Consider the following 72089-nt stretch of genomic DNA (forward strand, 5'->3'; position numbering starts at 1 on the left):
GCTACGTTTGCGACTGTGTGACACGAGAGGCCTGGGGCCTGAATTGGGTCTTGACGTGATGGAGTTCACCTACTTGTTGAATGGTCATATACCAGAGAACTACAGGTACGTGCACTCTTCTCTTGGATTATCAAGGGTGCATATGTGGAAATAACGACTTAATCTCCACTTAGGAACTTAGAGCTTTCCTTTGACATTTTTGTATTCACGTTAAAATTGTTCTTATCACCAATAAAACCAGAACAGATTTGGAAAATGTGTGTTTAAAATTCTAATTTGTGGCGAACATTAATACATGTGAATGGGGTTAGCTGTAATACGAGCCAGTACCCATGCGGATAAACCAATATCTTATTGTATGAAATTCGGTTTTGAATGCATGGCCAATGGCAGTCTTTGTCACTTAATTGTATTTAGGCAACACATGTCCATTAGAGCTGCTTTACTTTTTAAAAGCCCATCTATTAAAGCAGACATGATGGTATTGAACAATGCACAAGGTTCATTCATGCTACTGAATAATTCCTTCTTATTTACCTTACATAAGACCAAGACATACAATAATTCCATTTTAATTGAAAAAGACCAGGATCTAAAAGTCGTACTTGTGTTGATGTTCTTAATTTACTTGTCCCATATGTATTCAGTAATTCAGTACTCATTTCATGACTATAACAGAAATACATGATAACAGTAATAAATAATGTAAAAATTTGCATTTATTTTGGCCAGCTCAATATGTCTCAGATATATTAATAATGAAACCCCAGATATATTATCAGGATTTTAATGCAGAGAGACCGATTGTTTTTGACGATCCTGCTTTTGTGACGAAATCAGGATTACAAACAGGATCCATTATGTGGTGTTTGTTGTTGATGCATCAAAGCTACAAAAGTTTGACCCTAAAGTCATGGACAAAATCAAAATAATTCGGACTTCAGCCACGAAGATTGGTATTTGTTTTACTTCTTTATGCTAAACTTGCGATCGTTATGTTTTATGTGACCATATTTTTTGCGAATAATGTTAAAGCGGGTATATACGATTTTTTATATGTGTTTAATTGTAATATATTGATAAAATATGTTACAATTACACAAAATAGACAAGAAAAATTATACATTAAAACCGAATTTCATAAAATGCAGCAAAGACAAATTAGCGGCCCGAGCCGATTGTGACGAACATATTTTCCTACAATAACCGAAGCATTCGTCTTTGTATTAGGATTAGAGTTAGTGTTCGTGTGTCGTATGAATAGATATCGTTGCAGGAATTCAAATAAACCGTTAAACTAAGTTTAGATTCACATCGTACATGTATGATATACATGCTGGCGAATTCGGCTGTACAGCCGTTTTCAATTTCAGAATTAAATATATGGCTTATTTCGCATTTTTCGACACTGTTCTTCTTAACTTTTATTTTAATTTATATTGAAATATATATATAATAAGTTTTTTACACATTTTATATAAATTCATAAATATTTGACAAAATCGTATATACCCGCTTTAATAAGGACGTGCAAAACACGTCATATGTCATGTTGTTTTTTCTCGCACAGTCTCACCTTTGTTTCTTGTTTACAAAGAAATACCACAGGCACTCCTCCTGACAAAATCGACATCGAAGACAAAGAAGTAGCTAACAGATTAGAGACGGTATTCTCGAGCTCTGCTATTGAGACCAAAGTACAGCAAGCCTCTGATATGTTCGGATTTCCAAAGAACCACGTTTTCCCGGGAAGAATTACGAAAATACGAAAATAGATATGCTTGAGGACGGGGTGAATATTTGGCTTTATTGGCTTTGAGACAGATCCTGCTCTTTGCTGAAGACTACATGGACAATAAAATAACTGAGGGAGTTGGATGTCCTGATAAAGTCCAAGAACATGATTTAGAGACTGCATCAGAGTCTATTTAATTGCTTGACGGGAAATACGACTACTGTCATAATGAGCATTAGTGTGCATTCTACAGGATATCTGACCACATTTCAATAATCAATTTCTAGTGATAATAGTGTTTACCATGTACTCTATTCGTTTTATGCATGTAAATATTCTGATATTTACTACCATTTACAATGACACAATCTTTTGATTAATATACGTTGTTTGACTTTGGTGTTATCACCGTATACATTAAATAACTTCATGTATGATAACCAGTGCATTGTTTCTGGGGGTTAAGTAATTAAAATTAGTTTGGAATCTATAATTGCTCAAAAGTCCTCACATGCCTTAATACTATCATGATCGATGTCACAACATCATATTACAATGAGAATTGTTCAATTGAAGTTTGTTTGGTATGGCTTAAACAAATAGTTTGTTGATATTGTGGATGAAGTTTCTTTGATTACAATTACCAAATCATGCACACATGTTATATAATAATAATAGTTACGTCCAAATTTATCTTTAAGTGTTCTACTACAATAATAAGTACTTAAAAACATTCGTTTGCTAGTTTAACAACACTTTAATTTACATAAACTGTGTAAAGGTGTTAATTTTTGACTGTATTGTTTCAATTGTTAAAAGCCTTTTTCAATGCGTCATGGATAATGCTTATACGTATAAATGCAATATGAATCAAACGCTGAAGGCACTGAAGTTGTTCGCTAGAGCATAATTTAAGACGCAACTCATTTTTCAAAATTAATCGCACGTTTGAAATCACAAGCCATTCAAAATTTATAAAGAGTGTGTCTTAACGCACGGGTGGAAATGTGTGTGCACGTTTTATCATCCTATTTATTTTTATGCCCCCCTTCGAAGAAGAAGGGGTATATTGCTTTGCACATGTCGGTCGGTCTGTCGGTTTGTCGGTCGGTCGGTCCACCAGGTGGTTTCCGGATGATAACTCAAGAACGCTTGGACCTAGGATCATGAAACTTCATAGGTTGATTGATCATGAATCGCAGATGACCCCTACTGATTTTGAGGTCACTAGGTCAAAGGTCAAGGTCACGGTGACCTGGAATAGTAAAATGGTTTCCGGATGATAACTCAATAACGCATACGCCTAGGATCATGAAACTTCTTAGGTAGATTGATCATGACTTGCAGATGACTCCTATTGATTTTGAGGTCACTAGGTCAAAGGTCAAGGTCACGGTGACCCGAAATAGTAAAATGGTTTCCGGATGATAACTCAAGAATTCATACGCCTAGGATCATGAAATTTCATTGTTAGATAGATCATGACTCGCAGATGAAACCTATCGATTTTGAGGTCACTAGGTCAAAGGTCAAGATCACGGTGACCCGAAATTATAGTAAAATGGTTTCCGAATGATAACTCAAGAATGCATACGCCTAGGATCATGAAACTTCATAGGTAGATTTATCATGACTTGCAGATGACCCCTATTGATATTGAGGTCACTAGGTCAAAGGTCAGGGTGACCCGAAATATTAAAATGGTTTCCGGATGATAACTCAAGAACGCATACGCCTAGGATCATGAAACTCCATCGTTAGATAGATCATGACTCGCAGATGACCCCTATTGATTTTGAGGTCACTAGGTCAAAGGTCAAGGTCACGGTGACCCAAAAGAGTAAAATGGTTTCCGGATGATAACTCAAGAACGCTTACGCCTAGGATAATGAAACTTCATAGGTAGATTGATCATGACTCGCAGATGACTCCTATTGATTTTGAGGTCATTAGGTCAAAGGTCAAGGTCACGGTGACCCGAAATAGTAAAATGGTTTTCGGATGATAACTCAAGAACGCATACGCCTAGGATCATGAAACTTCATGGGTAGATTGATCATGACTCGCAGATGAGCCCTATTGATTTTGAGGTCACTAGGTCAAAGGTCAAGGTCACGGTGACCCGAAAATAGTTATGGTTTCCGGATGATTACTCGAGAACGCTTACGCCTAGGATCATGAAACTTCATAGGTACATTGATCATGACTCGCAGATGACCCATATTTTTCAGGTCACTAGGTCAAAGGTCCAGGTCACATTGACAAAAAACGTATTCACACAATGGCTGCCACTACAACGGACAGCCCATATGGGGGCATGCATGTTTTACAAACAGCCCTTGTATAGAGATAACTTAGACAAAATAACAACAACATGGCCCTTTTTGACGATCAGAAAGCATAGAAAGTATGATGAAAATGGTTATGAGAACTGAATGTAAAGACAATTTGCAATCATCATCATATTAAATGAATATGTTGGAATATCGCATACCTATCTTACTAAGAATACAATTTCATTATAGAAATTCCCTGTACAAAACGTTTGATTTTCGATACCATTTATAAATTCAAAATATACAATAGGATAATTAATGAAAATAAATAAAATATAAATCTGCGAGCAATAATTTTTACTCACGAATTAGGTAGTCATAAGACAGCCCTGTTGACCCGTACTTTGTTGTTTTTGCATTACTTGTTACCCTAGCAGTTCACACGGTGACAACAACCTCTGACCTAAACATAGTATAGAGCACAAATGCGCCATTTGGGCGTGGCTGTTTTACCCAGCCTTTAACCTTAAATGACTTTTACATAAAGCAAGCAGACACGCATGAATATTTCATAGGCTGATTCGAGATTAAACCTCTGAACTTTGGCTACAACACTTATTATGTGCTCAGCGCAAAAGATGTGTCACTATTCAGTGTAAGGCATTTCGGACTACTCTTGTATGTTCAAACGACACAAATTGTGGCCCAGTTACAATTACGCGTTATGATCCATCTCAACAGAATTTAAGGGTCAGTACTCGTTCACTAAAATCGTCCGGGAAATATATTATTAACTATCGATACACACAATTATGCTTTCAATATGAGAAAACAATAAATAATATAGGGTCACAATAAGCGGAAAATCGTTTAATTATCCAACAACAATGTTGTCCGTACTCGGGTCAGCACGTCCTGGAAATCGTTCCTAAACGCCTGGATAGGCTGCCTTATTAACAAGTTTGCTATATTGAATTTTATTTGTATCGAAAAGCATTGTGCTAAAATATGCCATTTACAAATTGCAATGAGTTTTGTAATGAGCCACGTCATGCAAAAATGTGTCTTATTCCATATGCGCCCATCATATGTACAGTTCACTCAGCCTGCGCATCTCTCAGTCTGGTCAGGAGATGCATAATGACACCAACAACACTTGAGTGATTTTATAGCGAACAGCATCGCCTCTGATCAAACTGCGCAAATGCACAGGTTGGGCTTAAGATACGCTGGTCGAAACGCATAAGACCCATTTTCGCAGGACGCGGCTATGAACGTGTGATTTTAATGTGTCGAAAGAAAACTGCGTGTAAATCAAACATTAACAAACGATATATTTCGATGGTGAAGAAATACACTCATAATAAGGTATGTGGGGACTTATATGTTTGCACTCCCGTAGTATACTTTTTATCTACTTACACTGTGTGTTGTACTCCCCGTAGTATTATTCTTTATCTCCTTACACTAATTAGTGGTTTGACAATGATAACACACATTTCATGCGGTGAATTTGCGACTAACAAGTTAACAAACACTATAAATAAACTATTGTTTTCAATTTAATTATTTAGAAACTATTGCAAACTTTATTTCAAAGTCAGCATTCACACCGACTACCTTTAAAAAAAAGATATTTCTTTTGATATTAAGTTGTTTTTATACGCTGGGCTTAACATATATTGTAGGGTGAAGACGTGAAAATTTAAGCTGTTACCGTTATTATAATTTTGGGACATTAAGAAAAAGGAATTTTAGCAAAATAAATCGCACAGTGATAGGATTAAACCATTCCAGTGGAGACTCTTGAGATGTTGGAAAAATAGAAAATAGCGTTTTTTTTACTCTTTTGTGCGTCTTTCTGGTGTTTCACATATTTCGTGGATATAAAATAATAAGCTACATCAGCAGGTGAAAACGTGGGATTTTGTGAGCATTATCAGGTAGCTCGGACGTGTGCGACAGTGCGAAACGGTTGTGATATTTAATTTGTGAATTTAGGTCTGGTGTTAAATAATGTGATTAAATTTCAATGGAGAAACATGAGCGAAATAGAAGAGAAAAAAGGAAAAAAAGCAGTGAAGGTTATAACAATGGACAATCACAAAGGCGGGCCGTTTATCTGATTTGAATTCAGCGGACGCTTTGAACGTAAGTGAGGTTTTAAATAAAACAAACAGTGTACTATACAATGAAGTGCTTGCTGAAACGCTTAATTTATCTGACGTATTTTATAAGGCATCTTCACCTGAAACAAACCCTGGCAATATGGCCACCCTCACCCCACCCAAAACAGTGACATGGCAACAACTAGTACCTGTCCTAAAGAGCCATCAAATGCAGATATTGTGACATTTTAAAGCGGATAGATGATCGTATTTCTTTGATGGATAACACATTCGAGGCAATTGATAAACTTGAGAAGAAATTTGAAGGGTTCAATGGTGATTTGAAGAAAATTTGGGCGTACCTGTATGATATTGACAAAAAAACAAGTGAAAGGTTAAGGTTGATTGAAACAAAAATGAAAGTGTAGATTTTGCATTAGCTCAGGCAAGCAGTAATATATATTCCCTCGAACAACAGAGAGATGAACTTAAAAATGAACTGACCTATTTACAGTCGTAGTATATGCGTAATAATCTTGTATTTACAAACATTCCTGAGGCCCCGACTGAAAATCCAGACACCACTGAAAATAAGCTACGATAATTCATGGTCGACAAAATGAAAATTGCACAAGATCTAGTTAACCAATTTCTTTTGAGCGAATGCACCGTATGGGTTCCAAAGTTGACGGAAACAATCGGTAGCTTAAGATTATGAAGTTTTGCTTGTTTTCAATATTTTCAGAAACGATTTTTTTTTTCGAAACGGTGTATCGTTCGTGAATCTCACCGGTGTACCTACTGTTCCAAAATTACGGCGAACATGTGTTATATTCTTGGTGGTTGGTCCACTGGTATAGCCATCAAATACGACTGTTGTGTTTCAATACTTTAGAGCAAAATATTGGTAATATTGTTAAAATATGGTTTCAAATGTTTCATCGTTTTTCCATTGTATTATATGTATCAAAGATCCGTCATCGATGACACAGCTTGACATTTTTGGACAGCAACACAGTCTCCAAGTTTCCACATTGCCTCAGCGAGTTGACTTTTTGCGCCACTCAAGGTAATCCCGTGTTGTCAAATAAAGAAGATGGGTTGGAGCTCAATTCATACTTTACGATAGTGGCGATGTCTTCGTTACATCTATCTACAACTGTCATTAGCCTTTGGAAAAGTAGTTGAGGATCGATGCTGACAGTTTCGTCATCAATCTTCATGCATTATTGTCACTTAATGTGACTGACCTGTCCTTTTTTCTAAAAACGTATTCATCTATAGACTTTCCAACCATATTCTGAATAACTTTCTCTCCAATGTCAAGAGCCGATGCAACATCAACACATTTATCAGCTGTGACACCAGTGTCAATGTTTCGGAGAGATTTATCACTTTCGTCAAATTGAGATCTTTGTCGCAAAAAGCGCAATACTTGCATCGCATCATGGCTATTACGACTTCTACGAGAATGCGTGGCATCCTGATTTTGTAATTCATGCCAATAATCTCTTGCATGGCTTGATTCATTTCGGCACAAGCTGGAATGGACGATAGCCAAGATGTTCGCTGGATTTCTGACATGCCTCTTCCTCTCGTAAGTCCACCAGTTCTCTTCAGTGATCTCATCAGGACCTGTTCAATGATAAGATCGGTCGACAGCCCTACCCAATACTGATCAGTCCGCGGTAGACAGCCCTACCCAATACTGATCAGTCAGGTGCACAGTGTGGTGTCCTTGTAAAAACTGTTGGTGAATATCTGGGTGAGTTTCATTCAATCTCTTCAAACTTTGAAGGTATAAGTAGGCAGATTTCAAATACAGATAGTGGCCAGATGCAGCAAAGTAGGGCAAAATTTTTCTTATGGAACTAAGATGCCCAAGCCGATCACCGGTTCTCTCTACCCGTATATACTGTTGGAGTATAGCAATCATTCCCATATATTGAAACCATAATCTTGCTGTTCTATGGTTATGCAACTGTTCTTTCAATGCATTTATATTTTTAGACACCTCTGTCAGACTTTCATTTTGACACACTTTTTGTTTTGAAATAAGGTTGTTTTCCATTTTTTGATAAACTTCAGATAAGTTTCTTAATTCTTTTGGACAAGCGTCAGATATTTTAGGATCGCAATTAGTGTTTCCATTATGATCGACACCATGTCTTCCATCATCTTGTAGTTCGTCTTCAGTACTAATGTATTTGTCCTCACCATGTTCGTCTGAAAATAACTCCCATTAGTATATGTTTGAGAGCAAAATAGCATGCAGAGCAGTGTCCACTATAAAATGACCCCTTGTCGCGCGTGAAACTGCCCTTCCTGATACCATATGTGTTACTGCATTTTGCGCGTAAATTGTCTGAAGTACCTACTGTAAACCGGAACCCGACATGAGGACACCAACTGATCCCAGAAAACACATTTCCGTATGAAATGCACCCAATCTGAAAACAATGTTTTTCAATGGACAGTCACTTTCAGACAAAGTTACAATTTCCGTTGCTTTCTGAAATAACGGCTGATCAAAAGTGAGTACTGGTGTCACTCCATATCTCTTCGATTGCTCACATCCAAAGTGCAGTGTCGAATTTATACAAGACAAATCACTCGGACTTACGTCAATCATAGGTAAGTATGTGACAGAAGATTTGCCAGGACTCAGAGCGTTTTCTTGCTTGCTATACATCTGCATGAAACCTGACCAGCTTGGATCTTTTAAAGGCCAAATAACATTCGAGAATAAATCAAAAGTCCTATTTTCATTTCCCATTTCTGATATTTCAGTGGTTTGACCGAGTTCAAGAAAATATATTTTCTCTAGTTTCGGGTGGTCATGTCGATTGAATATTTGATTGAAATAGTTCCTATGTCTGATAGATCACTGCGTTCTAGGGATTGTCGAGCTAACGTTCGACACGGGTGTTGTACAGGCAATTATTCCCATTCCGTTAAAGGTTCCATGACCATCAAGCGTACGGACATTATGGTCTACATTGTCTGCAACGAACTGAAGGAATTTTCCCAGGAAATATGATGGAATAGTTGTGTTCAATGTTGCTGCTGCATTCTTATCAAAAAGTTGAACTTCAAAATATGACGCACAAAACCCCACATGGTTATGTAAATCCACTAATTACATAGAACCAAAGTGATGATGCAGCTAAACTGCAAGGCCTATCTGTAAAGGCGCAAATACACTCCTTGGTCTACATGCCTGTATAACGGCTTGTCCAATCGACGCTAACTTGACATCTACGTCATTCCCACAAAGTAATATTGAATGCAATACGTGTAAACTGTTGGGTAAGAACGCTTTGTTTTCGGCTTTAGACGATACTGTGCAGAACGGCGGGTAAACTTTCTTGTTGGTTTCCGATGACATTGAATTGGTGACAGCCTTGCTTAACTTCGCCGCTGCATTAATTAGTCTGTTCATTTGTTCCTCTTCAGAAAGTTTTTGTGTGTTATTTGAAAAGTAATGAATTATTTCCGATGCTTTTCGTTTCATTGTGACATTGGTTTCAGTATTTTCTAAAGTAGTCATCGCTACAGAATTTCCAAAGTGGTCGATTATCTTTTTCTTCATACGTTTGTGTGAGAAAGCACGGTCCCCACATGTTTCTTCCATTACATCGATAAGTTCAGTCATTGTCAAGACACATCCCTCATTTTCCTCTATGTAAGCAACAACATTGTTGAATGCTTATGTTGTGTCTGCTGATTCAGGTCTACGGGGGACATTTTCTCGGCGTTTTACAGGGAATGATATTGAGGTCAAACTCCTTTGGAATCTGACGATTCGTCCTGAAGTTTAAACTGCATCATTCGCCCACTGGGCATTTCGTTGCAAACAAACACGCTAAATTGATTTCTGGATTTCAATAATTCTAACTGGTAAAACATCATATCCACGTTGTCTGTGGTTATACTTTGCATTATGTGAAACAAATATGCATTTTTATTTGAAGTCAATACACCCAAAGACCTTGTTACGCACTTTGACGATTTTCCGTTATTGTTCTTGTCAGAAATATTAGCAGTGTTTATTTTGTGTATGAAGTATCGTCTACATTCAACATGAACTTCTTGTCCTGTGAATACGTGAATATTTGACTGTCGCTCAGCACTGGCTTTGGTTATTGACTCGCTTCCTTCTTCACGTAGCATTACAGTAGTAAGGTCTGTGAGAGGTTTGTTGCATAATTCACAGTCGTCCATCTGAAATAAATAAACTGCAAGTTAACAAGAGTCATTCTATTCCTTAATAGTTGCACAATGTTAATGCATATTACTTCACATATGATAAAATGGGTTATACGTCTTGTATTCATTATAAGGGTCAGAATATATTATATATAAATCTTTAAAGCACCGACTCAGTAAAAAAGCTTTAATTTCCTGTTTAATTTTGTGTATACTTATATATTTGATCTGTGTATGATAAACTTACTGATGAACGCTATAATATGTCATAAGAATAACTGTCATAAAATTATTAATAATTATACATAATTCTATTAATGCTTTTATATTTAATGTTAAATAGTTTGAATGAAAAACAAAACTTAAAGAAACATGAACCTACGTAAACCATCTCTTTATCTTGGTAAACAATATTACATTTGTGACACAAATGGTCTTCCGTAGTTTAAAAAATGATCGAATATGAGCGTCCTACTAACTGCGTTTTATATTTAAAATAATTGTATCAGCATTCCATTAACAACAATTGTTATAAAAAATAATGGTTAACTATCAAACGAGTATTTATATAAGTATTTTTATGTTTTTGAAGGATCTTCCACGTAGCCTCCACGGACTTTCATTTGCGTAGTAAAAAAATAAATGCGTACATATAAAGTTCTTACACAGATCCTATCACAGTAACTAACTGACATTACATTAACATCATAAAACAAATATAAGTGTTACCTACCGTGCTAAATGTTTACATGTCAATGATGAAGTTTTGAAACCGTTCCGTCATTAAAATTGTGACGAATTATGACGTCACCGTACCTTCCTCTGAAGAGCGTTGACTATGGTGAACTGTACAAGCCATAGTTTTTAAATTACAATTACATAATTTGTTGATTACTTTTTAAGTCTGTATTTTTGTTTTGCCATATAGTTTAATGTGCAACTTTTTTTAGAAGATATTTAGACATAGACTATCATATTATGAAAAGATTAACTTTTGTTGCAAAATGTCTGAGTATATATTTTCAATTGATCAGGCTATCATTTCGAGGTCAATGACGTGTGACGTAGTTAAATGTTCATCAAGTGCATAGGCCTGAACACATTTACATATTGCTTGTAGTGGTGACAGGATGGCTTCGGGGTCTGTATTTAGTTTTTCTAAAACAATTATTACAGGTCCTGAATGCAAAATCGTCAGTTATTGTGTTACGTGGATTATTTATGAATTTAAAAGAATAAATTAATGGTAAGATATTTTTTCGAATGTTTTGTGTACTTTTGTTCATTTATTCTTTATTACTTTCGATAAAATGTTTAATCTACTGAGGCAGTTTTTCATTCAATTTTGTTTTTTGACAAGTGTATGGCTAAAATTTAGTAATGACCTAGTTACATTACCTTTATGATCGCATGTTGCTTGCACGTTGATGCTATGTTGGTGCTTTCTGTTGACGTAGCTGCGTTTTTGGTCTCCACCTGAGGCAAGGATTTTTACATGCGTTCCGTCTAAACAACCGATTACGCATGGCATACCGCGAAAAGAATTAAAAAATATGTCTGGGCGTCCTTCAGTTCGTCAGTCGAGGTCGGAAATCGTATAGTCCGGTCTTTAAGCTCAAATAAGGCGTCAGTAACTGCCGTCACATCCCTTGACACCGTGGCAACATCTTCCTCAAAAGTATCCCAAATAATTTGAAGGAAGTTCCACGAAGCATAAAATCTAAGCGCTATCATTATTTGTTGCCGCGATGTGACTGGTTGGTTTCGTCTCGTATGTCGTTGTAGCATACGCATGATCAAGTCACTAGTTTATCGATGTTTGTCGTCGAAAATCTGTATCGTCTCCGTAATTCTTCGCCGTCGAAACCCGTCAATTTTCTGTCAACTCGTCGAAATTGTCTGGGTCGACGGTGGTTAGCGTCTGTTATGTCGGCTTTTTTGTCTAAATAATGTCGCGCGACTCCGCCATTTCGTTTAAGTTACCTCTCGGTTACTTGACTTACCCACCTACAGCAGCAGGGTATGTTTAAACCGGATTTTAACCAACCGGTATAACTTAGCAAATTTTACCGACAAGTTACCAACAAGTTACGTGATTACCGACGGTTAAACTGTTTATACAATCGGGTTCGGGTGTTCTGACTTCTTTATAGTCATATCTTTCATGACTAGATATTCATTTTTTATGGTTATTTTAATTATGGTGTATTGGGCAGATTACCAGTAAGAAAACCCCAAAACAACCTTCAACTCATATGTTCTACTTTATAAATCTGTTTTTTACTTTGTTCATATACAGGTTGGCTCAGGTCTCAACATTTTAAAATAAATCTTGCATGTGCTTTAATTTTTACTATGGCCCATATTGATGCAGATCATTGGGAGTGGGGGGGGGGGGGACGCACATGCATGTTAAGTGTATTGTCTGGCTGTTACATGTAGGTTTTATGTACGTTTGTGGGGAGAAATATATTGGAATCACTCAATCGATCGGTTGGTTGGTCATTTGGTTTGTCTGTCACATTTAGAAGTCGAGAAGAAACAAACAGTCAAACATCAACTTAAAACAATCAAATATAAAGAGACAACTGTGAGTGTATACATTTTTTATCCGTTTCTGAGATTAATCGCCCCTTATTGATGACATTCGATCAAAAACAGAAAACTAGATCATAAATATTTAACGAATTTTAAGTTAATGTTAGTACAGGTGCTGCTTTCTACGTAATATAACACGAAAGGTTTATCTATATACCAGAATTTGATGAGCCATGCCGGTTAAAAAAATTAATTTATGGCACAAGTTTCCCGTACACAAAATTAAGCGAATTGTGCAAATCGTTTTCCTGGACTATCTGGATCGAAAAGAATAATCAGGTTTGAATACTTTTGAAACAGATATATTGCAGTGTAAAACAAATTATTGTTCAAATGCACAGAATGTATATAATAAACATTAAAAATCTCTGTTCAGTTTATGCCGTAAACTCACTTAAAAGAACTCCTTTCTTTTCTGCCTTGGCCAAAAACTGAATATTTCTTTATGAAATATCAAGATAAAACGAACGTTATCTATTAAACATTGGTTAAGGAATAACATGCCTCGATTGATTAATTCTGTTAGTTGAGGTGAAATATAGAAATAAATAAGCGTTGTGACAAAATACAGCGGTAGACTACGCTTCACTAATTTTCCCAAGGCGTCCATCTTAATTGACTGGTCCTCAATTACTGAGCTTTTATTTGTGTCCTATAATAATTTTGATAAAACCTAAAATGAAAAGTGCAGTTCTTGTTGTGTTATAAGACTTTTTAAAATTATTTAATTCATGCGATTTTTTTTTAATGTGCGGTGTAAAATAAGAAAAAGTCAATACCTCTACGAGCCTTCTGTACTTTTTGTGACCTCTCAGTAACAACTCAAACATAAGATATATTAAACATGACCGATGACCTACCGGCCTTTTAGTAACCTTCCAGAAACCATACAAACATTAAAAAATATCAGTCATCGGCTTCGGTGCGCTTTATGTTTACGGGTTACTGGTCAGCCACTAAAAGGCCCACAATCTTTGTTACTATTTATTATATAGAACGATGTTATGGACGGGCGTTAATGTTTTATACACAACATTTTAAATCCACTTTTTCACCAAGTAGATATTTGTGTTTTCTTCGGGTGTGCCTTTCTGTTACGGAGTATCTTGCATTGCATGCAATAGATATATGCAACACACATAGAAAGAGAAACACTACCAAAAATAAATTATGCTTCGTTAAACATAATTTTTTATAGATTGCGCCTGCATTTGTTGCAAGTTTCGTCAACACGTAGGTGGCACTCTGTCATGAGTAAATATGTGCATATGTTACGGTGTCTCGTCTGTGACAAACAGTCGGCCCTAAACTGACAAGCTCGACGCTTTAAGAAACACATTTTACTGCACAGGCATTGTCCCCTACCGGTCTCACCGGAGGGGACTTATGGTTTGCGCTCTATTTGTCCGTCAGTTAGTCAGTCAGTCCGTCAGTCCGTCAGTCTGTCACGCTTTTCTGGATCCTGTGATAACTTTAAAAGTTCTTAATAGGTTTTCATGAAACTTTAAACATGGATAGATGACAATATGGACATTATGCACGTCATTTCAATTTGTTCCTACGTCAAAAATTATGGTTGCTATGGCAACAAATAAAAAATATCTGATAATGGTGGAGCCAGTAGGGGACATATATGGCAATAGTCTTGTTAAGTCGTGATCTTTAATAACTTACTCCTGCGACCGATTAAGCAAGTCCCAATGACTAAATAACTGCAGTTTGGTAACGCCTAATTTAGCTGTATAACAGAGTAAAGTTATTGCTAGATTAAGAAAGTACATTTATATGTGGGAGACGAGTTACTAAGGCTAGCAACGATTCAATCATTTATGCAAAATACACACGATTTACATTCTATACATAGATGGTGACGTCACTACGTTATTGTCACCTCTATACTAAGACGCACCACATTCCCCTGGTTTGGGGAATTACGCTTCCGCCAAAGTAGTTATGCATAGGAATGAAAATGTTAATAATGAAAGAAAAATCGTTTTTTATTGTGTGTTTAAAACGGAAAATTGTTTAAATAAATGTTATTTAATTATGTTTAAATGTGATTTTAAATATCTATTAAAACTGATAGCGATTATCAGAAGCACGATTACCTAACCTACTTTCGCTTTCACTTTTCACTCGTTAAAGGAGTGCTACCCACAATTACTTTCGCGTTAGTACACAGGTCAGTAAGACCGGTGTTTACACAATGCATGATTTGCACAATCTTGGAATTGAAATAAATTCAAACAAGCATACCACATTTGTATACCATTACTTTAGACTTCCATTCAACTATGACATACTATGATCATTATTTGCTAACAACATTTATAGTTGTTTATGTATTAAAAGGGCTAAATCAGTTTTGTAAGCCTGATTGACCCAGTGGTAGAGCGTGATCACCTTCAGGAACTAGAAAACATACAACGCACGGCAAATATCTTACATAGGTTACCTCCCATACCAGTACAAGCAGAGAAATAAATTGAAACAATGCGACGACAACTTGCAGTGGTGACCTACCCTAACTGTACAAGCAGACATAATTATGTTTCTTAATGTGTAGATAATTATACCCCAATGGGGGCTATATAGGAGTCACTTTGTCGGTCTGTCTGTCCCGAAAATTTCATCCGATCTTCGCCAAACTTGGTTAGCAGTTGTATCTAGATGATGTCTAGGTCAAGTTTGAATATGGGTCATGCCGGGTCAAAAACTAGGTCACAGGGTCACCTAGTGCGTTTTAAACCAAAAGTTTGTCCGGTCCATAACTATGTCATTTATCGTTAGATTTTAAAATGACTTGGCACATTTGTTCACAATCATGGGATGGTATGTCATGCGAAAGAATTACGTCGATATCTCCAAGGTCAAGGTCACACTTGGAGTTCAAAGGTAAAATGCTTGACCGGGCCATAACTTTGTCGTTCATTGTGAGATTTTAAAATCATTCGGCACATTTGTTTACCATCGTTGAACGGTGTGTCGCGCGTAAGAATTACATCGATATCTCAAAAGTCAAGGTCAAAATTTGAGTTCAAAGGTCAAAAATGGCCATAAATGAGCTTGTCTGGGCATTAACTATGTCGTTCATTGTGAGATTTTTTAAATCATTTGGTACATTTGTTCACCATCGTTGGACGGTGTGTCGCGCGAAAGAATTACGTCGATATCTCAAAGGTCAAGGTCACACTTTGAATTTAAAGTTCAAAAATGGCCATAAATGAGCTTGTCCGGGCCATAACTATGTTGGTCATTGTGATATTTAAAAATCTTTTTGCACATGTGTTCACCATCATTGGACGGTGTGTCGTGCGAAAGAACTACGTTGATATCTCCAAGGTCAAGGTCACACTTTGAGTTCAAAGGTCAAAAATGGCCATAAATGAGCTTGTCCGGGCCAAAACTATATTGTTCATTGTGAGATTTATAAATCATTTGGCACATTTGTTCGCCAAAATTGGACGGTGTGTTGCTCAAAAGAATTACGTCGTCATATCCAAGGTCAAGTTCACACTTTGAGTTCAAAGGTCGAAAATGGCCATAAATGAGCTTGTCCGGGACATAACTATGTCGTTCATTGTGAGATTTTAAAATCATTTGGCACATTTGTTCACAGTCATTGAACGGTGTGTTGCGCCAAAGAATTACGTCGATGTCTCCAAGGTCAAGTTCACACTAAGAGTTCAAAGGTCCAAAATGGCCAAAAATGAGCTTGTCTGTTCATAACTATGTCATTCATCGTGAGATTTTAAAATCATTTGGCACATTTTTTCACCATCGTTGGACGGTGTGTCGCGCGTAGAATTACGTAGATATCGTTAAGGTCAAGGTCACACTTTGAGTTCAAAGGTAAAAAATGGCCCTTAATGATTATGCCATAATAATTATTAAAAATCGCCATAAATAAGCTTCTCTTGTGATGTGAGGACAGCATGCAAAATAGTCTGTGTCAATGCAGCATGTGGGGGTATACGTCATGTCTGTGACAAAGCTCTAGTTTTAGTTTATGATAAATATGATAGTTTATCTAGTGAATACTTTGATTGACATAATGACAAAATGAACACGAGGTATTAATCGATAGTTTGATAGCTCGAGCTATTTTAAACCGACATTTATGTAAAATTTAAGATTAAAATAGAACAATCATGTTTTATAACTACTCTTATATGTTAAAAGGGTTTGCGTTTTGTTAGGTAAGTACGCTTAATGTGTAGTTTTGATTCGAGATTCCGCTCGTTAAAATACCTAATTGGTACCATGTGTGCTCTATTCAAAGAGTTATTTACATTCGTACACGATATTATTTAAAATGATTGACCAGGTTATAAAATTTGAACATTTAAACGCGAGTCTCAATTATTTCTTGTGAAGAGACAGCATTTTTGCTTATTTTACATTAACGACAAGCTAATTCGCGTGGACCTATATCTGATACAACCATGAAATAAAACGAAAACGATTTATGTTTCACCTACCGTTATTTTCACAAGATAAATTATCGAATCCCGGGGATACAAACTCACGTATCGAAATGTTTTATGTACTTTATATTACTGGTTCACCGGTGTTTTCGGCTTTTTTGTCTGAGTGCCTCGTAAATACATTTTAAAAAGCGAAAGGTTAAACATAATAAATTAAAAAAGCAACGACATGTTTTAACCATTGAAATCCAAAAATAACGTATTCTTAATTACCGTATAAACGTATCGAACAGCTAAAACGTTGACATTGACCTAAAATTGAGATACCCTCTGCAACGATATTTCCAACTATTATTTTCAGATAATTATGTTCATACGACTCATCAACGCAATTTTCGGTTTCGCAAAACATACGAAACATTGTTGGTATCGATATGTCGCAATTGGTTTTGTTTTTAAGCTAGCTAGTCCCTTTACTTGATGTTCGAAATACATAAAATACATCAACATGATGTTTAAGAACGAAATCAATCGGAATGTTGATCAGATAAACTGGGTTTTATGTTAAAGTGACGAGTAGGTATTTGATCTGTATGCCTTTAAGCACTCGATCTGGCGATTTGAAATATAACAATGTTCGTTTCAAAATCCAGAATTTATATATTATTATGTTTTGATCAAGCTAAAGGCCCTTTTTTCAAAGCTGAGAACTCCATTCATCGTTTTGTTCAGTTTTCCGACTGTTTGTTATATAATTACTAAAACACGAAGAGTACATTTAATCGGACATTGTTCACGCTGTATATAATAACAAAACCGATGAGTACATTTATCAAAAGATTGTTTAAGGTTTATATAATTACGAAACCGAGGAGTACATTTGACAGAACATTGTTTAAGCTTTATATAATTACCAAATCGAGAATTGTATTTAACAGAACATTGTTTAAGCTTTATATAATTACGAAACCGAGGAGTATATTCAACAGAAACACTTTAAGCTTTATATAATTACTAAACCGAGGAATACAGTTCTACAAGCTGTATACAGAAAAAGACATTGACAGCACACGCTTTCTTGCATTCTGCGCTATATACGCATGTCTAGCTGTATCCGTTATCAGGGGAAACACTCAGAGTGGCTCGACGTCCTTCAAGGCACGAGGCAAGGTGGACGCAGCTCCCCGTTGCTCAACTTACTCTACATCAACGGGCGTATCAGTACCTTAGAGAAATCTGGAGCTGGCATCTGTGTGTACGATATTCGAGTCAGCTCACCTTCAGTCGCCGATGACATGCGGTTGCTGTCATACTCTGTTAATTGGTTAAATGCAATGCTGGAAATCTGTAACAACTACTCAAAACAATGGCAGTACCAGTATAACCCGAACAAATGCTCAGTCGTCGTTTTTAACGAACGCTTGAAGGGAGAGACGAACCGAATTTTCAAACTTGGTACTCACACAATCAAAGAGGCATCTTCCTACGTTCATCTCGGTTTGAAGTGCGACCCGTTTCTACGTTCTACAGGAATGGTTGATGACGCTTGCAGCAAGCTTCGAGGGGCATATCTGAGTATTGTTAATGGTGGGATATCGCCCCTGTCACTCAACCCATCAACATCTATAAAAGTCTATAACTCGATTATGATACCAAAAGCATTATATGGTTGTGAACTATGGATTTCAATAAGTGCAGAGGATAAAATAAAGTTAGAACGCTCTCATAGAATTTGCCTAAAACACATACAGGGTCTGCCACAAAACACTGCAACTAACTTTTTTTTATGTGCTATCCATGCCGTGCCTGTGGAGACAAAAGTCGATTACAGAAAGCTGGTTTTTCTCGGACAACTTTGCAACCTGCCAAATACATACATGGCCAAACACTTGTTTAACAGCAGACTCGTACATTATGAAAACTTTGACAAACAACATCATTGTTTCATTTCCGACATCCGTGCGATATTGTGCAAGTACGAACTTCACCACATTATGGATCAGTACATTGCAGAAGGCCTGTTCTTGGCGAAAAGTGTGTGGAAAGCCATTCTCCGGCGACATGTTACACAAAAAAAGGAATTTAGATCTGCTGCAAGAGTGTTTAGTAAAGTACTCCTTTCTTGGCTCAACAATATTACGATCCGACGGAGTGTGTGCTTTATGGAATATAGCCAGAAATAATTCCGAACTCTCCTCTCTCTGTAGCAAGACAGTGCGAGTAATTGGGCGACTTACTATGCCCGCGTATTTAAATACATGTGCACTTTGGAATGGATTGAATTCAAATATAGTGCACCATCGTATTCTGCTCTGTAATGCGAATTCAAACACTCGTGAACAGTTATGGAATACCATACTGGACACCAATGGTCTTAGTGGTTTCAACCAGATGTGTCGCTCTAGTCTTTCTGAGCAGTGCAATAATATTCTTCGGATGTTTCTTGACATAAACTATGACAACTTCATTCATACAAGACTTTCATCTCTAGTCTGCAAAATGTTTTCACAGTAGGGAACTCTTTAAATGATTAACTTGCGCGAGTATACATGTATGTGTGTGTGTTATGTATATATGTGTGTATATATATATATACAGTATATATTATACAGTTCAATTAGATATTGGTTCTCACAGCCATGCATCGTCTGTTTAGCAATTTCGTGTTTCGGTGCTAGGCTTGAGATTGGCTTGTTATATAATTTTCTAACTTTACATAATGATAAATATAACACGATACTCCTGGCGCCTGAATAGAATTTTGTTTTTGCCTCCTAGATGGGACAACCTGGAGACTCTGTTAAAAACAAAAATAACAAAGCATCGAGATTTTACTCAATAATAATGTTTATACTTTTTTCTCTTTTTTGCTGATGTTGTTGTTAACATCCATGTAAATCGTTTGTTCGTATTTACCCGAACCCTTGCTTATTTATAGTTAATTGTGTTTCAATCTTCGTATCTTGTATATGGAGGAATAAAAGTATATATGAAGGCGTCCTGCTGAATTGACCTGTCCTCAATTACTTAGCTTTTATTCGGGTCCTTTATTTATTTTGATGAAACGAAAAAAAAGTGAAGTTTTTGTTGTTTTATTAAGCGTAGTAGTATTACAATTATTCAATGTATTCAACATTTGTTTAATGTGCTGTGTAATATACAAAAAGTCAACACCTCTTTGAGCCTTCTGTACATTTAGTGAACTCCCAGTAATCCCTCAAACATAAGAGTATTTAACACGACCGATGAAGTACTTTCCTTTTAGTGACCTTCCAAAACCATACAGTTATTAAAAAATATCAGTCATCGGCCTCGGTCCGCTTCATGGTTACGGGTTACTGCTCGGCCACTCAAAGGCCTGCAGTTTGTGTTACTATTTCTTAGATAGAAAGATATTATGGACGGGCATTAATTAATATTATATACCGACTTTAAATCAGCTTGTTGCACCAAGTAGATCTACGTGTTTCCTTCGGGTGGTGGTTTCTGTTTAGGGCGTATCTTTCGTTTCTTGCGATAAGTATATGCCACAAGAACTGTCAAAGAGAAACACTGCCAAAAATAAATTATTGTTCGTTAAATCATGATGTATTAAAAAGGCTAATTCAGTTGTTTAAGCCTGACTGATCCTGTTGTAGAGCGTGAAAACATAAACCAGAGTTCAAATCACAGAGGTTTCCTTTCGGACTAGAAAACGTACCACGCACAGCAAATATCTTACAGAGGTTACCTCCCATATCAGTTCAAGCAGAGATAGGACATTGACATAATAGTGATCCTTAATATGTAGATATATTTAGTTTATGATACATATACTCGTTTTGTTAGTGAATACTTCGATTTGCATAACGAACAAATAAAAACGAGGCATTGTTTGATAGTTCGAGCTATTTTAACCCGACACATAATGTACAATTTAAGATTCAAATATAATAATTTTGTGTAACTACTCTGATATGTTAACAGCGTTTGCGATTTGCTCGGTAAGTAAGTCTAATGTGTATTTTGATTACAGAGTCCACTCGTTAAAATACGTAATTTGTACCATGTTTGTTGTATTCAAACAGTTATTTACATTCGTACACGATGTTATTTAAAAGGATCGACCAGGTTATAAAATTTGAACATTAACTCGCGACACTCAATAATTTATTGTGATGATATAGCGTGTTCGGTTATTCTACATTAACCAAAAGCTAATTCACGTGCATCTACATCTGATAGAACACAGAAATTAAACATACCGTTTTTTCACAAGATAGATGATCGAATCCCGGGGATACAAACTCACGTTTCGAAACAATGCGTGTCAGTCGTTTTGTTTGATTGAGTTTGTCCTTTAAAAACGAATGAACTTTCAGTTAGTTTTATGTACTTTATATTACTGGTTAATCGGTTTTTAAGGCTTTTTTTCTGACTGCCTCGTATATACATTTAAAAAAAAGAACGGTTAAACAAAATTAATTGAAAAATCAACGACATGTTTTAAATATTGAAAGCCAACTACATGTATAACGAACTGTGTATTACCGTATTAACGTATCGAACAGCTAAATCGTTGATGGATAGCCATCGTGAATAAAGGTTCAGAGGACATGACACATGAACATCAACAATATCATAGTTTATACACTTGCATTAACTGCCTGTACAGACTAAAAGTCATTCACGTAAAATTGACATGCACTCTGTTAAGATATTTCCAACTTTTATTTTCAGATAATTATGTTAATACTACTCATCGACGCAATTTTACGTTTCACAAAACATACGAACAAAATTTGGTATCGACATGCAAGCGCGTTTGTCTTTAAGCCAGCTGGTTTCTATATTTAATGGATGAAATACGTAAAATTCACAAAAATGATTTTTGGAACGAAATCATCAGATAAACTGTATTATATATTTAAGTGACGTGTAGTTTTTTTAATGTTTATGCCGTTATGCACTCAATTTGGCGACTTAAAATACAGCAGCATTCGTTTCAAAATCAAGATTCAATATAGTACTATCATCAAACTTATGTTTTGATCAAGCTGAATGTTCTTTTTGCAAAGCTGAGAAGTCCATTCATCGTGTTGTTCATTAGCTGACTGTTTCTGATATAATTACAAAAAACAACGAAGAGTACAGATAACACCATATCTCTTATATACAGTAACATAAAACATGACAAAACGGAATACTAGGTATGTATTTATCTGTCCTATAAGTCCAATGTCAGAACTATGCAGGAAATTAAGTACAAGATAACAGAATATTTAAAAAGCCGTTTCCCCGAGTTGGGCATTTTTTAAACCTGGCGACATGATTTTAACAAACTTAGTTGAGGACCGCAATAGTGGAGTTTTTGTCAACCCAATTCATCCATTAAATGTTCAAAAGGATCACTGGTTAGTTTCGGGGTATGTCCCCGAAATTAGAGAATGTCAATTAAGTAGCGTCAGTGGCGGTCCGAGAGCGAAGAGGGAACTACTATCTGGCGTCTTGGTTGGCCCCAGAAGGGAGAAGGAATCACTTTGTAGCGTTGGGGTGATCGCCGAAGGGAGATGGGGTCACTAGGAATCGTCGCGGTGGCCCTCGATGGAAACTTGGTTCACCAGATAGCGTCGGGTTGGTACTTGAGGAAAGAGGGGATCACAAGGAAGCGTCGGGTTGGTTCCCAATGGTAAGAGGGGGGTCACTTGATAGCCACGGGGTTGGTCCCTGAATAAGAGAATGGATCACTGGGAAGCATCGTGGTTGCCCCCAATAAAAGATGGGATCTCTGGGTAGCGTCGTGGTTGTTCAAGAGGGGAGATGCGATCACTGGATAGCGCCGGGGTGGTCCCAAAGGGGAGATGGGATCACTGGACAGCACTGAGGTTTACCACGTCTGGAGAGGTAAACAATGGGTAGCGTCGGGATGGTCCTCGAAGAATAGGGAGGGTAGCATGGCGAAATGTCCCTGGGCGAGAGAAGATCACTGGGTAGCGTCGGTTTTACCTCCGAGGAAAGAGGAAATAACTGGGAAGCGTCGGATTGGTCCATGAGGAAAGAGGGGATACCTTGGTGGCGTCGGGGTGGATCCGATGGGACAGGGGATCACTTGGTAGCGTCGAAGCGTCCCTGAGGGAAAGAGTAGATCACCGGGTAATGTTGGGCTTCTTTCGCCGATAGGGGAAGGGCTCACTGGCTTGCATCGGTGGTGGTCCCCGAGGAGAGTGGGAAACACTGAGTATATTCGGGGTTGTATCTAGAGGACGAAGGATCACTGGGTAGCGTCGACGTGGTCCACAAGGGGAAAGGATGCAACATCGTTGCGTCGGGGTGATCACCGTGGTGAGATTAGATCACTGGTTAGCGTCCGATGTTTAATCGCCGAGAAAATGAAATAGCTTCGGAAAGTTCACCGATAGGATAGGGATCAGATGGTAGCGTCGGAGGTAATCCCCGAGGCGAGAGAGGAGATCACTGGGAAGCGTCCAGGTTTGTCTCTGAGGGAAAAAAGGATTACTGGGTAGCGACCAAAGTGGTCCCCGAAGACGGAAGGGATCACTGTATAGCGATTGAGGTGGTCCCCAACTAGAAAGGTGTGGTTTAGTATATTTGGGGAAGAAGTGAATGGGACCAAATGGTATAGTCTGGTGTGGTCCACGAGGAGAGAGGATAAATAGGAATGCGTCAGGGATGGTCCCCGAATGAAGAGGGGATTACTGGCAAGCATCGGGCGTAGTCTCTAAGAGGAGAGGGTATTACTGGGATGCAATTGTGGTTCCCGAGCGGAGAGGGGATCACTGGGTAGCGTCCTGAATGGTCCCTATATGGATTGAGGATCACTGGGTAGCGTCGGGAGGGAGTTCCTTATATGAGAGGTGATTACTGGGTAGCGTCAGGGGTTGTCAACAAGGGGACAGGGGATCACTGGGTAGCGTCGTGTGGTCCCCGAGTGTCAAGGGAATCACTTTGAAGCGTTGGGATCGGTTGCCGAGGGGACAGTGGATCACTGGGTAGCGTCGGGGTTATCCCAGACAAGAGAGGAAAGCGCTTGGCAGCGTCGGCATGGTCACCGAGGGGACAGGTGATCACTGGGTAGCGTCGGGAGGGTGGTTCCTTACGTGTAAAGGATTACTGGGAAGCGTCTGGGGTTGTCACCGAAGGGAAATGGGGTCACTTGCTAGCGTCCGGTGGTCCTGGACGGGTTGAGATATCATTTTGAAGCGTCAGGGTTGGTCGCTGAGGGAAAAAGGGATCACTGTGCAGCGTCGGAGTGGTCCATGAAGGGACAAGGGATCACTGGGTATCGTCATGGTGATCCCAGACCGGTGACGGGATAACAGGGAAGCGTCGGAATGGTTGCCGAGGGGAAAGGGGGTCAAATGGTAGCGTCATGATGATCCTAGACAGGGAAAGGAATCACTGAGCAGCGTCGGGGTGGTCGCGGAGGTGACATATGATTACTGGGTAGCGTCGGGGTTATCCCACACAAGAGAAAGATCACTTGGTATCGTCGGGGTGGTCGCCGAGGGGATAGGTGATCACTGGTTAGCGTCATTGTGATCCCAGCTAGCAGAAGGGTTCATTGGGCAGCGTCGGGAGGGTGGTCCGCTACGGGGACAGCTGATCACTAATAGCAACATGGTGATCCCCGCCAGTAAAAGGAATCACTGGGTATCGTCGGGGTTGTCGCCGAGGGGACAGGGAGTAACTGGGCAGCGTCATGGCGATCCTAGAAAGGAGAAGGGATCACTTGACAGGGTCGGGGTTGTTGCCGATGGGACAGTGCGTCACTGTTAAGTGTCATGGTGATCCCCGACAGTAGAAGGGATCACTGGGCAGCGTCGGGGTTGTCGCCGAGGGGATAGGACGTCACTGGGTAGTGTCATGGTGATCCCAGACAGAAGAAGATATCACTGGGCAATTCCGGGATGGTCGCCAAGGGGACAAGGGGTCACTGGGTAGTGTCATGGTGATATGATGATCCCAGATAGGAGAAGGGATCACTGGGCAGCGTCGTGGTGGTCGCCTAGGGGACAGCTGATCACTAATAGCATTATGGTGATCTCAGACAGTAGAGGGGATCACTGGGTAGCGTCGGGGTGGTCACCGGGGGACAGGTGATCACTGGGTAGTGTCATGGCGATCCCAAACATGAGAAGGAAGGGATCAATGGGCATCGTTGGGGAGGTCGCCGAAGGAACAGGGGGTCACTAAATAGCATCATGGCGATCCTAGACAGAAGAAGGTATTACTGGGAAGCGGTGGGTTTGTCGCCGAGGGGACAGGGGGTCACTGAATAGCGCCATGGCAATCCTAGACAGAAGAAGGGGTTACTGGGAAGCGGTGGGTTGGTCACCGAGGGGACAGAAGGTCACTGGGTATCGTCATGATTATCCCAGACAGGAGAAGGGATCGCTGGGTAGAAAGGAGAAGAGATCATTTGGCATCGTCGGGGCGGTCGCCGGGGGGACATGGAGTCACTGGGTAGCGTCATGGTGATCTCAGACAGAAGAAGGGATCATTAGGCAGCGTCGTTGTGGTCGCCGAGGGGACATGCTAGACTTGTTGTTAATAACCGGCAGACCGGCAATTATTTTATTAAACGTTTACTGTAAATAGTATCCTCAACGATCAAAATAACAACACAAAATACAAATTGTACATACATTGACAGCGGAAATTCTTATAAATAACATTAAACAGATTTGTAACTTTAAATTTATTTTACTCACGAATATTATTTTGAAAGTCTTTTGTTCGCCAGAATGTTAACAATCCCTTTATAAACAGATCATTCTGCATAATATTCCCCTATTAATTTTCAACACAAACTATTTACAAACAATCGAATTAATGAATTAAATTTAGTTATGCTCGGGCATTTGTTTCTTCTATACAAATATATATTATTGAATTGAAAAATGTATTGCTTTAAAAAAACATATTTTGAGACAACATAATTTGATATTTACCCATCTTAATATGCCTCTGTTTTTATTGCCATGATTGTGCTGAGTTTATTCAATTCATCTAAAGTCAACAAAATATAAACTAAAAACTAGAAAATAGGTAAGTGTAAATAATAGATAAAACTAGAAACTTCTGCGAATTCAATTTTACATAAACTGTGTTAAAGAACACATCTATTTTATAAGGAATTCCCTGCTTTTTCCAGTCTTTATTCATACAAGAAATAATTATTCAATGTGTCAGCCGAACTACCCAGTGTAGAAAATCGCAGCTAAAAATTATAACTGAAGAAGAAGCTGCCTTCAAAATAAATGTTGTATTTAAGTTTATTCGAAGTTGAGACTATCAACAATGTTTACGTCAGGTATTTAGAAGACCATGTATGATATCCCTAAAAATATATGCCTTTTACCTTTATGAACACCTTTAAATTTTTTGCCTGACTTTAATACTTGAACTGTCCAATGCACAACTCCTAAAAGTACAGCTTAATGCTGGTAAATGCTGGTATTATTGTTTAAATCACAATATCAAGAACACCACTAGTAACATGTCTTAAGTTTTACTTGTCAGTTGATACCAATCGTGAGAAAAAAGCCTAAATATTTTTTGATAAAATGCGCTCTTCGGTTTCGTAATTATATGAGAAACATTTGGCCTAATGTTCAAAATGATTATTACATATTTCAGGTATGAACAAAGTAAGTACAGATTTACAAAAACATAATTTAAGTGATGGTACGTATATTGAACATACCTACTGGCTATCTTTATATAAAAACAGTTTATCTTAATGACATTTCAATTTGGAGATGATACGTATATTGAAAATACCTTCTAGATACCTTAATATAAAAACAGTTTATCTTAATGACAATCACATTTATAGATGGTACGTATATTGAAAATACCTTCTAGCTGCCTTTATATAAAAACAGTTTATCTTAATGACAATCACATTTATAGATGGTACGTATATTGAAAATACCTTCTAGCTACCTTAATATAAAAACAGTTTATCTTAATGACAATCCAATTTATTTCGTTCAAAAGAATCACTTTGTGTGATATTTAGAGTAATTTATGTTTCGAATATATTGACTAGCTGACTTAAAAAGCGACGCACTTTTTGCGACTCACTGTTACTGACAATTGTATCCTGTGTATGCAAAACCGAAAAAATTGTGTGTCGTATGATCATTTTTATGTGAACAAAATTGTTTAAAATATCCTCATACAGTGCATGTTAATTTCGTATGAATACTTTTTTGACCGCACCAACAGTATATGCGACTGTATAAACTATGATTTCCTTGATGTTCTTGTGCCATGTCTTTTAAGTTTTATTTTTGTTTGTTATTTGTTAACGTTGATATTGTTTGCTATGTGAAACGGTAATACAAAGAACGTTATTTTTGATGTTCAATAAACAAAACTTTGTTTTGCTTTTTCCCATAATGTATTATTTTCAAACACGTTTTCCAATAATTTATTATTTTTAAACTTCGATTGTTAACAATATTCACGATGAAGTTGTAAATCAGAAAAAAAGATTTATCAGTAATACAAGGTACATACAAACATCTAGAAAGTTCATTCGTTTTTAAAGTAAAAACTCAGTAAATCGAAACAACTGACACTGACACGAATTCAGTGAGTCAACACTTGAACTTTTATAGCTTAAAACTGTATATCCTTCTGGTTCGATCATTATTTTTTCGTGCTATTGCCTCGTTATATCAAATGAAGATCCCATTGTTCTAGTTTGTTGCTGACGTAGGCTAACCAAAAATGCGAGTTCATCACGTAAACTTATTGAATAGGACCAAGCATGCGTGAATCACGGGTTCAATATCAGCGTATCGGGTAGTACACTTAACCGTTAACTCCTCCTTCGGTCACTGAAAAAGATTCAAGAGGTGGAGTATTTGGCTATAAAATAGTAAAAGTTGTGTTGGTTACAATCATCAAAAACTTCCGACATTCGAAGAGGAAACTCAGCTTTCTGTTCTAGAAAAGGAATAGTGCGTGTAAGTCTTTAACATTTAATTATGTTTGTTTGTCTGGCTTGTGATGCAGAAAAATATTATTGTATTCAATGATTTATCAATAATAATAATTATTATTATAAAATAGTGCGATGCATCAGACAAAAAAAGCTTTTAATACAATGATTTATCAATAATAATAATAATAATAATAATAATAATAATAATGATAATAATAATAATAATAATAATAATAATAATAATAATAATAATAATAATAAAATAAATAAATAATAATAATAGTAATAATAATTATAATAATTATAATAATAATAATAATAATAATAATAAAATAAAAGTATTGTATGCAAAGCTGGATTTTCATATGTAAACGATTCGATTCATGCAATGTCACTTGAATTACTTTATTTTTTACAAATAAGTTTATAGATGATCGTTTGTACTTTTTATCGTTAGTTTACCTAGGTTTTGAATTACAGTATGTTTATTACTTAGAAATGTGCGTAAGCTATTTGGTTCGAGGCATTCGTTTAAGAATTGTACAGTTGTTGTTGTGGAGTGCTGAAAATGTCAGTTTTATATTTAGTTTTTACTTGTTTTTATAAATTGAATATTGAACGTATTGCGATAAATGAAGTATAATTTTTAGAGTTGGTATTAACTTTATTATTGTAAATAAAGAACAGTTTTGTTAACAATAATATCCCCCACCTTATATTTGTTTTCATATTCAAATAATATGTGTATGTCGGCAAAATTATGAACCTCAGTATTACATATGCAAGTGATGGTTTATGACAGCTTGTCTTTGAGGAGGGTTGACGTTACACACATTTGAACCTCACCGTTTATTCCAAGTGTAGTGTGATCCCTGTGTGTTTAGTAGATACAATTACCGGTTTGTGAATGTACTTAAGGATGTTCATTCTCCCGATTGGTCACAATTTCTCGTTTCAAAGCTTGTTGGTTCGTTGTAGAATCAATGCAAGTTACATTGTTATTTTAATGTCCACACATAAAGGTATTTTATACTAGTAACATGTCATGGAGGCACATTGATTAACAAATAGGATTTTTCCATTTTCGTACTAAGCATGCTTTACTATCGTTTGCTAACATATTTTTTGTTGTGACGTAAGTTTAAAATATACGGCATATAACAAAGATTGATGATTATACATATCAATTCAAACTTTTTCCTATGCAATGTCATACTCGCCTGCCATCACACAAATAATTAACGTATGTTACATGTCTTATATACTATATTTTTACAAATATAAAGATAACTTTAAAATACCAATATGAATCAAAGAGAAAACAAACAATGGTGTTCACGTTTTCTGTCCGGTCGTATGACAACATTAATACACCTATGTGCACGTGCATAGTTCTGCCATAAATTTGATTTATGCATAAGCGAGGTTGCTAAACATTAAAAAATGTACTTCATCCATAATTAATATCAATCCATCATTGACCGCACTTCATAATACTGATATTTACTCGTCCCACAAAACAATAGTGAGACGATAACAAGAACTTACACAAACCTACTGAAAATACAGGAGATTCTGAGTAAAACAAATCCGAAAGTACATCGTGTATTTCGTTTAAATTATCAATCATAGGAAATAGAATAAAATATGTTAAATATGTATAAACGTTCTTATTACAGAACACATTCTGCTTTGTTTGCACCTAAACAGATGGTAGATGACATCCGATGAATAAAAATATAAATAAAATTTAATAAGACACACATTCAACACCGTTTTTGATTGATTAACGCTCTATATAGTTAACATGTTGATAACGAATGAAATATATGTACATTTAATTTAAATTAAAAAAACAGAGCAGCAATTTACATATATTTTAGCTGGTGAAAGTAGTCGACAGCTTAAATATACCGACCACTTGCATGGAATATATTTTATGGCTAAATGTACATCAAATGACCAGACACATGTAAGTTAATACAACTAAAAAATGCGGCACGGACAAAGGCACACAGTTTTCTTTACACAATTTCACTATCAGAAGACATTAGTTATATGACATACGTTATATACATTTCTGAATATTTGGTCTGTTGGTGAAATATGAAGGTATTGCTTATGTGATTTATGCATCAGAGAAAGAGCCACAAGGCGTAAATATAACGCCACGGTAATTAAACTTCGTTACTATCTGGATTTCAGAATTATTGTAGTGGAATGAAATTATGTTTGGAAACCACCCCCCTGAATATCATGAATTAAGTTGTATCGGTGTAAACTACTTAATTCCAGCGTTTACATTATTCATTGGATACATTTAGATTATGTTGAAATTCCTCAGCGTTAATTGAAGAAATAACGATATCATCTACGCATCACAAGAAATACAAATGTATCGGTAAATGACAACGACTTTAATATTTTCATGGAAGTAAAAAGGTTCATTTTTGAATGCAAGAAGAATAAGGTTATCACAAGTTTCTATGACTTTAAGGCTAGCCTAAGATTTGCTATAAATTTTTATACAAAAAACATATGAATCGAATAAAGGAATTTTGTGACAGTTGTAAGACTAATATGTTATTCTATATTGCGTGAATGAAAAACAACTGTTGTTAACCTAGCAATTCTCATTATTTTATAAAACTTGAAACATGTGTTTTATATGATTATTTTTTGTAGATATGCTCCCCCAAAATTTTTTTGGGGAGCATATAGTCGCCGCTTCGTCTGTCCGTGCGTGTGTCCGTCCGTCCGGAAATGACGGTATTGCTTGTGTCCTTTGTGCATCAGAGAAAGAGCCACCAGGCGAACATATAACACCTTGGTAATTAAACTTCGTTACTATCTCGATTTCAGAATTAATATAGTTGAATGAAACTATGTTTGGAAACCATCCCACTGAATATCATGAATTTAGTTGTATCGGTGTAAACTACTTAATTCCATCGTTTACATTATTCATAGTATACATTTAGATTATGTTGAAATTCCTCAGCGTTCATTGAAGAAATAACGATATCATCTACGTACATCACAAGACATACAAATACAAATGAACCGGTAAATGACAACGATTAAATTATTTTCATGGAATTAAAAAGGTTCATTTTTGAATTCAAAAAGAATAAGGTTATCACAAGTTTCCATAGATTTAAGGCTTGCCCAAGACTTGCTATAAATTATTATACAAAAAAAAACAAGTGAATCGAATAAAGGAATTTTGTGACAGTTGTAAGAATATGTTATTCTAAATTGCGTGAATGAAAAACAACTGTTGTTAACCTAGCAATTCTCATCATTTTATGAAACTTGCAACATGTGTTTTATATGATTATTTTTTGTAGTTTTCATAATACAATTATACATAATACAACCGGAAAGTATTGTCTCTGATTAGCTTGTGCAGACTGCACAGGCTAATCTGGGACGACACTTAACGCACATGCATTAAACCCCCTTTTCACAGAGCACGACCCATATAGACTAGGTTGATGACTATTGATATCAAGTCACAGCTTTTCTATGCAATATTAGACTCGTCTAATATCACAGCAAACAGGCATTAAAGTTAAGAACATATATTTTAAGATAAATCTTGCAAATCAAAGTGAAAACAAAAATGAACTAAAATGTAAAATAATATCATCAAATATTTTAATATATTACCAATATATGTGTTAAATTGCAGCAAAGTATTCACAACAAATGGAGCAATAGTCTAAAGCGCAAATACATTAAGTACGTCCTCTACATTTGTATAAGGTGTCGCGAGGTTAGCAGATTACATAAATTTATTGTAAAAACATTCTAAAGCAAAATTAAGTAATCGTGGGCATTAATTGATTGGAAGTAAAATAAGTACAGCGCCCGTTAAAATTAAAATATCAATCTACTGTTTGAATTGTTTCATGTAAGTACTATTTTATCAGTATACAATAAGAATGCATATTCAACCATTGTCACTCAACCCAATGTCAATTTAATCCAGAAGAGTAATAATTTGACGACATATAAAGGTGCTTTTGCCACAAACAAGGCTTAATTTACCTGACGAAACGTTGTGTCAAATTTACTACGCATTATGCCTTTTTGACATAACAGAATGTGTCAAATGACTAAACACAATTAAATTTTACTCAATGAAAACTGGGCAATACGTAAAGCAAACTTGACAAAACATAATGTCAACTTGTTTCATAAAAATGCCTGCTTGTCTAAACTTAATGCCAAATAACCAAACATATCAGGTTCTTTCAAATAGAAGCAGTTTCGCCGTTACATAGTAGGCCGTCTCGTGGATCGGAGTCACAAGCTAATGGGAAGGAAGTGACGTAACCTCTACGTGTAAAATAGTATTCCCAGAAAAACTCAAGACTCGGAAAGTCGGACTTTTACTGCTAAATTTTAAAAGATATATCTAATAACACTATGTGAGCATGATGGCCAACATGATCTCAAAAGATGAAAAAAACAACACTCATAGCTGAGTAAGAACATTCACCTGAGTACGTTCGTTATGACCCAGGTCTTTCGAATGTACGGCTTATTTATTTTCAACCTTATAATTATGAAAAAAAACAATTACACGTGAAACCAATTTCACAAAAATTAAAACATCATGAATATTACTTTGGCGTGATTGGAAAGATTGGCGACGACTAGTCGAATAGACGTCTCTACGTTTTAACATATACATAAAATATAAATTAAAAATAAAATGAAATATATAAGTCGTAAATTGGATATCAACCAATCTGTAAACAAATCAATAATTTATGTGTGTAAATTGAGTAAACAAGCTTTCGTTTAAGGAAGTAAAATTCTGTATAATACTGTTCAATAAACTTCATTACCGCCTTGATAGAACCTATGTGTTCTTACCATCGATTGTATTAATTTGTTTTTGTATTCTTTAATGACTAGCATTTGTTATTTAATGTAATGTTGTTATGCCTAGTAACGTGACAGAAAATATTGTACTGTCTGTCTGTCTGTTGTTCTATCTGTCTGTCTTCCTGTCTGTCTGTCTGCCTGCCTGCCTGCCTGCATGCCTGCCTGCCGGCCAGACTACCTGCCTGCCTGCCTCCTTGTCTGTCCGTCTCTCTGTCTTTCTGAATGTCTGTATGTATGTATGTCTGTGTGTATGTATATATATTTCTGTCTGTCTGTCTGTCTCTATGTCTGTATGTCTATATGTCTGTCTGTCTTCCTGTCTTCCTGTCAGTCTGTCTTCCCGTCTGTCCGCCTGTCGGCCTGTCTGTCTATATGTGTCGCTGCCTGCCTGCCTGTCTGCCTGTCTGTCTGTCTATCTGTTTGTCTATCTTTCTGTCTGTATGTTTTGATGTCTGTCTGTCTATCTACATGCCTCCCTGCCTCAATGCCTGCCTGCCTCCCTGCCTCATCTGTCTGTCTGTCGTTTTATCTGTCTGTCTTCCTGTATGTCTGTCTGTCTGCCTGCATGCATGCCTGCCTGCCGGCCAGACTACCTGCCTGCCTGCCTCCCTGTCTGCCCGTCTGTCTGTCTTTCTGCATGTCTGTATGTATGTATATCTGTGTGTATGTATATATATATTTCTGTCTGCCTGTCTCTATGTCTGTATGTCTATATGTATGTCTGTCTTCTTGTCTTCCTGTCTGTCTGTCTTCCCGTCTTTCCGCCTGTCGGCCTGTCTGTCTATCTGTTTGCCTGTCTTTCTGTCTGTATGTTTGAATGTCTGTCTGTGTGTCTACATGCATTCCTGCCCCAATGCCTGCCTGCCTCCCTGTCTCATCTGTCTGTCTGTCTGTCAGTCTGCCTGTATGCCTGTCTGTCTGTTTGTCTTCCTGTCTGTCTGTCTGTCTGTCTATCTGCCTGTCTGTCTGTTTATATGTCTGTCTAACCGTTGTTCCGCCTATCTGTCTGTCTGTCTGTCTGTCTGACTGTCTGTCTGACTGTCTGTCTGTCTGTCTATCCGTCTGTCCGTCTGTCTGTCTGTCCGTCTGTCTGTCGGTCTGCCTGCCTGCCTATCCGCCTGTCTGCCTGTCTCTCTCTCTCTTTCTGTCTGTCTGTCTTTCTTTCTTTCTGCATTCCTGCCTTTTTGTCTGCCTGTGTGTGTGTCTGTTAGTCTGTTTGTGTGTGTGTGTGTGTGTCTGTCTGTCAGCCTGTCTGTCTGTCTGTCTGTCAGCCTGTCTGTCTGTCTGTCTGTCTGTCTGACTGTCTGTCTGTCTGTCTGTCTATCAGTCTGTCTGTCTGTCTGTCTGTCTCTCTGTCTGTCTGTCTGTATGTATGTCTGTCTATCTGTCTGTCTGTCTGTCTGTCTGTCTGTCTGTCTGTCTGTCTGTCTCTCTGTCTGTCTGTTTGCCTGCCTCCTGCCTGCGTGCAAGCCTGCCTGCGTATCTGCCTGCCTCTCTGTATGTCTGTCTGTCTGTCTGTCTGTCTGCCTGCCTGCCTGCCTGACTGCCTGTCTTCCTGTCTGTCTGTCTGTCTGTCCGTCCGTCCTTCTTCCGTCTGTCCGTCCGTCCTCCGTTCGTCTTTCCGTACTCCGTTCGTCCGTCCGTACGTCCGCTTTTTTGAAAATGTCCCCGTCATTTGTTTTGGTGTAATATTACAGCTCAACAATGAACAAAATCTTCCTTGTGAGCCTGCTTGTATGCTGCGTCGCTCTGCTGACTTTGCCACAAGTGATTGAAGGTGAGTTAATGTCGCTATGCTGATTCTGACACAGGTTACTTAAGGTGAGTTGATGCGCTCTACTGACTCTGCCACAGGTTACTGAAATTGAGTTGACGCGCTCTGCTGACTCTGCCACAGGTTACTGAAGGTAAGTTTACCTGTCGCTCTGCTGACACTGCAACAGGTTACTTGAGTCGAGTTGACGCGTCGCTCTGCTGACTCTGCCACAGGTTACTGAAGGTGAGTTGACTTGCTTTGCTGACTCTGCCACAGGTTACTGAAGGTAAGTTGACGTGTTGCTCTGATGACTTTGCCACAGGTTACTGAAGGTTGGTTGATGCGTTCTGCTGACTCTGCCACAGGTTACTGAAGGTGAGTTTACGCGCTCCGCTGACTCTGCCGAAGGTTACTGAAGGTGCATTGACTTCGCTCTGCTGACTCTGCCACAGGTTACTGAAGGTGAGTTGACGTTTCACAGGTTACTGAAGGTGAATTGACGCTTCACAGGTTACTGAAGGTGAGTTGACGCGCTCTGCTGACTCTCCTATAGGTTACTGAAGGTGAGTTGACGCGCTCTGCTTACTTTGCAAAGGTTACTGAAGTTGAGTTGACGTGTCGCTCTGCTGACTCAGCCATGGGTTACTGAAGGTGCGTTGACGCGCTCTGCTGACTCTGCCACAGGTTAATGAAGGTAAGTCGACGTCGCTCTGCTTACTATGCAACAGGTTGCTGAAGTCGAGTTGACGTTTAGCTCTGTTTACTCTCCAACAGGTTGCTGAAGGTGAGTTGACGTTTCGCTCTACTTACTCACCACATGTTACTGAATCTGCGTTGACGCGATCTGCTGACTCTGCCACAGGTTACTGATTGTGAGTTGACGTGCTCTGCTGACTCTGCAACAGGTTACTGAAGGTGAGTTGACATGTCGCTTTGCTGACTCTGCCATAGGTTACTGAAGGTGAGTTGACGTCGCTCTGCTGACTCTGCCACAGGTTACTGAAGGTGAGTTGACGTCGCTCTGCTGACATTGAAACAGGTTGCTGAAGGTGAGTTGACGTTTCGCTCTGCTGACTCTGCCACATGTTACTGAATGTGAGATGACCCGCTCTGCTGACTCTGCAACATGTTACTGAAGGTGAGTTGATGCGCTCTGCTGACTCTTCCACAAGTTACTGGAGGTGAGTTGACACGCTCTGCTGACTCTGCCACAAGTTACTGAAGTTGCATTGACGTCGCTCTGCTGACTCTGCTTACTGAAGGTGAGTTGACGTTTCACAGGTTACTGAAGGTGAGTTTACGTTTCACAGGTTACTGAAGGTGAGTTTACGTTTCACAGGTTACTAAAGTTTTATTGAGGTGTTGTATAATTTCTTAACTAGGTAAATCGCATAGATACTTTTGTTTTGGCTTTTTTTAACAGACATGGAGGAAAGTTGTGAAAGCCTGGTAAAGTGCATGCTTATTTACAAGTTATTTGTTTACCACATAAACAAGAATCGGGAAAAATCAATAAAGTTAAACACACAATATTGTTTTGCCTTTGTTCTAGTTGAAAAATCCAATTACCATATATGACCATCCGGATCGGTGTTAATTCCAAATAGCAAAAGCGTTTTTTTCAATCATCGCGACGCCGTGAATCAAGGCTGCTCTTTGATCAGCAATAATGTGGTGATGGAATGCTTTTGGCGAAACAATACCCGAACATTTAAAACGACAATTAAAGGCGACGCGTGACATCTGAACATTTTATAGTCGAACTCTCGTGCTTATATTTGCCATGAAAAGCAGCATCAACAATTGAGTGTCGTCTTAATAAATCGGTTATCGTTGTAAACTGTTTTAAGTCATGTCATAGCTTTGATTGTCATGTGTCGACCTCGGCAACAGGCATCATTCAAAGCGACGCACACTACGGCATTTCAAATGATGAGCGTTATTATATCACTATTATATTGGTCAATTGTCAATTGTCGACTTAAACCCATGGAACACGGAACACGACATTTAAAAAGAAGCGCGACATTTCAAACTACGCACGACATTCTTTCGAAGTTGCTTGTGGAAGGTTGTTTTTGTCAAATAAGGCATGTTGTAGCATCGGAAGTAAAAATAATAAATGTACTTATTTATTCAATGTAATTCCATGTAATATTTTGGCTCCGGTTTCCTTTCTTACACGAGTTTTCCTAATGTTTTGATTTTCGTCCTGAAGAATTCTGGGAAATCGTACAAGAACTACAAATGCTAAAATGCGCTATATCATACGTGACGATTTCGCCCTTCCTTTTCAACGGAATGTCACACAAAAATATATTGATAAAATAAAATAAGATAAAATCGATATTAATATCTACACATACGTAAACGATATTTATCTTTATTTTAGCTGTGTTATTAACACGTGACGTTCACTAAAGTGTATATTGCTATGACGTCATATTGAATCTGGGATTTTTATCTATGAATCGGACGTCTTTTTTTATTTTCTACGAACTAAATTGACGCAATATTGTTCTGTTACGTACAAAAGAAATACAAATTAAGAAAAAAAACGACGCTGATTGAATCAATATTATAGATTATGTGTGTCATAATTTGTTGTCGAATAACTCGCGGTCAAGGTTATAGATGCGTGTTATAAAATGATGAAAGAACGTTGTTTTCTTAAGTCTATCACGATACGTCGTTAGTTTTTTTTCAAGACAAGGAAGGAAATCAAGTTTTGATTTTTATGCCACGATTATGGAAGGAGCCTTATGGTTTGACAATAGTTCTTAAGAATTCCGGGAAAATAAACCGAGAACTGCACTTGCTAAAAGGCAACCTATCACATCGTTAGAAACTTAACGCTCTATTTAACGGAATGTAATACAACACTATATATATTGCTATAAAATATTTTATGATATTGATATAAAACGATAACATTATTAATCTTTATTTAAGCTGTGTCTGTTAGCATGTTATATTCATTAAAGTATCGATACATATGACGTCATATTCGATCTTTGAGTTTTATTACATGTTGAACCCTAAAATAAAAATATTCACGTCATTAGAACGATTCAGATAAAAAATGTAGCACTTTAACTATAAATTGTATCCATTTACTCAAGTTATATAAATGTCATGAAAATACATCTTTGCAGTGTGTAATCACTTCCCTTTATTGACCCCAAATACGGACCTCATACATACGCATGCGCACATGAAACAACTGTTTTGTTTACATTCACTTGTAGAAGACGAACCAAGGATATATCAGTAAATTTTTAATGATATGAAATATTTCATTTCTTATTATTAACGAAGATATCCAAGAAAAAAAACATATATTTCGTCCGACAAATGCTCTCTAACCAGTATAGATAATTCGGAATTGAACTTTATTTTCTACGCATCCATACTCCTGAACGTGATTTTTTCGACAGAAAAAATAAATAAATAAAAATAATATTTCTTTACTTAACGTCGATATGCCTCTATGACTTGCGAAACTTTCACTTTCTATATCCTGTTTAGGCGTCCTTCTGTTTTTCGCTTTCTGTATCCTGCTTCAGCGTCCCTCTGTATTTCGCTCTCTATATCTTGTTTCAGCGTCCGACTGTCGTTGCAAAAAAGGCCCTTGTGATGATTCATATGAAGAAGATGCCGGCCCATGCACGTACAAGCGAGGAAGAAAAGGGAGATTTTGCTGCGTCAGTAACCCGAGTGGGTAGATAATGGCAAGTATTCATCATACCTTTATTTCCACATAGAATTTCTGCTCCTTTTACGGTATACGGTGTTTTTCATAACGCAAATTAAATGGTACAGCTTCCGTACGAAATCGTATTGTTCCTTCACCACGAACAACGTAAGTTATCGCTCAAATTAAACCTTTAGCTTCCATGCAGATATGTCGATTCGTTTTACACGTTAATCTCTGAACTGCTTACATTTATCTCAAATTTCAATAGACTGTGTGTTTGGTCAACCTCCGCGTACAGATTTGATTGTTTCGGAGCATAGATCTAATCTCATCACACAAACTTTATGTGATTACGTCATTGAAGTACAGCTCGTATATAGGGTTAAGGTGCACTGTTTTGGCCGACAGGATTCAGCTTGCGCGCCTGTATTTGTATAATATCAAATCGTCACTCGCATAATTGTACATATTTTGGTTATTTTTCAAAATACACAATTGCTTATTGCGCTTGACAATGCTATACAACTATAACATAATCATTGTTCTAACGGTTCCCGCAGAGTGTATTGATTCTAGTTTCTTTGTCATTTTGTTTCGGATTAACACAAATACGGCGAACATTTGGATACAATTATTTGACATTTTACTTTAAGACCGGACATAGGTAATTACAATAGGCCACCTTGAGCCTTCGTGTCTAAGAGAGCTAATAAAATGAATATTTTACACAGTATAAATGTACTAAAGTCATTATATTTTATTTCAGATTCTCCCAAAGGGACTACAGGGAAATATTCTGACATGCCCGTCATTTATTTTTAAACGAAAACATATTGCAAGTTGTTTACATTCATTATAACCACTTAACAATAATATGCTTCAAGCTTTTATGAATAGTTCAATTGACTTCTTTAATATTCTTTATATAACGTCACAATGTCAGAATGATGTATCATGTTTTGAATCAGAACAGAAAAGCATACTTTCATGTTGTTTGTCTCTTTCTTCAACATTTACACGTTCACTCAAATTGTTAAGACCTTACCGTGCCTCGAGTACCGTACATGATACAATACAAACCGGCTACTCGCGTATATGAGTGCATAAATAAAGTGAATTAAACGAGAAAGTATATAAACCGCGCTCTCTGAAAAGAGGGTTTAATGCATATGCATAAAGTGTCGTCCCAGAATTGGGTACGACGCTTTCCGCCTTAACTGTATTTTTGCTAATAAGAGACTTTCTTTAAACAGAAAAGATCATAAAAGCGGAAAGTGTCGTCCCCGATAAGTCTTTGCTGACTGCACAGGCTAATATATTGGGGACGACACTTTACGCACATGCATTATACCCCGTTTTCTCAGAGCGCGTTTTATATATAGTATGTATACATGTCCTGTGTGACGTCGTTGGGATTTTGGGTTAAGAGCTTTTTAATAAAATTATGCTTGTATTTCACACCAAACTATATTCAGTTAGTATCGTCCAATATGGGCGCATTGATACCTGCAGAAAAGCTGAAATCAACGTCTCGACGTGGTACTCTATTTAAGTCTACGTTTAACTACGCATAGTGTAATAATAAGTGATTTTAGAAGCTTTAATATAAATCTATAGACACGGATTCAATAAATTAAAGAATATTGACAATCCACAATACGCCTTTTGTCAAACAAACAAAAGCGAATAACAAGCTCATTACTAACCGCGTACGAAAACAATATGACATGAAGTATTTAATTGAAATCAATATGCCTTTTTTAAAACAAACAAATAATTCATGAAAGTCATAAATTTTTAATGCTGAAGAATGTTATTTTTTATTTAGCAATTACCATGTGTACATTATGACATGACTAAAAAATCTTAGCCGTTCTTCGAAATCCGCGTGAGTCAGATTTCGTCATATTTTCAGAAAACAAAAACATTGATATGAAGGAAAATTAAAACTTTATGTTTTGCCATAAGTTTTTCCGTTGATCATTGTATACGCGATTTATTATTTATATTGTTCTAGTCTCAAATACCAGTTAACTAAACTATACGCAGTTTTTCGGCTACATTTTCACCAATGGTTTTCCGAGATTTTCTCACAGACCCTAAATATGCCGTATAATTGGATATACTATCTAGTATTTTCGCAAACAAATCTGTCAGGAAGCCGCCGTTAAAATAAAATTAGCCAAAATCGCGCTAAAATTGAATCAAGCGGTTTTCCTAGAACAACCACAAATGCGACTTTTTAACTAGTACAAAAATATACAGCACACTTGGAATGGATAAGGATTTCAAGTAACCTTATGTAGAAAAGACGAAGAGGTTTGGTATAAATTTGATTAGTGTACTCAAGAAATAAATAATAATAAAGCAGAGAAAGAAAATAATCCAAGCACTACAAACTCGTAATTTTAACCAAAGATTTGGCAGTATTGCACGGAATACAGGCGACCCCTACCGTGAACTATATTCATCGGGGTACACCATTTGTATTGAACAAGCGTAAATAATATAAACCGTGCTCTGTGAACAAGGGGTTTAATGCATGTGCTTGGAAAAGAGTCGTCCCAGATTAGCCTGTGCAGTACGCACGGGCTAATCAGGGACGACATTGTCCGCTGTTATAATATTTTCGTTTTAATAAAGTCTCTTCTTAGCAAAAATCAAGATTAAGCCGAAAGTGTCGTTCCTGATAAGCCTGTGCAGACTGAACTGGCTAATCTGGGACGACACTTAACGCACATGCTTTAAGCCCCCTTTTCACAGAGCACGACCAATATGTTAAACTGCATGCACATTTATCAATTAGCGATTCCGTTCAACGTATTTTGTCCGTTTTTTTCTTAATGGCAAAGCATGTATAGTAAATTTGATAACGTACCTGGGGTATCGGGTTCAATATTGCATCATGACATTTATGAATTGTAATCCGATGCGCCATGCCCAGTGCTATTTGCATATTTGCATTTTAAATCTTGATTTTGTGTTTGCAAATAATCAAGATTCGGTAATTACGGAGACTACGGTGTTTTTACACACAACACGAACACTAAATAACATAAAATATCATGACGAAACGCCCCAATTTTAATTCGCAAAAAACAAACCGACGGCCGCAAGGCACAATTAATTACGATGCTGCTGCTGCTGCTGCTGGTGTTGCTGCTGATGATGATATTTATGTTTAATCCTTAGAATATTTCCCTTGACGTATGCCAATGTTCTATTATGATATACATTTTAAAATGAAATATTGAACATGAACAATTTACAAAACAATACATAACTATGCATGCTATTTTACTAGTAGCATGTAGCATAATACGATCATTTCATAAAATTCGACATAACTTTCTTCTATTGATAAACAAGTACAACATAAACCTCAAAAATACACGTTCACGAATACAAAACGCAAGTTTTCAAAGAAAAGAATTCAGATGAAAAAGGTTTACAAGTAGTGAGCGAATGTTGTCCTTCTGCAAACACAACTTATTGGCATACAAATAAATGGTACAATTTTTATAAATGTACTAAATAAAGCACATCTAGCATCCATACTAATGTGCCTATGATTTGTGTTTATAAATTGTACTGAAAAAACTACATCAATAAGTCAGACAACAGATTGAATACTCATTTCACGAAGCGCAATAACCATTACAAAAGTCAACACTTCCGGTGAGCACTCAACTTCCAGTTCCGGTACTGCCGCCTGAGGGCATGGCGGCGAGTAGTTGTTTAGGTCAGAATTCATGAACAACTCTTAGAGTAAAGAATGAGTTAAGACTTTTCTAAAATTGTAATTTTCATAAAGTGTTTACATTTAAACTTCAACGTTCATAAAGTGCCTCTAATAGCACCAATGTTAATTGTCAACTTATGGCAAAGTTATTGACGAACTTAGCAACAATTGGCGCATGTATAAGATTACTTTTGTGTGCGTCTAACTAATGTAACATTGTTGAGTCTATGTATGTGTTGATTTACAATACGAGGCTGCAATGGTCAACTAGATATGGTGCTCGATTGGTCCCGGTGCGATACACAAAAGGGCATAGTTCTCAGGATCTTTTCAAAGGCATCCAGTACTGGTTCATCCAAGGAAGCATACTTGAACGTGTCAATATAATCCAAAGACTGACTACTGACTAGGCAATATAGAGGAAATAATAAATACGTTTAAACTATGAATGTGTTGTTTAATACGTGCCCGAGGATGGCACTAGCATGAAAGGTGAGGAACACGGCCAATTGGAGGCCGCTAGCAACTAATGTGTCGCAGACGTCCGCGTAGTTTCTTCTAGCCACAAAGGTGTCACAGGCAGCCCAGATGATGATGCTGGCTACAATTGTTTCACCGAAGCAAGGAGATGCCGCTAGCCACAAATGTATCACTGACAGCCAAGGTGATGGCGCTAGCCATAGGTGTCGTAAACGCTCCCTGTAGATGCCACTAGCGACAAAATTGTCGCAGAGGTCCAAACAGATGCCGCTAGCCACAAAGGTGTCGCAGACGTCCCCGGAGTAACCACTAGCCACAAATGTGTCTAGCCACGAACTTTGCGGCCTACCATTAAATCATTTTAAAGCAAAACATATTTTGCAAATTAACAATATCAATAGTATCATTCAATTGTCCTATAAACTTGTTCAAAGACAAGTGACCAATTTGAACACTCCCATATAACTATAAAGTCATAGTTATAAGTGGGATACTAATTATCGTTGACCGATCTACGAATTTAACATAAACACATCGGACAGTGATCGACGCAAAGTCCTACTTTTCCCCAAAATCACAAATTCACAATTTTACGTGTGTTACATAGTGCATAGATTATTAAGAGAAGTATTAATTTATGTTTGTTCATCTAGTACAATATCGTGTCTACCAAAATGGATATACAAACACACATCATATATCAAACTAGACAAGGAGAATGCACAAAGTTATTGTTTATTGCTTGTTTCACTGATTAGCCATGTCTTGGGTAAGCACATGCAGCCCATTAGTTGTTGCATAACTTCATGTCAATAACAGGCTAACGTCCATCTACGTCCGTTTCATACGTTATTTTACGTCGTTACCTTTGGACACGTGACTTTGCATACGTTCCCGTCGGATATTGCACACGTCACCATTGAGTGTTTCAATGTATATTAATACATCCACGCGAGTAGGAAAACTGCAGAGGTTAGTAGAGGTTAGACAACTTCCCAGATACGTCACACTTACTTGTTTTCGTGGTGCTGTTAGGCCGCCGCATGTATATTTTTGTTAAGAATATTTTACGCACATTCGAAAACGTTATGCTAGAATTTGATTAGCGAAATAAATGGCAATTAAAACTGAAATGGACGCATATTTCTTATTGTGTTCGATCGATTATGCGATGCGTGTCCACGTAAAAGTCATCTTTGAAAAACCACGAAATTTCTTGCTGTCAAATATAATAATTTACAGTATGTGGAAGAAGGATTATATTACATAACGATATATAATACAATATTCAGCATTAAAATGTTGGTTGCAGTTTGTATGTTTCGTTCAGTTCCGACGCACAAGAATTGTTTGAAGTCAACAATTAACAATATTTTAACATTCAAGTATACCTAATGCAAAACACACAAACAGTCAATGGAAGCCATGCACATCATATGTATTTGGACTTATGTGTAAATTGTAATAAAGTATACCAGATTAATGCTTTAATGTGACAACACCGTCAATGTGTGTCATTAATGAATCTGTTTCTATCAAAGTTTTATTTATTATAATAAATGAGCATCGCTCTGTGAAAACTGGGTTTCATGCATGGGCGTAAAGTGACATCCAAAATGAGCGTCTGCATTCCGCATGCCTTATTAGAGACCACACTTTCCGCACACACTCGATTTTTGTTACGATGAGACTTCCCAAAGAAGAAAAATTCAATAAAAGCTTGCTAATATTTCTTTGAACTTCCTTTAAACTTTAAACAATATTTGAGTTTAAACGAGAATACATTGCGTACACAACGTTACCTGAAATTGTGTATATGCATATATAAAAAGCGGAAAGTGTCGTCGCTAATTAGCTTTTGTTGACTACACAGGATAATATGGGACGACACTTTACGCAAATGCATGAAGCCCTGGTTTCCCACTTTAGTTTTGATGCTCTCAGCCTGTCGATTGTCGTCGTTCAGCTTCGTCACTGTTATAGTATACAGCGGAGCATAGATGTTACATATGTATTATATTCAATTAATGCAAAACCATCTATATGATGATAACATAAAGCACAAATGTCACCAATGTTGTAATTTGAATAAAACAAATCCATCGCTTCGGGGCTACATTAAAGCATATGGGTATCATGTGTATTTTTGCAATCAAAGCCAACCCATCTATAAGAAGCCACTATAAAGAAAATATATCACATATGTATTATTTACATTTTAAGCCAACCATCAATATGAGGCTATCCCAAAGGTACAATTTAAACACACTTTAAAATTAAATATATTTATACCATCACACATATAATACTTGATGCTAAATACAAAATTGAAACAACGTTTTTCACTGAAACCGTTTGTTTTCTTCTAATGACATTTGAGATGAAATATATTTTAATTTGCTCATACTTAGAGAATAGTTTGGTACATAATGCATATCATTGACATATATGTATTTATGGTTTTTTTTTTTTTTTACTACAGACGGATTTAAAAGTTAATGGGCTATAAAAAGACGCGTGTTACTATTATCATATTTGAAATCTAAGGTAAAGTGCATGTATGAGCAACCTGCATTGAACATTTCAAAATTTGCTGTGAGGTCTTTTGAAGAAAAAGTTTTGTAATGAACATGACGAGATAGTACTGTGCTACCCATGTCATGCGTGTTTATGTCTTGACACTATCAAGACAAGACAAGACAGGCGTTTTATTCAAGATCAGTACTATACAGTGTACATAATATAGAAAGTAATATAATTAAATACAATAAATCAGTGGTCAGTTTGTTTAGATAATTTTTTGAACAGAAAAAATACTCATATTGATTCATATACAGTGTACAGACTACGTAACATACACATAGAGAGTGATGTACATGTATTACACGGTAACAGATTGTCTTATTTTTAGTGCATATTTTATATAGTTTGATACATTTTTAAGAACATATGCGTTAACAGATCCCATTAAATAATTGAATTTATACATCACTTGGCATACAGTTCAAACCGTGTAAGACATTATAAGTGTTATCATGTTTTAACCATTAACAAGGCGAACCCATAACAAGAAAAAACAACACATTCACTCTTGGGCTTACGGAGCATGTGTATTTCAGAAGACTATCATAGCTCAATTGTTTAAACAAGACAAAGAAATATGACCGAGGACCAAGTTAAATGTCCATTATGCGTTATAATATTGGGTTTGATTCATTGAATAGATAGACTGATACAGTGTATGACAAAGCTTCATATTAAGGTTCGGCATGCCTTTAAACCGTTTAATCACCATCTGCTTGGCATTGACCGTAATCAGGAAATAAACTAAGGAGCCCGTTGTGTACACGCTTTAGCAACTGTTTGCGGACCGCGTGAACGCTGCATTGACGCTGAGATGTTCTTTTAAGAACGCGATGAGGACGCTGAAAAGACGCTGTGTGAAAGCGACAGACTACCAAATCAATATTTTGTTGAACATATTTCGCGGCGATCAGAATTTGTGATATGCTCTTTAGTTTAAACCTATTTATTTTAGCTAGATTGCATCGAAAGCCTAAGGCTTATATAAACGCTCTCGAGTCAGTTTCCTGGGCCTAGAACCAGTACCTGGTGTCTTTGGGGGAGATTTGAAGAACGCTCCTACGGTGGGGATCGAACCCGTGACCTCCCGGTCGCAAGGCAGACACCATATCCATTACACAGCGGCGACCTAAATGCTCTTTTAGTGTTTGTTTTCTGTGTGTTTCTGTATTGTCTAAGCAAGTAATAACATGATATATAATTATATATATGATGGTAATAAGAGTTTTTCTTCGGGTGAGGTGACTGAATTGCCATAACATCTGTTGATTTTCTACATTTAAAAGAAATTTCATTTAACAATAAGATACATAAAACCGTATTGGCGTATAGCGTTTTCTGTGTCCGAAACTTGATAGCAGCCGGAATTCTTTATAATGGCGATACAAACGTTTGTCGGTCCTCGGGGCTTATCGTTATACAGCGAAAATAATTGATTATTTCACATGAAATTGAGTTCGTGATTAGTTTTTGGTTTTATAAATAATATGTCTAATATTATAGACGTATCGTTAGTTGAATGTTGAGGGAAATACAGTTTTACTGACTTTCCAATTGACAAAAGCAGTTCACATAAAGTAATTATTTCACATTCGTACTGATAAATATCATTTTAATGTGTGAATCAACGCCGTGCAATCAATGGGTAATAAAGTTCTTGTTATCAACGCGGATTGATATATAATCGTACTAAAGTTGTGTTGAGTACATCCCGTTTAAATTTTTATTATTATACCTGCTATATATCCTTTTTAAAATGCCGGCCTATATTAATCTACCATGACCTATATTGAATTGAAGTTAACAGAAATGTGCGGCGGGTTTCTTTAATATGAGTGTTGTATAAGACAGACGACGAGGTTTGATCTATCGTTCTTGGTTTCTCGTAATCTTACGAAATTGTTGTCTTTTTTGTTTTTATTCAGATCCTATTAAAATATAATCTTTTATTTGTATCAATCTAGCTTACACAGACGGCATTTGAACACTCAGTAAGATTCCTTTAAAAACTATGATATTCCAGCGTTTCATTTTGTAAAAAAAAATGAATAGTTGATTAAATCGTCAATTATAAATCGCATTTTCATTGTGTCTTCATTGCCAATGGGAGGTCTCCCCTATATCGTCAACGTGCGTGTATTCGAAATTTGTGATGTTCTCTCGCGTCGGACGCTGAATTATGAGAGGGCCCGGAGTGTGTCAATGCACTCCTACTTAATTTACGAACTAAACTCACAAAAGGTGGGGGCGAATTTCGAATTATAGCTGCAATTTCAAATTATTTAGTTTTAAATGAATATTTAAAAGTTTGATGTGGTATTGCGTTGTTGGTGGAAAGCCTAAGTAACCCGAACAAACTCCGGACGCCCGGTATGGTAATAACCAATCAAACTAACATGCTTCCAGAAACGGAGATTGAATCCGTGTCGCCTAGGTGAGAAGCGCGCGTACCAACCACATCGCTAGCCGGAGATCTTTACCTGTCACCAACACATACCATTAGGCATAGATAATACCCGAAATGACTAGATGCATTGAATGTTATGTTTGTACTCAACGCACTCATTTCTAACGCAACCATTGTATAAATATAATTGTAAGAAAACGACTAAAGATATCTATGTATGATTGTCTACCTGTTTGCATTGATATCATTCATCTTCTTGGACATGCGAAGTATTCATTGTATTTCGCATTCTTTTTATTTTTTCAAAACACTCTGATACACAAATGTACATATTCGACATCATATTTTTTTATTCAATATAAGACATACAATGTATACATGTATATGATCATAAAACAAAGTGATACCATGTAGCAGCAATAATATTCTAACATGTTCTACAAGATATGCTAATATATACTTGTTTGACCCTGTTGTTTCCTTTTGGTTAAAAACAAGGTTAATATGTATTGTTTTCTTTGGTCGTTTGTGATTTTTAAGAAAGAAAAACAACAGAATAATTATGAATATGGATGTGTTGCATAAAGTGGGTATAAAGCATACTGGACTTGTTTATGAAAGTTTAATGTGTTTCCATTTTTGTTCAAATATATGAAGAGTATCATTGTTTAGGGCTATCTCTTTTTCAATTTGAATCTTCATGTAATTCACAGCGTTATTAACCTCTTGTAGTTTGAAGGTGTTTATCCCTAAACTGATGTCTACGAGAGATAGTTTAACATTTAATTGTTGCTTCTCTAGAAAGAGTGTCGATTGATTCCATGGAGATTGAACATGTTTACACTCCCAGAAAAGGTTTTCTATTGTTTCAATATGTTCACTACACATATCAAATAGATTTGTGTTGGATAGGTTGCACTTAAAAGATATTTATTTATAGCTATGATTCTCTGGATGTATTTATATTGAAAATTTCTTAGAGTGCTATCAGTAGTTGATTTATATGACATGACAAATATTTGTTTCCAATTAAATTATTTTTTCTCCAAGAAGGTTTTGCCATTTAGTTTGAACTTTGGAGATTTCGACAGGGTTTTTAATTTGAAGTGTGTACAATATTTTGTTGGTTTTGTTTTGCAGTTTTGTTTTTTACGGATGTTTTTTGAGTACATGGTGTGTTATTTGTATTGGTAGCAGCTTTAATATGTATGGGTATACTTTGATCAATGTGCAGTACATCAGGAAATTACTTGTAGGTATTCCGTATATGTAGCATAAGTTTTCAAAAGAATATAAGTCGTTTATTCTGTAGTCGTACAATTCATCTACTTTTTTATGTTTTGTTCAAACCAATGTTTATAGAAAAACGTTTTATTGTTAGTAGTTATATATTTATTGTTCCATACAATGTTTTTACTGTTTATTTTGGTTTCTAAATTATGAGTAACTTTACACCATGCCGATAGAACATTCGATCGAAATATGTTTTTGGTTGAAATTTCATTTAATATGTTACTGTCGATATTACATTCAAACAGTAAGGAGTCACCATTTGTTTTTAGAATTTTCTGGTAGAATAATTCCCATTCACGCGTATTGGTATTATCTAAATATCTTTTAACCCAACTGCATTTGATTACATTCAGGAATGAATGTCCGTTAGTCTGATACCTCCATGTTCTACTGGTTGAATTAATTGAGTTCGCTTAATTTTATCAGATTTATCGTCCCATATGAAATTAAATATTTCTGATTTAATATCTTCAATAATATCATTTGGCGGGTTTGGGAGAACTGTTAGTGTGTAATTTAATTTAGGGAGCGCAAACGTTTTCAACACGGTGTTTTTTTCGATTAGTGTTAGTTTACGATGCTGCCATGATTTAAAACAATTTTTAAATTTAGAATATGAAGGCAATACTTTATGTTTGTTTCATTAATAATCTTTCAAGCTCAAAATACTATTTCCATCATGTTCGAAAATATACAGATATGTCTAGTATGAAAGAATCATTCACACACATATTGTAGGATCGTTCCGAATAATACTTAATATAGAAAGATTGAGTTGTATCAATTGGTTAAAGAACTTAACTGTTATATGTATTAGTCAACAAAACATATTGGAGTATCTACTTTTTTAATAGAATGATACTATAAAATACTTATCGCTGATCGCTAAATCGACAAAGCTGATGTGAACCATGTGGTTTTGATGCTGATATAAATCTATTTACTTGTATATTTTGTCCGTGTTTTAACGTAACCTCTCAGCAGTTATTTTCTTACTTAATTCTATTACTTTTATATGAAATGTTTGACAAGTTTTATCTGTGAATGTTTGGTATTAACATCGTTATAACGAATGCACAAACTTTTATAATTGTGACAGGGAAATCAAACGTGAGCCTTATGGCCACAATTCACAGGTTCAAGTAATGTGACTGCGATCTTGATTGCCTTTGCGCTATGACCAAGCTCCGCCTCTAGTGGTTCAGACTTACAGCGCACTGTATACAATATACCAAGCTCCGTCTCTAGTGGTTCAGACTTACAGCGCACTGTATACAATATACCAAGCTCCGTCTCTAGTGGTTCAGACTTACAGCGCACTGTATACAATATACCAAGCTCCGTCTCTAGTGGTTCAGACTTACAGCGCACTGTATACAATATACCAAGCTCCGTCTCTAGTGGTTCAGACTTACAGCGCACTGTATATTATATACCAAGCTCCGCATCTAGTGGTTCAGACTTACAGAGCACTGTATACAATGTATACACATGTTTATAGGTTACTTGCGGCAAACGACAATCACACCCTTTCTCTATTTACATTAACAATAGCGGCAATAATTGTAAAATTGCAAAGATAACTGATAAACGCAGTGCGGTCGTCAGTTCCGAATCACTTACGAAACTATCAGAGCACACTTTTACGCACCAAAAGTCATTTATTTTGGATATAGGGTATTTAACTTTTGATTTAAACATTAACTGCAGATGACATAGATTAACTGATTCACTGAAAACCCATTTGACCTGTGACGGATGTGTACAGTTTTAACTTGAACCGACTCATATTCCATCTACAAACATGTCACTTCAAGGCATAGCGTTTTCAGCATTTCATTCCATCGCCATTTTGATGTTTCAGCAAATAATGAAATTGACTATAGCAAGCACCAGGTTTAACAACAGCTGTATTGTGTTTATAAATGTGTTCTAAACAACCCCCGGTTTTCGTCATGTCTTTGCTATTTATATATCACTGTGTTTGTTTGATCCACAGTTTAACTAAAAAACGAACACGTCTTAGTGCTTTCTGATTCTCTTATACATATCCCTCAAATCAATTAAACGATCGTCTGGAAATTTGTTAAAACATTATTTGAGTTTTAATCACTGATCACTTCTAGCTGCGCGTTCGTGCTTACGTTATGATGTTCATGTATGCGCTTAAAAGAGTGAATGTGGGCACGTTAAGATGTCCACGTTCGATCAATTGTGTTCACATTAAATTAACAATTCTTTTAGTAGACCATATATTGAAATGGTATCTTTTCATGTATGTAGATGTTGAGAAAAGTACATCCGTGGTGAGAAAAATGTTCTATTTGCATGGTAACCGCAAGCCGATACGGCCTACCTACCTACCGTGCTGATAACACGACAGTACGGTGACTGCAACGCGACAATACGACAACGATAACAAGACATCACGATAACAATAACGCGATAACTCGACAGTAAGATGCTGATAACATTACAGCACGAAAGTGATAACGTACCGTACTTGGGTTCCCGTGAATGAGCTTGTCATTAAAGTAGGCTAACCTAAACAGATGTTGAAAAGCGTGAACGTTATTTGCTTAAAACTGTATGTCCCCGGGATTCGATCAATGATTTTGTTAAAATATATGTACGCAAGGTATTAGCTTTATTGCTACGTTGCATCTAAGATAGGTCGCCGTGAAATAGCTTGTCACTAATGCAGGCTAACAAAATATACGTTCCATTTAGGAGTTTCGCTTTTCGATGTGTAAATAGTATAAAATGACAGATTCTTAAAAAAAAATATTTTTCCAACGTAGGGAAGTTGTTTATGCAACGAGCATAGTTCCCGTTACTTATTATAGTGCGATTAGACTACAACTTTAAAATACACTGCTTCCTGGCTTGACAGATCAGAAAAAACACACAAATAATTTATTAACTTAAGCATAATACATCTCTTCGTGATACACAGTATTAGACATTCTTACACACGCGAAAATTAAGACATTAATACAGTATGTGTTAGAGTATATGGGTTCATATAAACAATGAATTGAGTATGTTACAAATTGTATATACGGAAATCCGTGGTAACAGGCAAAAAAAAACAAGTACATTTATTTCATAATACACTGTACATGTTTACAGTTATCAGTGGTAATCGGCCAAAAAGAAAGTACATTTATTTCATAATACACTGTACATGTGTACAGTAATCAGTGGTAATAGGCAAAAAAAACATACCCTCATTTTATAATAAACCGTACATTCGTGACTTACAAACGTTAAGGTAAACGAGTTAAGTCGTCATGACGAGATAACCGGCTCATGGTTACTACTTATTTAGTTGTGTTAACTGAACGAGATTGATGACACGTGGTGGCCACTTTTATTAGTCGTTTTAAGTTATAACTAGTTTATGAATTAATATAATAATACGTATTAAGAGAGTACGAGTCAACACATGCGAAGAAGCGCCAATATCAACCTATCAATCGAAATATAGTTTGATTTACAAAATCGAAGAAAATAAATTCAAACACACACATGCCAAATCGGCGTCTCATTAGTTAAGACCACCACGTAACAATTACTTAATGTAATACTGATTTCATTTACAACAGTATTAAGCTTATGGACGACAATTCACAATAAAAGGGACTAATTCACTTTTTAAGCTTAAATGACCGAGTTGCTTTGCGTATACATGTAATAAAAATAATAATAATAATAATTATAATAATAATAATAATAATAATAAAAATAACAATAATAATAATAATAATAATAATACTACTACTAATAATATAATAATAATAATAATAATAATAATAATAGTAATAATAATGATAATAAGTAGTATTAAGATTGTGTTTTCTTTTATTATAAGTACATCGAAAATGCAAATGTACTTTGTATGACTTATGTGAATTGGAAAATATGAAAACAAATGTATATGTGTTGAGTGTGAAATGACATTAATAAACGCAGCGAAATGGAACATATCATGTTCATCTTAATGTATCCAAAACTTTTGCGATTACCTGAGGACATGAGTTGAACGTAATTGAACGTAATCAGATATTAATAAAAAAAGACGCATTGGTTCCCCGCTGGTATATTTGTAAATCAAAATACATTTACCTATATGGGTATGTTCCATTCTTAAACACACATTGAGTCTAACCCGAATTCAATTCAAAACGTTTTTCAAGTGATATAATCTTAATGTTAAAGATCCATCAAAGCAACCGCCCAGATAAAAGATAATCAAAGATTCATTAACATTCGTTACTTTTTAGCTTACATTGTAGGTAAACAAACGACACATAGTAATCTAAAATATTAAATTAATAGCGTTGTTAAAGCAGTGATCGACTGTAATAAAATGTGTGTACTTTTATGGTAGTTTTTTAGTACGAAAGCGATATCCATGCTTACACAAATTTGTGGATGGTGTCAATAAAGTTATTTCAATTTTCAAATGAAAAGAAATGAGACCGATTTGAATAAAACATTATAAAGTGAATCGAATTTGACAAGTTAGTTTTTTCATTTCTTAAAATGTGAACGACACTTTTCATTGTCTAAGACTAAATACATATAAATGTAACATCCGATACGATTAAAATACTAAAATACTCTTCTGATATGAAGTGCAAAAGGCTCAGTAAGCCTAGTTTTCCCCGCGCTGAATTAGAATTGCATGATATAAGTCAGCAACCATGAATTCTCTATTTACAACCAATACAACTGTATTTACATGAAAAATCAATGACTGCTAAATACCTAAACTTGGGTTTCCGAATGATCTCCATTCGTTTTCAAAGCAAGGCTGTGATTCGTCAAAATCGCTTTCAAAAACATGAAAGCAAGGCTGTGATTCGTCACAATCGCTTTCAAAAACATGAATGCAAGGCTCTTATTCGGAATAAACAGTTTCAAAAAGACGGACTCGTTTTAATAGCCATCAGGCAAGGGAATACAGTTTTTTAAATTGCACTCTTTATTGGTAAAACATACTCCATAAATGGTCGTGACGACTATGCTATTGGACAGTACTCTGTAGATGATCGTGTCGACTATGCTTGTGGAAAGTGATGGTTGATGGTCGTGTCAACAATGCTCGTGGACAGTAATCGGTATATAGTCCTGTTCACTATGCTTGTGGGCAGTACTCGGTAGATTGTCGTGTCCAATATGCATGTGGACAGTAATCGGTAGATGGACGTGTCACCTATGCTTGTGGACAGTACTCGGTGAATGGTCTTGTCCACTATGCTTATGGGCAGTACTCGGTAGCTGATCGTGTCGACTAAACTTGAGAACAGTACAAGGTCATTTCCACTTTTCTTGAGGACAGTACTCGTTTAATGGTCCTGTCGACTATGCTTGTGGACAGTACTCGGTAAATGGTCATGTCCAATATGATTGTTGATAGAACTCGGTTGAAGGTCGTCTCAACGATGCTTGTTGATTCTGTTGATGGTCGCGTCCACTATCCTTGTGGACAGTATTCGTTCGGTGGTCGTGACGACTATGCTTGTGTTCAGTACTCGGTAAATGGTCCTGTCGACTATGATTGTAGAAAGTCCTCGATTGATGATTTTATATTAATTGAACATATCTGCCAAACACATTAATAGTTTACATTTTGCCAATAATGAACTATTGATACAATCATCTGGCGTCAGGTTTTCTTGAATTTGGCTAGTGATTAGTAAAAACCATCCATACAGTATGTCATTGTATTTCCACGATCAATCATGAATGACACACCCGTGGCTAGTGGCATAGATTAGAGTTGTTGAACCACTTCGGTAATTCTGTTATCTTACATGGCTTTAAAGGTCTATTGTCAACAATCCTAGCTGTCCAACCACATCCTTTTAAGGTAATAATGCAAATACTTTTTATATCGAATACATCAGCAATACAAACTCCTTAAAAGGATATGTTCTATTGATTCAACTTAGTTTTTATTTATATTCAGCAAGCGCACCAGCTTCGATCACGTATTAATTGGCAATTTGAAAAGTCGGTTTCAAACATATCATTGTGTAACCATATGTAATTATTAATGTTTCGAAAAAAAGTAAATATATTATAGCGAAAAAATTCGTTATTCGACTCAAGCAAACACTTAAATGAGTCAGTTTGACTTCAATATAAGTCAGGATGTCTTCTATGTAAGTAAGCATGTCATCCATGTCAGTTAAGATGTTTATTATTTAACTTCATGTTCGTCAGGATGTTCTCAATGTAAGTCAGTATGATCTCTGTGAAAGTCAGTATGTTCTCAATGTAAGTCAGGATGTTCTCTATGTAAGTCAGAATGTTCTTTATATAAGTCAGGATGTTCTCTATGTAAATCAGTATGTTCTCTATGTAAGTCAGGATGTTCTCTATGTAAGTCAGTATGTCTTCTATGTAAGTCAGGATGTTCTCTACTCAAGTCAGTATGTTCTCTATTTAAGTCAGGATGTTCTCTATGCAAGTCAGAATGTTCTCTTTGTAAGTCAGAATGTTTTCTATGTAAGTCGAGATGTTCTCTATGTAAGTCAGAACGTCCTCTAGGTAAGTTAGTATGTCCTCTTTGTAAGACAGAATGTTCTCTATGTAAGTCAGGATGTTCTCTATGTAAGTAAGAATGTTCTCTATGTAAGTCAGGATGTTCTCTATGTAAGTCAGTACGTCTCTATGAGAGTCAGTATGTTATCTAAGTAAGTCGGAATGTTCTCTATGTAAGTCAGGATGTTCTCTATGTAAGTCAGAATGTTCTCTATGTAAGTCATGATGTTCTCTATGTAAGTCAGGATGTTCTCTATGTAAGTCAGGATGTTCTCTATGTAAGTCAGAATGTTCTCTATGTAAGTCAGGATATTCTCTATGTAAGTCGGATTGTTCTCTATGTAAGTCAGGATGTTCTCTTTGCAAGTCAAGATGTTCTCTATGTTAGTCAAGATGTTCTCTATGTAAATCAGGATGTTCTCTATTTAAGTCAGTATGTCTTCTATATAAGTCAGGATGTTCTCTATTCAAGTCAGTATGTTCTCTATGTAAGTCAGGATGTTCTCTATGCAAGTCAGAATTTTCTCTATTTAAGTCAGGATATTCCCTATGCAAGTCAGATAGATTGTTCTCTATGTAAGTCAGGATGTTCTCTATGCAAGTTAAGATGTTCTCTATGTTAGTCAAGATGTTCGCTATGTAACTCAGGATGTTTCCTTTGGAAGTCAGTATGTCTTCTATGTAAGTCAGGATGTTCTCTATTCAAGTTAGTATGTTCTCTATTTAAGTCAGGATGTTCTCTATGCAAGACAGGATGTCTTCTATGTTAGTCAGTTTGTTCGATATGTAAGTCAGTATGTCCTCTATGTAAGTCAGGATGTTCTCTATTTAAGTCTGTATGTTCTCTATATAAGTCAGTATGTTCACTATGCAAGTTAGTATGTTCTCTATGCAAGTTAGTATGTTCTCTATGAAAGTTAGTATGTTCTCTATGCAAGTCAGGATGCCTTCTATGCAAGTCAGTATGTTCTCTATGCAAATAAGTATGTTCTCTATGCAAGTTAGTATGTTCTCTATGCAAGTCAGGATGTTCTCAATGTTAGTCATTATGTTCTCTATTTAAGTCAGTATGTTTCTATGTTAGTCTGTATGTTCTCTATGTAAATCAGTATGTTATATATGTTAGTCAGTATGTTCTCTATGTAAGTCAGTATATTGTCTTTGTATCTCAGTATGTTTTGTGTAAGTCAGTATATCCTCTATGTAAGTCAGGAGGTCTTCTATGTTAGTCAGCATGTCTTTTATGTAAGTGAGCTTGTCTTCTATGTAAGTAAAGTTGCCTTTTATGTAAGTAAGCATGTCTTTATTTAATTCAGTATGTCTTATGTGTAACACAGGATGTCAATCAATCGGTTCGCCGTAGCGTAGTGGATATTGTGTCCACCTAACGACCGGGATTTCACGAGTTCGATACCCACTGTGGGAGCGTTCTTAAGATCTCCCCCATAGACACCAAATACTGTTCTTGTCCCAGGCAACGGAAACGAAAGCGTTCCAAATACGTAGTAAGTACTTTAAAATGCGATCGAGCAAACCTCAATATGTTTAAACTTAGCTAAAAAAATCAAAAAATCAATCAATTAATCAATTAATCAATCAATGACGTAATTAAAGTATCAATCAATCAACCAATCAATGAATAAATCAATAAATAAATTAATAAAGAAATCAATCGATCAATCAATGATGGGCTGACTGTCCGGTTTTATAAGCATATCCTGGTTTTCTTTAAAAACACAATTATAAATTTTATATTACAATTTATTGTAGCAGTTGCATTTAATAACCCGATTATTACAGTTACATGTGAACAGTGTTTGGCCAATCTGTGAATGCATTCAGCAGTTATCTAGTGTTTCTCGATGGTTTGAAATCAAATGTAGTTGTTCATTCAAAGAGGCTCTCAACCTTATACGATTTCGTCCTAAAGTTGTGACAAATAACCTCTGTACAATAAAGACATATTTGCCTCTTGACGTTTTGAGATTGTATCGCTTTATTTACACTTGTTCTACTTAAATAAATGCGTAGTTGTTTTAATGAAAATATTAATCATTTGAAATCTGATTTGAACGGGGCACATTATGAAGTGGTGCGTTAACATTTTAGGATATTCTGAATTGTCGCTGAACCTTTTGGTAGCTTCTTTGATTCAATTAAGATAAATTGCATTAGCATTTAAAGGGGCCTTTTCACAGAATTTGGCATGTTTTGAAGTTTGTCATTAAATTCTTTATATTGATAAATGTAAACATTTGATCTTAAATTCTCCAGTAAAAAATCAAGAATAAAATTTAAAAAAGCAAAAAAAAGGTAACCCTCCGCAGGGCTCAAACCACAGACCCCTGGAGTCCTGGAGTAAAGTCTCCCAATTAAACCTCTCGACCATCGTTCCTTATACAATGTCAGATGCATTTTATACTTTATATTACCAATCCTCGTATAGTTTCACAGAATATAACGACAACAACAGAACTCTCCAAATTATTAATTCGTTTCGCGTTGCAACGCTTTATAATTTTCAGGTTTTTAAATCGTCAAAAGATGCATATAATAGCTATTTTAGAGCATGGTAAATGTTCAGTATTACTGTTTCCTCACAAATATCATAACTTAAACGAAAATTTGCGAATCTGAAACAACTTTTTTCAATTTTGTCAATTTACCCAAACGTGAAAAAGCCCCTTTAAGGTTTAAGTGCCAAACTTTTTTATCTGATTTATAACTTATTGGCAACAGAGAAAGTTTTACTTTAATGGCAAAATGTATTTGAGCCGTGCTCTGTGAAAAGGGGGTTTACAGCATGTGTGTAACGTGTCGTCCAGAAAATCTGTGCAGTCTGCAGTCATCATACATCTATTTTAAATAGACGAGCAAAAACCACGACACATAGACGAGAAACAGGGTGAACTTATTAGTGGATGAATATGTTCCTACATGATGTCATTTTAAGATATTTCTTATCATATCTGCCAATATGGACTAAAGTCAAAACTGTAAAATGCACTAATAGCAAAATCTATAAAGCGAAATGACCTTATGAGATACTGTTTGTTTAATGATTGATAGGTAAGTAAGTGGATAAAGCAATTAAAAATGTCCATTTGCAAGGATATAACAAATGGTAAAAAACAATTCAAATACACGAATTTATTTTTCATTATAGCTCAGCAAAGCTCACGGATGGCTCAGATTTAGCATGTAATCCCTCCCAGCTCTGCGTCCGCTTGTGCGGTCCGCGGTATGCGTCGTCAGATGCCATTTGATTGTGCATAGAATTCAACTATCCTGTACACGTAAGCTACAACGTGCAATTTGTTTTTAAACGCGTTCACGAAAATTATTTATATAAATTAACACATTTTAATTCAGCAATAACATCATATTTATACCCGTTTACGCAACATGTATTGAATTGTGTAGTAAATCAATGTCAAAACCACTTGCTTCGGTGATAAAAGAGAAGCAACTGTTCGCTCAAATTGCGGTGGTTTGTTCAAAGTTATTCCCGATTGTACGTATGAGTTCAAAACAAAAGCATAAAGACTGTATTTCTCCTGGAGAATCGGTGAACACTTGTGTTACACTAGATTACATCAGATATAAATAAGAAAGACCTAGCATAAATATACTGCTCTCAAATATAATGTTTATTCTAATTTTACAGAATGCATTTACCCGTTTACGAGTTAAAAGCGATTGTATACAGTATTAGTTCTTTTTTGGATACAAAACTTGAATAAAAGCACAAAATAAGTTGTACCAGAGAATACACAAAAGTTGAATTTTATTTATTTGCAAATTAGTTTGTGCTTAACCGAAGAAAAGTACTTAATGTGAACAATACTATTATCTGTGCAGTTTCGTCCATACGTTGAGGTCGACAACAAATTCGAGTGATTGCGTCAGTATCGGCGTACATTTGGTTGTTACACTTGACATTGAAGAAAACACTAGTTGATTTAGGGTGCAATTAACATATCATTTATTTATTTATTTATTTGATATAACATTCCTTGTTCATTTGCCCATATTTGTTTAAGATTGCGAGAAAGCAATATTGACATCGAAATTGCAAATACTCGCTTTACATATAAAACTGTGTATACAGTGTATTGTTTTGCTTGTCATGTCCTACATTGACGCTATTCATCGCTGACTCTCTGGATCTTCATACATTATGGAATTTATAGGAGATCAATTGTAAAAAAGTGGAGATAGAGGAATGTTTGAAATGGGTCATGGCAGGTATTAAAGCAAGACTTGTGAAGGATAAACGTTGGTAGAAAGTAAAGTACACGAGTTGTCATAAAAAGTAGATTCCCTAGAAGTCAAGTACCTTTTCCTGAAGTAATAGGTAAATCACCAGGAGAAGAGGCCAATAGAACAACTTGAGCAAATGTACATTCGAATCACACATTCCCATGACAAATCAACATAAGGGAGTACAAAGACGAATTACAATGCAAAAAACTATTTTAAAAATAACATAAAAATAATAGATGTATGCGTTGATGTCGATGGAAGCGCTGAGACCATTTTTATAATGGCTTTCAATCACTTCATGAAGATGTGTTATTCATGAAAAGCAGGGCTTCATGGCTTTCTATCGAACACTGGGGAGAAAGGATAGTACAACACGTTATCAAGCTGATAAAAACATCAGCAAACTCCAATCTGATGAAAAAGCGCAAGGTCATGACAGAAACGTGTAACTGAATAGCTGATGACTGAAAACTGGGCTTATTAGTGGAAATGAGGATAGGTGACACAGAGATCATCCGCCAGTCAGGTATAGTTTTGCTGATGGGATTAGCTAATCCATGGGGAGGGATGTCCACTCGTTCGCGTTATAAAGCTTTTCTTCACACGGCCTAAACGGCGACGTTCCTCTAGCTTGCCATGAAACAAATTCTTTTACAGCGAGTTATGCATGGTAACGTGTCGCAAACAAGCAAGTTTTCGTCGTTAAACGGTTGCCAGGATGGTCTTTTTAGGGCCAACAAGTGCTGCTCTCAAGTTCCGGTCGTATAAATTTGCCGTGTGTTCCATGCAAGGGATGCGGAGCGGTCTTCGGAGACACAATTTGTTACAAAGCCTGTATCCAGCGTGCTGTGTCTGCGTGAAAAGGTCAAGGTCTGACATCCATACAGATGTATGGAGACTTTGAGCTTTACGAAACTAGAGCATGTACTTGCTGTGAAAGCTGATGGAGCTCCTTATCCATAACCTGTTCAGTCTGATAATGGGAATTCTTATTCGGAACTCAGTAGTTCTGGTTTCATCCTTGGACAGGGTTTCTTCCAAGTACTTGAAGCTGGCTATTTTCCGAGCTTCTTGCCATTCAATTCTTCTGCACTGGTGTTAGGCATGTTGTTCACCAATATCTTCGACGTGCACTCTCTTTGGTTTGGTACTTACCACTCTTTTTTTTTTATATCAGGTTGATTTCATAATCGAAGGCACAACATCATACCGGAAACCAAAACGTATCATGTAACTTGCTTACCAAAATATATACACACGACACTTTAGCATCATTTAGCTACGTAACAACGTGCTTGTTTCGTGTACATATGCAATATCGAACACAAACGAACGGTAAAAATGTCACACTGTCTTTAGCCACTCATCAATGCACTTGGAATGATCGTCAGTAAGCGTCATAGTCTCTGAAACGTTATGTTCAATACATTTTCTGGTTGAAACTTTGTAAGCTATAGTATTGAACTGCTATTAATATTATATGGACGCCTCTTTGTGAATTCTCCAAACTACCTGACGCCATCATTGGTGAACCTACCGCGAACTGGTTCACCGTAGGATAACTGAATTACGAAATAACTTTATTATTCAAAATTAATATTGCATTTGTATTCCTCAAACGCTGAAATTTAACAAATGCTATGTTAAGATGAAATAAATAAATAAATAAATATAACAGAACGGTTCATAGGACAAATGTTTTATCAAAATCAAATAATTGCTTTGTCGGAAATATTTATTAAAGATAAAAAAAACATGGCTCTTCGGACATGATACATGTTTCACATAGGGATAGATAACATGAATACGTATTTTGTGACTTAACCTATATTGTGTAATTGGTAAGAATTTTCTTAGAAATAATAACAACTTATAAATATAAGGAATTAGTCCATACCATATAGGTTTTTAAGTTAATTAGTGCTATACGAACACAAAAGATACACAATTCATGTTACATTTTGTTCTACATGAGTTAACCGTATATCAGAGCCGTCCTTAATTAGAACAATGTATTTTATTTCGCCCTATTTATTTGTGGCATGCATAGTAAATGTATCAGTCAATTAATAAAATGCAAACAGACAATGCTCAATTTATTTCAAATAATGAAAATGGTATTTTGGAAAAATGACACATATGAGTTAAATATTTGTTTCAATTTTAACTACTTAATTTACATTTTTTGTTGTTGAATACATGGTAAATACTACACTGGTCACGCTGTCGTCAAGATTTTCCTTTACACATTCATTCGGGTGTAATATTAGGATTGGGATATGTTATAAATCATAATAAATTGTTTCGATTTAAATAAATACTATATATATATATAATTTCAATCATTTGAATTTTCATTTTGATTCATTTTCAATAAAAAACGAGTTTCTATATTTCGATAAGCTCAATATGTGTACATAGACCAAGTTTCAAATATAAAACATATATTGTAATCATATCGATGTTAAACAAGCAATGCAAAAACAGTGGAAGTATATTGTAGAGTCAATTTTTTATTAAAGAAAATATGAATCAGCGTATTTCAAAGATACTCTGTTTAGCTAATGCTGTGAACGCTTGATGAAAGAAAGTCATAATTAATAAACAAGCTCGTTACCGTGCTGATTAGAACCCCGTATTCTGCACTGCCTAAACGGGTTATCAGAATTCTTGTTACATTTCGTGATAATTGGTTTTGTTTTCTATAGTACAATAAGCTCATATAATAACTAAGAAAATGATATTTCATCTGAACAGTTATGGGTAGATAAATGGGTAAAATGGGTAAACAGACTCATTTTACTAACAACACGCGACGCACATGATAATAACTTTTGACCCAGGGGTCAGATCAAAATTCCAAATAGTGCACCGTCGCACATATGCTCATATTTTTCATATCCAAATTTTGTTTCGTACCCAAATTTTGTTTCGTACCAAAAATTTTTTTCGTACCAAAATTTTTTCGTAACCAAATTTTGTTTCGTTCCCACATTTCTTTTCGAACCCAAATTTTTTTTGGTATAATTTTTTCGTACACAAATTTTTTCGTACCCAAATTGTTTTTCGTACCCAATTTTTTTTACGTACACAGTGCCCCAGATAATTATTTGGGAAATAGGGTTTTCACCCATCGATTTAAAAAAATAGGGTGATTTCAGTCTTGAAATAGGGTGAAATGAGTTATAAAAATTCGTACCTTAAAATCTTTGCTGCTTTCCCCGTTGAATAAAAGCCAATCTTTTAGGTCACTTCAACGTATCCATTCAGATTCAGATTACTTCTGTTGAAGCTGCACACTTTAATTGATTCAATAAAACTTTAAACTGTTATAATTAACTGTCATAAACTGATGTTTCATAACATCTTTAGTTCTTTAAACTGTGCATAATATAAACATCAAACTTAAAAAATCAATAACACGAATGATTTGTCACTTAATGGCTCTTGCTTTCTTGGTTCAAAAAGTTTGCGATCGATTGATATTTTGGCGCAACAATCGCGGGCGTCTTTCGACCTCTCTTCGGCATTTTTATTTCGCATCGTTGTAGAAACTGAAAGTACAGACGCTTTACAAAATACATGCACAATGAGCGACAGATTAAATCAGATTGAAAAAGCATGTTTGTCGTTAATAATTTGGTCAGATGCTGTAATTAACTATGAAATCTAGTCCGCAGAGCGTTTGAATAACTTTGATTGTTTTCCTGCTCCTTTATGCAGACGCTTGCTGAATAAAAGTGACGTCGCATTAAGATAATAATTGCAAAGAGGATATACCGAAAATGAGCAAAGAATTTTTTAATTGAAGTAATGGTATCGTACGCATCGAATTTTAGGAATGTGCGTAAAAGTCAAATTGGTTGCGTTTTCAATACGCATGATATTGTATTTCTTTGCGTTTTTAAACATTTTAATAGGGTGAAAGACGCATATACGCAGCTTATCTGGGGCACTGCGTACATATTTTTTTTTCTGTTTTAATATAACTTCTTCATTTATTCACCAATTGATTTCAAATTAATACTGAACATCTCTTATGACAACACGGTCAATCTCGACCTTGCCGACCAAAATTGCAATTCATTATAACATCTTTGCGGCGTGGAGATATGCGTCGGCCTCTGCCGCGCAATTTGTTCTAGTTCTTCTTGTTTTCAGGCATGCATATCACGAAATATTGTATATACATTTTAGGATATGCTATTTTAAAAAGACATAGTGTGTATACACGTGTATACAATTGACGGTGAATCCGTAAAATTGCTATAAAAGATGGTGAATTCAGTATCGTATTGTCCTAAATCGCCCATGTATGTGATAAAGTAGCGATCAGTAGACAACATAATTGCATCTGATGTTACAGCACGATGTGACGCTCGTTGTGGTGATAAATAAACTTAAAAGTAACTGTTATAAGTTGCAAGATACATCTTAACCCTTTATGACAGAAGGTAAAATACAGTAGGAATTATTGACGCTTTGTCGATTGCCTTATCAATCATTGGCTATTTTTTCCATACAAAATGAGTTATGTATAAAAAACCTCACACCAATTTAGAAAAAATAAAACTTATTTCGCCGAAAATCCAGTGGCATATCTCCTGAACTTCATTTTAAATTTGTTTTTTATCAGCGTTTTATAAGTTATGGCAAAACAGTTTGACCTATGTACAAATTTCAATTAGCAAATTGCTTAAGATAGAAGGAAAATATATTCGCTTTTTATTTAGAAATATAGAAGTGATATTAACTGTTGCGCCATATCTTTTTATTTACTGCCTTATATGAAAGGTATCGCGATACAAGACTAAAACCCATAATTTTATTGATATGTGCACGTTTGTTTTCATTAAAACTCGATTATATTTTTTTAAATAAACGCATTCCGATACATCTTTAAACGCGCATCAAGCCACCGTAAAACATAAACATACATTGTTTGAGAGTCTATGAAATGTAGAACATTTACTTTTTTTTTATTCATTGAATATATTTGAAATACGTTTTGATTTTTATATTTATTTGTACACAGAACTTTAAAAAATCTGCTAAATATAGTCCACTGCAATCGCAAATAATGAAATATATGACTAACATATAGGAGTAAGAATTTCAGACCGAAGATATATATTTTTCATATGTATATGTATATTTTCACACATAGTATGTCTAGTTTAAAATAATACGACACATGCTCATTTATACCACGTTTTATTACGTTAGACACAAATAATATGTAATTTTTACACTAAATTGTATGGAGAATTGTTGCGTATATATGCATAATATTATGCTTTGACACAAAAACGCCAACGAGGCTACATTTTGTTTTTGTTTTGCTCTCCGAATGACAGGTCAGTTGAAAGATTCAGATAAGACGCAAATAGAACAGCGGATCGGTCCGGGACAAACAGTTTATCCTGCTATACAGTGCGACAAAGAATGCTTGTACAGCACAGAAGTTCAACGAGAAATGTGACTACCAGGGCTCCACAGGACAGCCTCGTGGTGAACATTGAGCAGGGATCCGTATTTGGTGGCTACACTTCTGCAAGCTTGGTGGCTGGCATTGGTGCTACACGAGATTATACACTTGTTCCAACTGAAGTACTCCGATAAAGATACATTCCAGATATGTGCTGTTTCAAATGCCACACTCAGTATATATTCATATACAAGTTATGGACCCGCGATTGGTGGAAGTAGCGGATATGATATGAACTTATTTACTGGTACCATCAATAGCAGGGGTGGGTTATTTCAATTGAAGTTTTTACTTTGGTACCAACTACACGATGTGTGAAATATCAAACTGGAACGATATTCATAAAAGGAACATGATTATTATGTAACTTAAAATATGCTGTGTATCCGGTAATGGAAAAAGGGTTGTGCTAAATAATGTTTTGTTTTAATTTCCCTTAACATTAAGAACTATGTGGCAGTATAAGTACATCCACTTTTTAAGTGCATGTTATATGTTAAATATATTATTATCGCTTTGTACCTACCTACCTACCTACCTTATATCTACATATCTACTAAGGACATATTACGCCAATTCCTACTATGGTACGCCCCTTTCGCGAAAGTAACGCCATTTCTGGTGATATTTAACCGATTAAGGTGACGTTAAGCTACTCCCGGAAACGTCCGATAATTATTCGCCCCTTCAGCAGGATGATACGCTTCTTTCAAGGGTGTTAAGCTCTTCCGGTTTTGTCAAACCCCTCCCTGAACTATAACGCTTTTTCCGCCGATATTTTGCCATTAATGGTGCTGGTACGCCCCTTTCGGCGATGATACACTACTTTCGGTGATAAAATTCTCCTACGTTTCACTTTTTCCGGTGACAGTACGCCTCTTCCGAGGATGAAACAACTTTGCTGGTCAATCCTTTCAGAGGATGTTTAGCTGTCATGTATGTACCAATCTCTGATGATGACGACGTGTTGAAGCAATCGTGATTTAAAACGCATTCATATGTAATAAAATAGACTGGCGGGAAACAACTTAACCAAAGGCTCTGGAACATAGACAAGCAGTTATTCCACTTTGAACACATATGTTTTCGAACGTTAGTTAGCTCTACAATTAAATACCTTAACAGCTTTCTCAAACATTATTTATGTGGGTTTTCAAAAGCTGGATTAAGGGAAATATTTGATTGAGTTGTTTTACGATATCAACATTGATGATCGTGTAATTAAATTTTGTCTTTGTATCGTTCATTTTACATCTTGTTTTTATTTAAAGCTTGACAAATTTTTACTTTCAAATGTTTCTTCAATAATTTGAAAAAAAAACTTAAGTTAATACTAATGCAATAGACTAAGGCATATTCGAGAATTCGGGGCATGTACTACATACGGATAGACACATGCTGTAATGGCAGATTTAAATTGTAAAACTGTATACAAATAATTAAAAATTGTATGACTTGTGCGTGGAAGCCATGAAGAGTCCCTTTTGTTCACTGCCTCCTTATTTTCTCCGAAACCTCCTGACTGTTTCCTATCGATATTTAAACAACTATTTAAATAAATACATGCAATTTAAGTGGGTAAACACATATTGAAAAGTACAATATAGAAATAATGTAAACAGGTGTTTAATACAAATTTGAAGACCTTATATTATTTTGTAGCTCTAATTACAGTTCATTACATGTTCGTAAATCGTAAATCCGTTACTATTGAGAAGTGTTTTAAACTGACCATAAACGTATGGATACGTTTTTAAACTTAAATGATGCACTGCTGTTTATATTGGCCTTAGAGAATAATTCAATGAAGAGGGGCATCGCAATCAGGAGATTGCGGCGGAAGTAAGGAGGCAGTGAGGACAATAATAAAAAGGAAGGAGGATGCATGCAAAGCAAATGACATACTTTTACATGTATGTTTTTTACATAATTTTCACAGAAAGATTGGCTACGACTGTCGTCAAAATTGGACAATTGAAAAGCATATCAATTATCTTTACATCCCCGGAAGAGGCGTAAGATCTCCGGAATTTCGTTACGTCCTGGGAAAAGAAGTTGCATCATCCTTTGCATGAGGTGTTGAATATCCAGAAGGTACGCAACATGCTCGGATCATCATTCTTTATATAATCAGGGTGATGAAAATAATACAGAAAAAAAAACGTGTTTATTTGTTTCACCTGAAATATTATAATCGCGAATTTGCTGTTTTTTGTCATGTCTAGTATTAAATCCACAACTCCATATGCAGTTGAACAATCTGAGCAAACCTATCAGGAATGGCGGCATGTACCGGAATGGAACAAGATATGTGCGTTCACTGAATATCTGAAAGGTGAAACCATACTTGATTATCGGAGATGCATTTATTCCCTTGATTAATAGTATACTTACAAATAACGCATTCAATGATCAAATTATTACTAACACTTATTTCATTTTTTTTTCTAACGATCCAGTTGGGCAGGGAGCTCATGCTAGAGGTTCACTCGATTAAACCTAAGCATTGCTATATATAAGATAATCGCATCGTCCTGATTGACCCAGTCGGGTCAGGGAATTCCAGCTTCTGCAACACGATCGATTCTGTGCTCAAGTTTGAATCAAACATATGGCTCTTTGTGGGGAATCAAAACATAGCTTCACCAAAACGGTACGTCTTATTAAAAGGCTTTAATAGTCCGATTAAGGTCAAACAAGTATCAATAGTAAAGCTCGCTAAAAATATTAAATAAGAAACATAAGTATGCCGTTGTTAAAATACCGATTTGTTTCGCATAACTACTTTTCTGGTTTTATTATGCGATGAAGCCCAAACAAGTCTCGTTCTTGTAAAAATCGCTATTAAAAATAAAATATTAGGCATGACTATAGTTCTTAACCAACCATACGTATTCAAATCAACACGAGACAAAATTCTTCATGTGCTTATATCTGACACGAGGGAGCCTGAACCTGATTTCAATATTGACACCATGGAGTTTTTTTTATATGGTCATATTGCAAAACAATACAACGTATAATAATAACAATATGTTATGAAAGAAAACTCGTTACAGTTTTCCTTGAATAGCTACGGCAAGCACCTTTTTTATTTACATTGTTTTACACATTTTCATCCGATAACGGAACAGTAAATTTCTAACCCAGGTCGAAATAGGGGAGTGACCAAGAAAATAAAAAATGGACATTCAGCACGCGGTTACATTTAAAACGGTCACACAATATCGCGATACACGTTATAGTATTGTTCAAAATGTGTTTAGATCATGCATCTGGGTTCATAGCTTGTCATGCACCAAGTGTCGATTGAGTGATATAGACTGATTTAGCTTGCTTGCGTAAACACATACTTTTTGAAACCACTAGTCAAGGAGCTTTAATACTGTGTATGTACATTCAAATAGGAGTCTTGAACTCATCCTTACCTTGTGGTAAATCGAGTCAAACATATTAAACATATTTTCTAAATAAGAACATTGTAAAACGAGGTGTTATATATGGATAATTACATCTTATAGCGGTCATCTACCAAGTGTGTTCCAATCTTGTCCTTTGGGTGTGGGAATGGAGACTTCTAATTTTACTTTTGAAGAATAATAAACTATACCAACTTCTCAAAACCAACCAAGCACATATATTTATAAACTATTTGGTTTGTGTCATCATATTGTAGCCCTCTATAACGAGTAATCAGATCAAGCTCCTGGGTTCGAAACAAGCCATGACTTAGTAGACATGTAAGCGATCCAAAGATATCTTCAAAGACATTTTGTTCCCCTGCGTGAAAATATCAAAAGTATATTGCTTCATCATTCACATAATGATGATGCGTGTAAACGCATTTAATAAGAAGTTTTGATTATAAATATTGAATATTATCTTACAAAGCGGAGATTACCAGTTATATACATTTATATTTAAGCGTTTATTTTTATTTTAAGCGCAATTTCACTTATCTTTATAAAGGCATAAAAAACTATCCATGTTGTAAAAATACTTATTTATATGATAAACATCATCACAGGCCTGTTTATGTAAATCTCATTGCGAAATAACGTTGATAAATGCTGATCCATTTAGATGCATGGTTATTATGCTGCTTTTTTCGGGGAAAAGCCATCTTTGTTATTTATTTGCAGATAAAAAATACACACAGTTAAAAGTCTACTAAGCATCGCCTCACTGGATACATCAGGGTATTTAATCTTGTTCTCTGATATGTAAACAGGAAAACACAATGCCATAATATAATAGTTTTGACGCTCAAATTACGTAATGAACTGTCCGCAATAATGAACTAACACACATTTGCATAAAACATTTTAATACATATGATTATTATACCGCAACGCATTATTGCCACTTAACGAAAATTACTCTATATTCTTTAAATATATCTATTAGAGATACAACTGTCCAATTTAGTTAGGAGCTTTCCACAATAACTAAAACAACTATTTTAAATGCCTTGGCTGGTGTTATACAATTTTGTATAATTTTGCTTTTGTGGACGAATGTTTTGCTTTTGTTTATACCATGGTGTGTTTCCCTTGTGTATATGAATATACAATAGGGTACTTCTTTAAAATGTCCACGTTGGTTATGGAAGCAAAACAAAATAAAGTGCATATTTATAGAGTGAAATTGCTGGGAGTGTACTTATAGCTTAGTTGACTGTTTTATTCGCGTAGCCGATAGTCATTTTTATTTTAACTGTCAAAGAACGCTTTATTCCACTGTGGTTGACTGGCTAATTTTGACAATTGTACTCGTCGAAGCACTCTCCCGTGTCAAAGGTGATTGATAGACAAAAATGGCATGTTCATTCCTTGTCACATAATTCGTCGGTTGCACTGGCCAAATGCTTTGAATAGAAAGCAGTTTGCTTTTCAGCGAATGGTTTTGTTTCGTAACGAAACATAAATAAGTTTCAAACATTTAATAACAATTAAATATTATAAAAAATGAATATTCATCATTATGCTTATTATGTAAAAATGGTAGATTTACAGCAGCGGATGTGACCGACGTAAACTAAAATAATGGTTACGTTTGTAGTAATAGTTTTTATTGGTAAATCTTACACGTACAGAAAAGTAAAAAAAACAAACCATATAATTACATTTTTTTAAAAGTTTTATAGAAAAGACAAACACAATTAATAATAGTCCATTGTTCCATTAAACAAGTTTTAATATTGGTACTTGATACTTGAACCCGCGACAGTTTTATTAGTGTGACGAGCGTATTACCACTCGTTGTTCGCCGTGCAGTAACAGGCAGGAAAATAATACTGATTGTAGGAAACCATGCTTATATAACATACATTACATAATGAATGTTTCACCAGATAAACAAAATTCGTCATAAAAAAATGATAGTTGAGAAGAAAACGGACTATATATGAATGTACAGTTTATAGCTTGTTGTAGCTGACTCGACCATTTATAGTGTCGGGTAGCTTGCAAAGTTTCTCAGCCCACAGTTGTCGCCCTTGTCCTTGGCCATGTAGACGTATCCCTTGTCACCCCACGTGGTTCCCCAACTGAAATGAATTCAGAAGACTTTTGTCGTCACATAGCAGAAATCAATTTATAACTCCATTTATTGTTCATATATAAATATGTATTCAGCTTACATTCCAAGACTACACGTATGAGCAAATCAGCTATACGTTTCATACTATTAATGAATTTCGAAATACAAATATCTCGTAATAAACACATATGTTAAACTTAATACAATTGAATATACTATGGAAACGCATTTTTTCGAGGTCGATGAACATTTTCATACATATGTGCCATAATAAAAGATATCTTCAAAAACTCTATTTGGAGGCTCAATGGACACAAACAATTATTTATCTTTATTTATCTACCAAGTTGTAGAGGTGACTGGACACAGGAATTATGCGAAGACGGCGGTAACCATGAATCTAAACGAGCAATCAATGCTTTCATCCAGCAATACAACTTAAAATCATTTATATAAAAATGATTCATTTTAATAAATTGGTCACAGCATTAATAAAGTTACTTATACTTGCATATAAGACGATCATTAAAAATATGCAAAATGAAGTTATCGCTGAGCTAGCGAGAAGATAGGGATAACATATATAATTCCTAATTATCTTTACGTACCTGTTTTTAATGATCCAGTAGTTTCCAGCTGTGCTGTACACGTACCCAACAAGAACCATGGCATGATTTGGACGGTTCGCTTGACAGTTCGGGTTGTAATAAATCCCGCACTTGAATAACCTGCAGACGGATGTATTGCTGATAATTTATAAATTATCTTAAATATTAAAATCAAGGTCATCTGAGGCCACATCATCATGATTACAACCTTTTAGAACACAATACAACACAACCCCGTTTTCTGACATTATACGATTTTTTGAACGCAATATTATGGCCAATACGAAACTAGCATTTTGACAGACTTAGCCAATTGAAAAGCATAGAGTGAACAGGCGAGCATGTTACAGACGTTTCCCCAATACAGTTTTGAACAGTTCTAGTGCTGATATGATGCTCACGAGAAGCCTCGATCGCTGCAGTCAGCGGCCACTGCGATTGGTCCTACACGAGATAAGGCACTG

The 72089-nt window shown here is 36.0% G+C and overlaps 1 protein-coding gene and 1 long non-coding RNA gene across 2 annotated transcripts in view; one reads left to right on the forward strand and one right to left on the reverse strand.

The window, feature by feature from the left end:
• The first annotated feature begins 28199 nt into the window (after positions 1-28199).
• Positions 28200-38696, forward strand: LOC127837873 (uncharacterized). The gene is made up of 3 exons (XR_008029513.1): positions 28200-28332; positions 34907-34986; positions 38569-38696. It is a non-coding gene; the product is annotated as an uncharacterized LOC127837873 (long non-coding RNA).
• A 31090-nt stretch (positions 38697-69786) lies between these two features.
• Positions 69787-72089, reverse strand: part of LOC127838417 (procathepsin L-like) — a 7467-nt gene continuing 5164 nt past the window's right edge. The window contains exons 7-9 of the mRNA XM_052366177.1: positions 72027-72089; positions 71626-71745; positions 69787-71024 (exon numbers count right to left, since the gene is read on the reverse strand). The exon at positions 72027-72089 is cut by the window's right edge and continues 83 nt beyond it. Of these exons, the coding sequence (XP_052222137.1) occupies positions 70925-71024; positions 71626-71745; positions 72027-72089 (283 nt within the window). The 3' untranslated portion in view covers positions 69787-70924. The remainder of the gene's footprint in view (positions 71025-71625; positions 71746-72026) is intronic.

This window comes from Dreissena polymorpha, chromosome 7, assembly GCF_020536995.1.
Source record: "Dreissena polymorpha isolate Duluth1 chromosome 7, UMN_Dpol_1.0, whole genome shotgun sequence".
Taxonomy (NCBI): domain Eukaryota; kingdom Metazoa; phylum Mollusca; class Bivalvia; order Myida; family Dreissenidae; genus Dreissena; species Dreissena polymorpha.